At 40.1% G+C, this 58,913-nt stretch overlaps 1 protein-coding gene across 1 annotated transcript; it reads left to right on the top strand.

The window, feature by feature from the left end:
- Positions 1 to 24,589: 24,589 nt before the first annotated feature.
- gtf3a.L (general transcription factor 3A L homeolog) lies at positions 24,590 to 35,452 on the top strand. The gene is given in 9 exon segments (NM_001087859.1): positions 24,590 to 24,743; positions 26,782 to 26,882; positions 28,490 to 28,586; positions 28,780 to 28,868; positions 29,436 to 29,509; positions 29,699 to 29,785; positions 32,667 to 32,896; positions 33,717 to 33,770; positions 34,839 to 35,452. Coding segments are annotated over 9 exon segments (1,035 nt in total). The 5' UTR covers positions 24,590 to 24,623; the 3' UTR covers positions 35,022 to 35,452.
- The last annotated feature ends 23,461 nt before the right edge of the window (positions 35,453 to 58,913 follow it).

The following is a 58,913-nucleotide window of genomic DNA, read 5'->3' as shown; positions in this document are numbered from 1 at the left end:
GGGGACAGCCCTTATTTTTTAAAATGGCAATTTTCTATTTATGATTACGCAATGGCACATACTATTAAAAAAGTACATTATTATGAAAATGGTTTATTTTCATGAAGCAGGGTTTTACATGCAATATCTTTTTTACAAGACCTACATTGTTTGGGGGGTATAGTTTTCCTTTAAAATGTCTGTGCGAGCTGTTGCCTAGGTTTATTTCATTGGTAGATTTAGTCCAATTAATCTCTATTCTCATAGTTCGCTTGGAAAAAGAAAGCAATATATTCTTTTTTTTATTTCTGCTTATATATTCTTCTGCCTCTTCATACTATTGTGAAAATAGATCTATAATTGTCAGCTGCTGGGAATATTTATTGTATCTACTGTATATAGTGTAGAGTAGGTACTAACTTTATAGTGTTACGTTGTATTAATAGATTCATAGTATGCTAGGAAAGTAGGAATGCCTAAAGCCTGTGGGAGCCATTATCTAAAATAGAGCACTCGGAACATGGCATAATGCTTTTCACAAATAAGGCACCAGGGGACCCAGGAGAGAGCAGACAGGCAAAAAAAAAAACTAAAGGGTGAAGAAACTGAATATATTTAGTCAGGCTTTTGCTAGAAAATCTCATACCTAACCAAGGAATGGTAAATGAATTGTTCAATTCTGAAAGGTTTTTAAAATGCTTTGTGCAGCATGTTCCACTGAATCTGTCTAATTTGACTTTATAAAATGAATTAGACCCCAAGGTCAGAATATTGTGGATGTGCATCTGCTTCTGTGCTTATTTCAGGTTAGGTTTAGGGTTATTAGTACTGTTAGCTTCCGAGTTCTTTAACAAAATCTGTTAAAATACCTTCTTTTGAAAACATAGAATTACTTCATTTGAGGGCTCTCTACTCTCCTGAACATCTGCACATTCGTATTTAGGTGGTTGCTGTCAAACAGGACTGTAGGTTTTCCATGAACTAATGCAAACGTTGTGTGTAATTCAAGGAAGATGCCTATTTTATTATCATAGCGATGTTTACAATTCACTCATATCACATATTTCATTTTTTTAATGCAAGAAAATGTTGGGAGGACTGGTATAAAGAATTGTGTATCACAGGCCAATAAATTTGGCCAAGGGCTGATCAATCTGATAGCCTGAATGTTTAAAGGGGGGTGTTCATCTTTTACTTAACTTTTAGTATGATGTAGATATTTATGGACTGGGATTCAAAATAGACACTGGTATTTCAACTACACAGAGGCCCAAACAGCCCCCATCAGCCTGTTTATGGCATTGCACCGCAGCCTCTCTGGTATTTGCCAGAATCCACAGTTTGCCAGTCCAGGCCTGTATTATAATACTATTATAATATTAGTTGGTTTTCATTTTTTATCGTTTTGTGGTTTTTTAATTACTTAGCATTTTTGTTCAGCGGCTATCTGGTGCAGTTTACCTTAGCAAAAAGGCAGTGAGTTAAAACGAGACTGGAAGATGGCAACTTACGTTATCGTATTTAAAGGAGAACTAAACCTTAAAAATGAATATGGCTAAAAATGCCATGTTTTATATACTGAACTTATTGCACCAGCCTAAAGTTTCAGCTTGTCAATAGCAGCAATGATCCAGGACTTCAAACTTGTCACAGGGGGTCACCATCTTGGAAAGTGTCTGTGTCTTTCTGTGTTGAGAAGCTAAGCTTAGGGGTCGTCACAAATTATCAAACAGAAAATGAGGTTGGCCTGTAATATAAGCTGATGCTACAGGGCTGATTATTAAATTCTGATGCTATTTGCACTGCTTTCTGTGCTGCCATGTAGTAATTATCTATACTAATTACTTATCAGCCTTATATTGTCACATTTCTATTCTATGTGTACTGTATATTGGGAGTGGGTCCCTAAGCTCAGTAAGTGACAGCAGCACAGAGCATGTGCAGTGAATCAGCAGAAAAGAAGATGGGGAGCTACTGGGGCATCTTTGGAGACACAGATCTTTACTGCTAAAGGGTTGTGGTTGCCTTGGGCTGGTACAGAAGCCCAAAACACAGTGTAAAACATGTCTAGCCTACTTCTTTTATTAGAAGATCCGCATATGTGTCCAAGTGCTAAATGCTAATTTAAAGGTGAACAATCCTTTAAATTCATTTTCATCTATCCCCTCTGTATATGATTGGTATACTGAATATACGGTGTGTGTGTGTGTGTGTGTGTGTGTGTGTGTGTGTGTGTGTGTGTGTGTGTGTGTGTGTGTGTGTGTGTGTGTGTGTGTGTGTGTGTGTGTGTGTGTGTGTGTGTGTGTGTGTGTGTGTGTGTGTGTGTGTGTGTGTGTGTGTGTGTGTGTGTGTGTGTGTGTGTATATATAATCTTCAAGAATGGATCCGCAGTCCAAACAATTCAATCAAAGTGATTTTTATTGAATTATCACTCACGTGTCCAACGTTTCAGCCCACATTAGGGCCTTTATCAAGGATTGATCCTTGATAAAGGCCCTAATGTGGGCCGAAACTAAACGTTGGACACGTGAGTGATAATTCAATAAAAATCACTTTGATTGAATTGTTTGGACTGCGGATCCATTCTTGAAGATTACATGTCATAACTTTGACCCAGCACCCACCACAAACCAGAGGGAATAGAGTGCAGGTACTTTCTGGACTTTATGGAAAAAAACGCACTGCTCAGGACTTATAACAATAGAATAAAAAAATGTTATCGGCACATACTGACATTTTGGCTGCAGCCTTTTTCAAAGCACAAACAACAAATACATCCACCAAGATAAATACAAAATGTTGGTGCGAACCTCCAGTGACATCACCAACGTGAAATGACGTGTAAAAAGCGTTTACCTCCCATCAATAATTAAAACCCCCGGTGACTGAACCAATCGTGCAGCCGAAACGTCAGTATGTGCCAATAAAATTTTTTATTCAATTGTTATAAGTCCTGAGCAGTACGTTTTTTCCTCGAAATAAAAATATAGATATATATATTTTTTATTTCGAGGAAAAAAACGTACTGCTCAGGACTTATAACAATTGAATAAAAAAATTTTATTGGCACATACTGACGTTTCGGCTGCACGATTGGTTCAATCACCGGGGGTTTTAATTATTGATGGGAGGTAAACGCTTTTTACCTAGCCACTTATATATATAAGTGGCTAGGCTAAGTAATTAATTCTAACAAACAAGGGAAAGTTGTGCTCACCACTAATTTTTAAAATCATTAGGCGGGGGTGCAATGAGGGTGTGACCACAATTCAACAAATTATATAAGCGATATATAAGCGATATGATTCACAAAAGCTCGATATTCCTTAACGCACAGTTTTGTGCGTTATTTAAGGATTGATTCATCAAAGTGTAACGCTAATTTGGGCTATCCAGACCCAAAGGAGTTAATGTCCAGCTAGTTGTTAGAGCATGGGTTACATGTGACTCAAACACTGCAGGCTAGGGCCTTCGCTAAATGGAAGATTTCAAGAATGGTGTAGTGTAACTACAACTGACAGGCTACTATTCAACAAAACAGGGGTTCTTGCTATATAAAGAATAAGTTGTATTTATCCAAGATAAATAATCCACAGGTTTACTTACAGTGGTACAGAGGCATTGGCAGTATATAGACATTCCCCGCTCACACAGAGCTGACAGAGGTAGATGCAGAATATACAGGAACACCTGCTCACATACAGCTTCCAAGGTAGATGCCAGGGACTTTCCTCCAGAGACAGCACAGTGGAACTCCCAGAGGCGATAGCGTAACACCTGCATAGAGGCCCCTCATGATCTCTGGATCCTCACACGGGGATCAGGGAAATCACTAGACCTAATCCCTATCAGGCTGTGTCCCTATACTACAGGCCAATCTTGCCTGAGAGGAGAGCTACCTCCTTGCTATCCCTCCTAGTTGAAGCTTAGCTGCTCTTTCAATCTGTACTCTCTATCTCACGCTCTTAGAGAGTCTATTAAAGATATATCCCTGCCACTTACTAGTCTCATTCACGGGGTCCCTGCTCCCCGACTTAGACACTAGAGGACCCGGTCCCTCTAGGCACATGGTTTTTCTGGGCCTTGCTGTACCCAGGCTCCCCTGGGCACACCCAGCCGGATCAGCATCCAGCAGCCAAAGAGGAAGATCCACCCCTTCTCACTCACTATACTCTAGCTACATGGGAATCTGCACAGCAACTAGGGAAATGAGGAAGCGAAAGGAATTAAAGCCGTAGGGGCACATTTAACTGTATGGGTCCCTACAAAAGTATTTTCGCATGCGTTAATGGTAGGGTTGCCACCTCTCTGTCTGGCTGAGACCGGGTGGGGGGCGGGTCAGTGACATCAGTGGGCATGTCTGTGATGTCAGTGGGCGGACCCGTGACATCAGTGGGTGGGGCTATGATGTCAGTGGGTGGACCCGTGTTATCAGTGGGCGGGGCTATGACGCGGCCAAACGCCGTGTCAATCAAGGGAATCCCGCTCGGTTTTCCTTATTTGGAAAACCGGACAGGAGGTATAGACCCGGGCAGCCCCTCAAAATACCGGCCTGTCTGGGTCAAAACCGGACAGGTGGCAACCCTAGTTAATAGACACATCGAAGCGTTAATTCTACATTTCTGCACAGCAGTATTCTAATCGCATTGCGATATTTATAACATAGAAATAATCCTAACGCATTATTCACTAACATCTTTTAAGCGACAAAAGCACAAAATAGTGCAATAAATTTAACCCCTCCCAGGAGTAGGCGTTACAACATCAGATGGATTAATAGAGGAAGATGTAGTGAGGAGCTGTAGGGCAGCAATTAAAGACCTTTATGAGGAACTGGAACCTTACCTACAGCCACTAACACATTTAAATGATACCTTGGGCAGATACGTTCTCTGTTATGGAATTATATTAAGTTTCCCAGGGAAAGGAATGACTAGAATACTGTAAAAGAGACGTCTACTCTGCCAGTGGCATCCCGAATGTGACAGGTGCTATAGATTACACTAATAACATGTGACAATATCAAATGCCTTCAAATATCGCACAAAATAACACACAAAATAACGCATGCTATAAAATACCGCACACAATTCAGCTAAAATGAACGTAAAAATATAAATTCTTAAGTTAAATAAGTGAACTTTTAATGAATCGATCGTTAATTCTAAAAATATAAGAAGTGATATAATTTTTTAGGCATGCTATACATAACACTCACTTTTTCAATTGGCCCCTTAGCCTGCTGTATCATTCCGATTTGATTAAAAAATTACTAGACCGATCTCTTTAACAGAATCCCAATGTATTGGTGTATACTGACTTATTTTTGCTGTAAATATAGAGTAATAAAATCCGGCATGGTCAGTGACTGCTGGCCTGCCAATATACATTCATTTGGCAACATTATGCAAAGAATTGCTTTTTAAATGCATGAGAAAATGAATTCTCTTCAAATCAAATGTTATTTTCGGGAGAGATATAATTAGCAGCTTTAGTGAATAAAAAGCATTTCAGCATGTTAAATGCATCCAGTTTTATCAGATTAAGGCACCCAATTGGATTGAGGAGCTGCAAATGAGAAAATGTGCTTAATGGACTGTAAGGGCATGTGGCTAATTAGCTTGGAACAAAACAGAGCAATAGCCCTATTCAATGGCTCGCCAAGGTTGCAATTTTCACTTAATGATTGTATTAGTGTAACATATAAGCACAATGTTGGGAATAAATGGAGCATGGCCCTAAACATTTTCCTTTTCAGATGTATAACAGATTTTCATTAATAATGTCTGTGATTAACACACCATATTTTCATTAACTAAGTCCCAGGTAGGGTTGCCACCTTTTCTGGAAAAAAATACCGGCCTTCCTATATATTTATCTTTTTCCCCTATTAATAACATTGGGATCAACTATAATTTTTACCGGTCAGTCCAGTAAAATATAGTAATACAAACAACGTGCTCTATACAGGTAATTGTACATTAACAACATGTCAAATCAGTAGCAATGTTTAAATACATACCACCAAATCTTAACCAGAATAACAAGAAATACAAGGAAGTGGACACCTTTGCCAGAGAATGAGAATTACCGTACCCCAACATTTCAGAGTAAAGCCTTTAGAATTCTGGTGTGTCAGTAATTAATTGTCAGCAGCATAAATATGTATATATATATATATATATATATATATATATATTATTTATATAATATAATATATTTATAATTATATATATATTTATATTATATACATTATATTATATTTATATTATTATTAAGCCACTTATTTTATTAATAAAATAATTAATAATTTTTCTATCGTGATGCAGTTGGATTGATATGATGGACTTATACTGAAATTACACAGAAGCCACGCATCGTCACATGATATTTAATTTTTCCTAATTTCCCTGTCATTTTAATGAGATGTATTCAGCATTGTCACGTTTCTAATGGAACGAATATGTAATTCAAAGCAACTTTTCAATATCCATTCATTGAATAATTTCAAAGGTTTTAATTCGTAAATATTCTGCCACAGAAACAGTATCTGGTTGTCCTTTGATGTTCTATGCACTGCTGATTCTGACCAATGAAACGGGGAAGTCAGATGATTACCAGACCTGCATGGAATGCAGTGTGAGAAATGGAGTCTTGTCTGGAGGAGAGCTGACTTCTACTACATTGGGTTTACATTTACAATACATAATCTGAGTGTGGTTATTAGGAGTTATTTACTTTGACCCCAGGCAGAAATACAAGTTCTCATGCCCTTAACAGTAAAATTTTTATATTGTCTACATGGGTTAAGGCCATTGAGATGGAGCCATGTGAGAATTTGAATGAAATGTGTTGTTCCTGTTTTAATTTCTGAAAATCTGAATTTTAGTAAAGAAACAACTTTTATTTTTCTTGCTTTTTTTACATAACCTTACATACATTTTTTTTACCTGAACCAGAACCATTTGTCTCTTGCTCTTTATAATTTCTAATCAAGTTCAACATTCAGATTTATGGAGTCTATTTATGAAGCTTCGATTTTTTTTTTTTTTAAGGGGAAAACTCGATTTTTTAGAGGGAAAATAATTGAATTTTTAGAGATTTATTATGTTCTAAAGCTGCTAAAAATCCAATTCCAAAAAAACTCATGTAGTCATGTAGTCACATACTACTAAAAAAGTATATTATTATGAAAATGGTTTATTTACATGAAGCAGGGTTTTACATATGAGCTGTTTTATGCGATATCTTTTTATAGAGACCTACATTGTTTGAGGGGTATAGTTTTCCTTTAAATAAAAAGAAACATATTGCCAAAGAGTATGAGGAGAATACAGTGGATTTCCATTGTCTTTTGACCTTGACAGAAATTGTGTTCTCCTACAAACTGTTAGTATGTCGCTGTGACATATGGTCTGCGGCATTCAGCGATTGGAGAACGGATGGCCCCACAATGTGAAGTGCCCTGGTAATGAATAGACCACAAAGCTTTCACGTTACAGTAAGTACTGAAAGGACCACTCCAAGTAGCCATGTACAGAAATGCACAGAGCCCAATGTGCGAGTGGGACGGTCTATTATACAGAACTGAATAGTGTCAGACGGGCCCTTTCTCCTGGAAATAGAAACATAAAGGCAAGAAGGAGACCCCAGCTGTCACATCATCACCTTGTCTGACTGTATATATGTATATATAAGCACTGGGGAGAAAAGAGGCAGGTGTACAGTAGGCCAGGGATGCTTTAACCCTTTTAACTACCATACAAAGGACTTTGGACTTCACAAATATACTAACTGGAAATTAAACTGGGTACAAACTGAAGTAAAGCTTTATGGGTCAGCAATTGGAAAGGGCCACAGGGTATTAGTTACACAAAACACAGGCCTGTTATTTTTTGCTGTTATCCAAAAAGCTCCAGATTACGGAAAAGCGGTCTCCCATAGACTATATTTTATCCAAATTTTTAAAAATGATTTCCTTTTTCTCTGTAGTAATAAAACCGTACAGGAAAACAAATGAATGGAGGGCACACCAATCAGATTAAAGTTTTAAAGGATTAAGGAGGTGCAAGAAAATTCCCTAACCGCTCCCATAAGTTGGTCAAACATACAATTTTGCTAATATCTTGGACCTGCACACTCTGCAATTAATGCTAATATTCACACAGTGGTATCTGTAAAAAGTTTTTTATATATGAGTATATGGTGCGTAATCAATACAAAAAGAGAAAATTTTCTCTACAATTAAGGTAAGTCATAAACATGTAACATCAAGTCTACAATGAGTAATTATTACATACCACCACTCTGGAACAAGAAAAGTACGCCTACAAGCAAACAGACAGCCCTGTCAGAGAATGAGAATCACCCCGACGTTTCGGCGTGAAAGCCTTTATCAAGGGGAATCATTCTCTGATACGGGTGACTGTTTGCTTGTAGGCGTACTTTTCTTGTTACTGCCTGGTTACCAATCAGTGGAAACCAAGAGAGCTGAAAAGCAGGAAGTAGTGTTCTGGCTATTATGTTAGACATCCAGTCACTCCAGCCTATATACATTAATTTTTTTTGCCTAACTAACTATATTGGAAACATGTTTTATTTGAAACAGCCTATCTATTTACCCAGTTTTTATTTTTATACTGAACAATTCCTTTAAGGTACAAAGATCCAAATTACAGAAAGATCCGTTATCTGGAAAATCCCAGGTCCCGAGCATGCTGGATAACAGGTCTCATACCTGTACCACTATGTACATCAGTACATGAATGCTCCGAATTACACAAAGAACATAGACTCCATTTTATACAAATAATTAACATTTTTAAAAATTATTTCCTTTTTCTCTGTAATAATCTTACTTGATCCTAACTAAGATATACAAAATCATTATTTTAGGCACTCCTATTAGATTTATTTAATGTTTAAATTATTTTTCAGCAGACTTAAGATATGAAGCTCCAAATTATGAAAAGATCCATTATCTGGAAAACGCCAGGTCCCAAGCATCGTGGATAACATATCCCATACTTGTATAGCCAGTATTCTTATTCTGTGGCTTAGTGCAATGTACTAAGCACAGGCCAGCTATCAGTATTCATGGAGCCCCATTCTACTAAGTTATCAGGGCCCACTCCTCCCCTAAGGGGGACGATGGCCAAAGGAAGAGGTACCCCCCCCCATTGTCCTCAGTTCTGCCACCAGATTCAGCCACATTTTTCCATGTTGTTTTCCACATGTTTTTTAAATATAGGCCCTGTGGGTGTCCCATGGGTGCCTATATATAAACACAGCCCTGCACTAAAGGAGGCCCTGATTAGGTGTGACCTATCTAGTCAAAAGGATAATATACTTTGAATTGCTTTTAATTTCTGATTTCTTCTACAGCAACATGGAACATATCCTGAGGCACCTCTTGTTCTGATGTGCAATATTCTGACTTAATCAACCAAACTTGCATCAGTGAATTTTATGAAAAAGTTGTTTCTGTTTTGATTCACTGGGCAGCTACAACATCACAACTGCAGTTATATTAAATTTAAGGAGGGAATGCTGTATTGTAAGAAACTCTTACCCTGGTGGTCTAGTGGCCGGCGGGTGCTTCCTCCCCCTCTGAGTGCCGGTTCTCTTATGGTGCACGCGTTGTTCACTTCCGGGTTTTATGTGCCGGCGTGATGACGTCATTGTGCATTGGCGCAAAATTCAAATGTATTTAAAGGGATTTCATAGTCAAACTGGTTGCCCATTGTTAGGTCTAACTTGTTTGGTTCCTGGCTGCTTATTCCTTGTGAATCCCGCTTGTTTATACTGGTATTTACCCTTACCTTCTTGCCTGACTATCCTGAACTCTGCAATCCTGATCCTAGCCTGTCTGACCTTCCTTGAACTCTACCTGTATCAACCTGGCCTGTCTGACCACGCTCACTATTCCATTTGGTGCCTCGTGTGTTGTGTGGCCTTCCTTCTAAATTACTTGGTAAACAATCTGTGCAATGCATTGTGGGTTATGTAGTTCCTGCATGCTGTCTGTAAACTGTGAAGTTGTTACAATTTGTAACATCAGTGTTTTAGTCCCTCCTTCCCTGCCAGGATTTTAAATGATGCAGAAAGAGAAGAACTGAATTTCAGCATAGAAAAAAATCTTCCCGTAATTGAGAGCTTTCTGGATAATGGGTTTCCGAATGATTGATCCCATACACTGCCCTTGCATTCATAAATGACCCCTTATATTAGGCTATAACAAGTCGAATACAAATAAAGCTGTTTGTTTGCAGAATGATTTCTTGTGCGCCATTTTATTGCTTTCTAAATAAAAGCTATAAATAATACCATTATATTAGTTGCCATCCATTTTTACAGACAGACTCTATCTAGTGGTGACATCTGTAGGATTACGTGGAAAAGCACTACAAATATGACAGACATTAGTAGGTAACACAGGCCATAACTACAAGGCTGCATTCATGGGTTATGTATAGATAAACCCTATTCAGTGGTGTCATCCATGACCAAGACTCATGAATATATATCATAACCCAAACTTAGTAGTTGCAGTGGCCAGCAGTAGAATGCCCCCCTTCCTTTGACTACTGTGGGAATTTACTCAAATGTAACCCCTAGCAATAACTTGTCATGGTAGAAAGGTACTGACATTTAGGATAAATGAAAAATCCCCCGTCACATCCGTGCAGAGACAGGCTTCAGTTCCCTATCAGTTCAGCCTAGCTGCTGATTGGTTTATATCCAACAGTGCAGTGCAGGTCTAGACTAAATGTGGCCATACATGGATAGATCCGCTCGTTTGGCGATGTCGCCAAACGAGTGGATCTCCCTCCGATATGCCCACCTTGAGGTGGGCAATATCGGGCTGATCCGATCGTGGGCCCTAGGGCCCAACGATTGGATCCTAGCGTTCGCAAACGGGCGGTCAGATCGCGGGACCGCATCAACGAACAGATGCGGCCGGGATCCAACGGGATTTTTAATCCCATCCGATCGAGATCTGGCCAACTTTCGGCCAGATCTCGATCGGGGAAGCCCGTCGGGGGCCCCCATACACGGGCCAATAAGCTGCCAACTCGGTCTGTCGGCAGCTTTTATCGGCCCGTGTATGGCCACCTTAAGGGTCAAAATAGTCTCTGTCATTTCAAATACACTGAGACCCAAACAGCTCCCACCAGCCTACTAAATAGTGACTTTCTATGGAATCTTACAGCAGCCTTTCTGTGCCAGAACCCATAAATTGCCAGTACGGGCCTGCACCTGGGAAAGGAGGCAGTGAAAGGGCAATAACTGAAAGGGCAATAACTGGAACCGTCCTATTTAGAACTTGTAGCTACGAGTGCACTCGCTTTGAACCGTCACTGGTAGATCATCTGTGATTGTCTCTCCAGGCACGCAGATCTGGGAGTTTGTATGAAACAGACCAACAAGTAGGTAAGTCAGAAACAAACTCAGTTTATTTAAGATTCGGTAAGAGAATTTATAAGGTATAGGACAAAGACATTCCATTGTGATGATGAGAAAAGCATCATTATAATGACGAAAAATACATCGTATTATGGAAAAAATAGACTACGTGGAGAAAACATAATTAATGTGGCTTATCAGTGATATGCACCAGGACCGTCCTTGAAGCACAGAATGTTTTGTCTTTAAACATTCATGTTGCTACAAAAGCTTATCAATGATATGTACCAGGAGAAGTATCTAACTGAAGGTTACTGTGACCAAGTCAGAACCAAGTATTTGCACACACTGCAAATAGTCCAACAGTGTTAACCCTGTATGATACATAAATGTGTTAGCCTTATGTTTAGCTATATATGGTCCATCAATTCCCCGTTTAGTCACGAATGTGACTACAAAAGAAATAGAGGCAAAAATACTGATACGTTACGGGTAGAGAAATACATATAAAAATATAGGTATAAAAATAGTGTAAAAAAAGGAAAAACTTTAGTGAGGTGTACGACACAGAGATATGAGTGAAGGTACACATTGAATGATGAGTAAAGCAAAAATCACAAGTAAAACTACTTCAATAATAGTCTTAACCCAACCACGAACATCAGGCAACCAACTAGTGAGCCAATCCCACCAACCCTGATCTTTATGTTGGGTAATATTGTTGACTAGGCTATGTAAAATGCTGAGCTATTGGTTGATGGCCTGAGAATGATCAGAAAAATTAAGAGGCTTGCAATGGCTTTGCTAGTGGCATTAATACTCTTAACAATAATGCAAGCAATGCTATTAATTTTGTCGTCCTTGATATAAGGTTAAAACAAGGACACCAACTAGTGAAGCACTGAAAGCTATGATTTCAGATTTAAAAAACAAATACAAATTAGATTCACAATCAGGAGGAAATTGTTCATAAAATTACTCTAAATTACTCTTCCTTAAAACAAGATGTTGTGCGACTATAAAAGAGAAAAATACATCTATGCTACTGATGTATGTGTTGATGATGAAGTCATGCCAGGGCTAATTGGTCTTATAAAAAAGAAAGGAGTAACTGCAGGTGTGCTGCAAGGATGATTCTCCTTGGCATAGAATACAAAACAATACAGGATACTGATAAGAACCAACTTGGCAGATGTTACACATAACCTTGGAACAGTGTCTGTAAGGGCCGTACTGGCCCTCAGAAACCGCTCCCTTGCAATTATAGTATACATTACAAATGCTATGAATACAACCTATATAACAATACCTGTGGAATATAACATTTATATACTGTGATGATTAAATAAAATCATATTTGACCTCTAGAATTATTAGGATAGAAAAGAACAGGCTCAGTAGAATTAGCCTGAAAAATGATATAATAAGGCACAGCAAGAACAGAAACAAATAATGTTAGGAAACTTCAATTACGTTTAAAATATCAATATTTTTTTCCTATCAGCGGTGGACCTATCTAGCACTAGTGAGAATGATTTGCAAATAATGTCACCCAGATGCAGGTGATTAGCCAAAATGTTGATGTAAAGGCTGACTACCAACTTACCTATCCTTGGATCACACAGTTTCATTAAAATACACTTCTGGTGGTTTGCATGCATCCTGAAATGGGCATGGGAATAAGTGTGGTGTTATACTGAAGACATATGAACTTGGCTCATGGTATTTTAACTATATCGTGAGGAGATAGAAGTTCTGTTATATATTGCATACTGCGAACTGTAAGAGGAAAATATATGCATATCCAACAATCAGTAATATTGAGTGCAGATGCTGCCACAATATGCATTTTAACAAGAGCATTAATATTAGGCTCAAAAAGTTGCGAATATAAGTCTCTTTTGACAATTTTAACATGAGTTGGTGAAGAAACATTAACCTCAGGTGCAGAAAATGTTAGTGAGGCTACTGGTGTGTTGACTTGTGACTTGTCATCAACAACAGGCTTTATGAGTACTGCAATCAGCACAGCGACGAAGATAAGGATGCGTAGCAAGAAGACACAGGTGATAAGTCTTTAGTCTGGCTTCGGACCGAAACATGTGGCCCACAATGATATGATGATGCTGAAGATTTGTCCTGATGCTTCATCTTCACCCGATGGGGACCCACTTCCTTAGCACTGGATGTTAGGGTCCCTGGGACTTAGGTGGTGGTGGGAAAGAGGCGTTATTATGTCCTGCAATTCCCCCACTTACACAACAGGTGGAAGTTGAATCTCCTTTCAGTAAGGCAGATGGATCCAATTCGCTTTCCTTTCAACCTTTACAGCTGTTTTCTGTGGTGAGGAGTACTTGGAATGGTCCTCCCCAGTGCGGTTGAAGAACTTTAGCAACGTATCTCTTTACTAGGATCCAATCTTCTGGAATGAGAACATGCAATGCTGGGGCATCTGCTGGATCTGGTAGGGAAGAATAAACTCGAGAACGCAATTTGGTCAGTTCTTTATATAACTGAATAACAGTCATTCATCAATAGTTCATGTAAAGGAAGTCAGCAGGAGGAAAAGGTACTGAGCCATGTGTGTTGTTGTTTCAAACAATAATTCATGTGGGGAGAGTGCCAGACAGATATAAGCACTATATCAAGGGCATCCGGCCACGCAAGTCCGGCTTCTGCACATTTTTACTTAGTCAGTTTTTTGCTTATGGTCACTCAGAGAATTGGTCACCACACACAAGTACATATTCATAAGTACAACATTTAGATAACTGTATGTAATCTATCTGCATTATCTGAAAAGGGGCACATGATTTTACATATTTGGCTGTGAAAGATGAGAAGCTGAGGGCAAATCTCATTCCTGACACTGCATCACACCTCCCCCCCTTTTTTTTTTTTTTTTAATTTTTTAAAATATGGGTGAGAGCATGCGAGGCAGCAATCAAATATGGTAACAGAGCACGGGGTGCAACAGGGCAATCACCTAAATGCCAAAAAAAAAAATCACCTTCTGGAGTTTGTGTACATCTGGCTTTAAGCCAATGTTCCTTCTCTTCAGGTTCCATTTGGTCCTGAAGGGCTGATAAAACAGCACTAGAGGGAACAGACTGAGTTGGTTCTTTTACAACACATGCTTTAAACATTTTATAACACAATGCTGCTTGCTTTGCAGCTACATCAGCATAGGCATTATCTTGTGCTACAGGGTCAGAGGACGCAGTGTGGGCTTAGTAGTTAATGACTGCAACCTGTTTTGGTAGCGGATTTGGCCCTACCGGATGGGCTGCAATAACAACTTCGTTAACTGCTCTGAGATCCTTAACAAAACGCCACTCATTCTTGCCGGGCTTTTTAATTGGCAAGATGGGCATATTTACAGGGCTAATCCTATGGTTTAACACTCCCTTATCAAGTAACCCTTGAATTACGGGGCAAATCCCCTATACCTTTGCCCTGGACAGTGGGTACTGTGAGATTTTGGGCGGGGGGGGCCCTTTGGGTCTACTTGTATGGACACTGGTGGGATGGATGACATGAACCCAACATCTGTTGGTTAAAAAGCCCACAAATCACTTAAAACACATTGTAATTTAGGAGGTACAGAATCTTCCTCCTCAGAAATTTCCTTTAGTGACAGAAGATTAGTAGTATCTAGTGCATTGGTCATCTCAGACACTTATGGAGGCAGGACAGGCACAAATACTGCATCCGGATTACAGTATATGGTGCACACTGGTTTAGAAAGGATGTTCCTACCTATGAAACTGTCAGGGATGGAGGCACTTAAAAGAAAGGCAGCTTTTGTGGATACAGGACCAATGGACACTTGCGATGGGCTTGTTTCTGCCATAGGGATAGGATTTCCTCCAACTCACACTGCCGTGACTACATTACCAGATAATGGCAGGTTTGAGTGAGTCTTTAAAACTGAGCGGGCAGCACCAGTATTCAGTAAACAAAGTTAGGGTCTTTTAATTAATAAACACTTCAATTAGGAGGTCTGGATGGTGATTAGAAGTGTTTGGAAATACTGGTACCGGGGCTGCGTCGCACCTTCAAGCAGGATTTATGAGGGATGCATTGGAATGTGAAGGGGCTGCATCTCCTGCAGGGAAAGGACTTTCTTTGGGGATATGCACTTATATGCATAATGCCCTTGATTATTACAATTAACACAAACAACTGTCTTTTTGTCACGGTTATCTGACCTGTTCTGCTGTCTGTTAGTTATTGTTTCTGGAGTTTTGGGAATTATCCTGGAAGTTGTTAGACTGTTGCTGAACGAGTAACACCTGCTGGGGCTTAAGACAGGAGTTCTCAACTTGTGGCAATGGCAATTATCTTTTCTAACTTCTTATGCTTCCAGGCAAGACTATGTATGCTGAGGTTACTTTGAGGATCATTTAGTAGTCCTACCACAAAGGTAATAGCATACTGGACAGCAGACTCTTTGGCATCTTGGTTAAATTTGAAAACTATGTCCCAAGAAGCTTCTGAAAGAAAAAAATTGGTGCTTACTGTACTTTTCAGAGCATGGAAACAGACTCCGACTTGGGCTGGGTCCACAGGGTTAGTATCTCAATACATTTTGTCTAACATTTGGTAATCCCCTAGACCACACGCTTTGAGTACAAATAATATATTGGTCTAATTAGGCTTATGAGCACCATTGACACACAAATTTGTGTGGATTAGTATGGGGCTGTGGAACATCTTGAAAAATCCTTCTAAGATCTGTGTGTTTTTAGTTAGACGCACTTCTGCAGCGTCCCCCGTCGCCCCCCTTTTTCTCTACTTTGTATTGTACGGGCGGGGTAGAGCTTAGCTGTGGGGCTGGGGACAGCCTGCTCGTCTGTATCTGAGCTATAACTTTCAGAGAACTTATCTCTGAGCTGTTTGTCTTTTTGGTGTCAATTTTTTTTTTTCTTTTTCACTGTTCTCTATTATCTAACTTAACCCTTCTGCTATCAACTTTTCTTGTTCCTCTCTTTGCTTTCTAGCTTCCTTTGATTCTGAGGCACTTTCCTGACTTTCTAGGGCACTATCTTGACTATTTACTATGTCACTTACTTGACCCTCTGCTATATCACTTTCCCGAACTCTTTGTATGTCCCTTGGCTGACAATCGTCCATATCACTTACTTAATTTTCGTCTATATCACTCGCCTGACCTTTTTGTATATCAACTCTCTTGACATTCTACTTCACTTTCCTGATTCCTTCTCTCACTCACTGTTCTCATTATTCTCTTATTCTAGCCTAAGCTGGTGGGGCTATACCTCAAATGGTCTCCTTGGGTCAGGCTTTTTGCACAGCACCACCCTGTTCTTAGGAACCGGAGAAGAAAAGAGACAGAACAAGGCATATCTACCTTGTGTGGCCACTTCCGCCTCGTTAATTCCCAGGACCCCCATTATGGATGGGTGATGTCAGTGTCTTGAGCCCACCCGCATTAACTCTAAACGTTCAATTCCATAGACAAAGAGGAAAAAGTAGGAGTTAAAAGGGCTGTTTCAAACCTAATCAAATATCTGAACTGTACAATAAAATATCATTCAATGCTTAAAACTCTATGATTAGATATATAAAGCAAAACATAAAACACAAAGATGCATGCGCATACTTAATTTCGTGCAGTTGAAGTCCGTGGTCTGGAGCTTGTGATATTCAAGACCCCCCCCCCGTGCAACTTTTTAACTCCTCTCAAGGAAACCTCTTTTACAAGCATCAAGGGGCTTGCGTGCCGGCTTTAGAAGTTTCATTGCTAGGGTCACAGTCACACGTGTTGATCTTTTGGATCACATCCAGTCCTAAATTTGGTGGAGCTTATGTTTACAATACCAAACTAAGTGGGGCTGCACATATACACATATAACAGAAAGAGACAACAAGATTTTTACATATTCCTCTTCTGGTGCCTTTGCCCTGTCTTTAATTATAATTAGGTTGCCATTGTAAATTACGGTGACCTGTAATATTCTGTCCTTGGCACATCCTTTTTAAATAATTAAGACATGCGTCTGGGTTCTTTCTGGGATCGGGTGCATGGGACAAAATGTTTTGCAATCTATTGGGACTTCGGGAAAAAAGGGTCATCTAAACCTATATCTTCTCTCCAACCTGCAATACTATCTTTCCAAGGGTCAACAAAAAATCCTTCTTGTGGGCTACAGCGATATACATACTGTTTACATGTTTTATGTGGCAAGGGTTTTGGTAATGTTTTGGAAATCTTAGAACCCATTTTCCAACACCAGAGCAAGAGGTCGCTGTTGAGTGTACTTGTAAATCAGGAACACAATATAAGGCTGTACGAGAACAAGGTCTCATCAATACCTGACAATTGTGTTACGAGGTCTAATGCCTTAATGCAAGAATAACACTCAATTGAATTTAAATGCAATAAATAGTAAGGATAAAGCAAAAAACTGAAGGTCCCAACAATACCCTCAGCAGCTCTGCGAATGTTTCTTAATATCCTCACATTTATTGTGCACAATTTTTAGGGTTAATAGATTTAGCAGCACATTACATAACAAGTAAAGTGATAGCAATAAATCAAGACAATTGACGGGCTGTCTCGGGATCGAGGGTCCCAGCAAAACCTTATCAACTGACAGAGGTATTCCTTAATATAGCGATCACTTTACATAAAGTAATAAAACAAATGATAAACAACAGAAATACGTGAAATACCTTTCAAAAATTGTAGTAAGACAAAAACACATACAACAATTCTATAGTGTTGAAATGAATAGATAAAAGAGGAAAGAGAATAAGTTGAGTGAGGTAGAATTTATACCTTTAATGGTACATTAATGCATGGAGAGACAACACAGTCAGAAAAGAATGATCTCCAGCAACCCCTGGCTTACTCTTAAGTCCTAGGGCTAACTGAACCGTCTCTACCTTGAGACCACCCCTGGCTTACTCTTAAGTCCTAGGGCTAACCGAACCGTCTCTACCTTGAGACCATTTAAGCTACAACTTTGTTATACACCCCTCAGGCGGGGAAACGGTTTTTGGAAATAGTGGAGGGCAAGGAAAAAATCGTCTTTTCAGACAGACATTCTACTTACCGCTCCAAATGCTATTTCCAGCCGATCCCACTTCTGACACCAACTGAAAGGGCAATAACTGGAACCGTCCTATTTAGAACTTGTAGCTACGAGTGCACTCGCTTTGAACCGTCACTGGTAGATCATCTGTGATTGTCTCTCCAGGCACGCAGATCTGGGAGTTTGTATGAAACAGACCAACAAGTAGGTAAGTCAGAAACAAACTCAGTTTATTTAAGATTCGGTAAGAGAATTTATAAGGTATAGGACAAAGACATTCCATTGTGATGATGAGAAAAGCATCATTATAATGACGAAAAATACATCGTATTATGGAAAAAATAGACTACGTGGAGAAAACATAATTAATGTGGCTTATCAGTGATATGCACCAGGACCGTCCTTGAAGCACAGAATGTTTTGTCTTTAAACATTCATGTTGCTACAAAAGCTTATCAATGATATGTACCAGGAGAAGTATCTAACTGAAGGTTACTGTGACCAAGTCAGAACCAAGTATTTGCACACACTGCAAATAGTCCAACAGTGTTAACCCTGTATGATACATAAATGTGTTAGCCTTATGTTTAGCTATATATGGTCCATCAGGCAGCAGGAAGTGAAACAGATGGGTGGGACTAGAAAGGTTTTAGGAAAAACTTTAAATAAATCAGCCCAAAACAATATTTTTTTTAAACGGGATGTAAAGGCAAACAAATTGCATCTACTGCTTCTTTGCCTAAAAATAAGCATATTTGCAATGTACTTAAGTTACCAAATCAGTACCATTTCTTTATAATAAGAGATCTTCTGCAGCTCAAGTTGTCTCCTATCCCTCTGGAATCTGTGTGCTGAAATCCTTTGATGGCTGCCCAGAGTACTCAGAAATAGTGATAAGCAAATTTTTTGGCAGCCATGGATTCACAGCTAAGTTCCACATTTCGGCATCTGCAAATTTTTTCAGCAAAAATTTGCGCCGTGGAAAAAGTCACATTAAAGTTTGAAATTTGCCTGGATAGCTGAACATAAAATGTGGGTCTATACAGTTTACTCTACTCGACTCAATAAAGAGCTTGGCAACGTTACTAAATGAGTAATTTCATTGCTATTACATCTAATCTTCTGTCTGTATTGGCGATTTGGACATAGGGGTGATTTAGGGGAACTTGAGTTAAATTGAATAGCAAGATTAATGACGGATTTGACAGAAAATCTGAAAAAATGGTCTGGGATCTTTGCCTAGTTGTATAATTGCATCTGTCTCGCCTGCTACCTGGGCACCATTGTAATAGAGGCAATCCATTCTGCCTGAGCACAAAGATGAAGGTGAATTTTCTCCTTAGGTACAAATGAAGGCAAAAAAGAGCCATTACAGTTTATTAAATAGCAGTTATTACCATAATAAATTCTGCTGCAAGAACATTCTATAATAGACGTCTTTCTATAGTACAGGCAGTTACCATTATTTTAAAGATGATTTATTTAATTGCAGCCTTAACCACGCCTGCTATTCAGTTTTGGATTGTGCCAACTGTGAAAATTAAAGGGCAACAAAACCAATTTATATAACTTTGGTCCCCAGCAGAGGCCACCTTCCGACACCACACTATACACACAGCCCTTAATAAGACCTCATTCCCCTATATTTCCAGGTAGCAGGGCAGCAGGGCTGGAGGCCAATTTAATTGCCACACTATCCTTCTAACCCAGGGCGTTATATGGGAACTTGAGGGCCTGTGCATAGGATGGCCCTTGGGGGCCTATATACAGTAAATAGATTACTAGACTAAAAATTAAATAAAATACACTCCCTAGACACAGCTAGTCTTGCATCCGCAACTTAGGGGACACACTACAGTCCCATACCTCCCAACTGTCCCGTTTTTCGGAGGACAGTCCGCTTTTGACAGCTCAATCCGCAGACCCAGATTGTTACTGAAATGTCTGGACTTTCTCTTTGATCTCCTGCACTGAACAGCCAGAAAAATATATATTATTTATTTCTAAAACTTAATTGGCTTTTGGCAGAGAGCCCAGAATTTGTGGCAGGTGCATATCGGTACTTTTGTAGCAATCAAGATAAGCAAAAAACTATTGTAATAATTTAAGATAAGCAGGTCTCTTGGGGAAACTGTGACTTGCAGTTAAAAGGGCAATTCACCTTCATTAGCAAAACTGTAATAACACATAAAAACTCTAGAAATGTGTTCAAACTTTCATAACCTGCCAAATTTTGTAAAATGAACATTGTAATCAGGGGGTGTGGCAACAAAAATGGGCTTGGTCAAAAATTTTTGCTGTGCTCCGCGGGGCAAATCTTTTTGTCCGTCTTTCAATTGCCAGAGCCCATAAATTGCCAGTACGGGCCTACACCTGGGAAAGCAGGCAGCAGAAAGTGAACCCCGATGGGCGGGACTAGAAAGGTTGTTGGAAAAACTTTAAATAAATCAGCCCAAAACAATATTTTGTTAAAGGGGATGTGAAGGAAAACAAATTGCCTCTACTGCTTCTTCACCTAAAAATAAGCATATTTGCAATGTACTTGGTATGCAGTCCTGTTCTAACCCCCATTAGCTCCCTAACTCACTGCCTACTCACCCAATCTTCACCCAATCTGGCCCAGCTATGTCACAACTTCTCCTCTTTCTAGCCCCGCCCATACATCATCACCAAGCCCCTTCCCTGTACAGGTCAGTCGTGCCACTGGCAACACTACATGTCAATCATTTTCCAATACTATCAGTCTCACTATACTGACTATACAAAAGTGAAAATTTGTGATTAAATGTGCTGCTCTGAAAAAAAGTCAAATATAGTCGAATTGCTTTGATATTTTTAACAGGTATTTAAAAATTCTGCAGTACAATGAGTATATACCATTTAGGGGAGAACACGATGTTGGATGTCCTGAAGATACAGGAAGTGAAGGAGAAATCGCAGGTAAGAACTACATTTATCCGACTGTCGGATGAACACACAGCGTGCAGCTCGAGCCACACCGTCGAGTTCTACCCTTAGAACTATATGGGCGATTTACATGCCTTCTGTATGCTGGAGTCAAGTCGGATGCGCTGAAAATAAGGTAAGGTATAGAAATGCCGGGTGTTGCCGCAGCGTGCATCCGACACAACACGACACGACTGTTGGATGCAGACGCAGCATACATCGTCAGCATCCGACAGTCGTGTTGGATGCATGCTACAGCAACACCCAACCTTTCTATACCTTACCTTATTTTCTGAGCATCCGACTTGATGCCAGCGTTTCGTCGCCTCGCGTTAGAATGCATTTAAATCGTCCCATGTAGTACAGTCCTTACATTTATTGTTTGCATTATTTGAACCACTGGCATGAATGGGTAATTGCTCCAGATTGCTGGCAGGTGTAAAAAAATTAAGAAATTGAATGAAAAGAAATATTAAATGAAGTATTTTCATTCGCTTTAATGGGTGACGTGCAACCTTCTACATGTAGTGGCCCATTTTTTTTCTCATACCGCAGGATTGAAGGCTGGATTATATGAAAATGTTAAACAAAGAAAGTTAAACGAAGAAGTTTACTGCCAGCCAGGCCCGGACTGGCAATCTGTGGGTTCTGGCAAATGCCAGAGGGGCTGCTGTAAGGTGCCATAGAAAGTCACTATTTAGTGAGCTGGCCCCCCTCCCTGCCTCCCACTGCAGAGTCTTACCCCTGAATTTTGTCCCCTCTAGAAATAGCGACCACACATGCTGAGTGATCGCAGCGGAGCTCACGGGCGACATCTACTTCCCTTCTGTAATCTTTGTGTTTTCTTCCTCCCATTTGGCAATATATGTCTCTTTCGGTGCATGCGCAGTTGTTGCAAACCGGAAGATTGCCCAACTGCTCATGCGCCGATATGCCGCTCACTTCGCGAAGATTACCGATGAGAAGAAGATGGCGCCCGTGAGCTCCGACCAATTGAAAATTTGCTTAGAGTTTTTGAGTTAAACCCACCGAAAAAAAACCTGGAACATCATGAAGGCTATCAACATCTTCAAATGGTACAAGGGACCTCCATTGACTCCTACATGGCCTCAACAGGTTTAGCAATTTCCAGGGTCGGGGTATATACATTTTTAAAAAACTTGAGTTTTTTTCTAAAAGAACTTGAAAAATTTGAGTTTTTTAAACCAAAAAAAAGATAACCTCGAAAACTCATATTTTTGATGGAAAAAAAACTCGATCCTTAATAAATCTGCATCCTAGTGTTGTCTCCCATCTGGTTTGATCAAGACATGGAAAGGCACATTTATCAAGGGTCGAATTTCAAATTCATGTAAGTTTTTTTAACTACCCTAAACTCCTATAAATTTGAAACTCTAACAAATGTAAACAACCGAAAACTCTCCAAAACTACCCTAGTTACACCACTGCCTCTCCCATTGACTTAAATAGTAATTCGGCGAATAATCGAATTTGAATTCTTAAAGGACCAGGGTATGATAAATCTTGAATTAAAACTTGAATTGAGTTTGGATAATTCACTATTCAAATTTGAGAGTTTTGACCCAAAAAAATTGCAAAATCTAGTCACTTTCAGGAAAATGGGGGGGGGGGGTTGACAGGTATGACTGTGTCATTATAATTATTGTAGAAATGGCCAATGAGTACTCCATTAATCCCAGACACTATATGGTCATCTTGAATTTTCTTGAACATTGCAGCTAGGGTATGGATAGGGTTCCAAGGAGGCCAGTGGTGATGACACAGGGACAGAATATGGGTGGATCATGGATGGAGTATGGGCAGAGTGGGAATGGAGTATGGGGAGTATTGGTGGATCAGGGGCAGATTATGGACAGAGTAAGGGCAGAGTGGTGATGGAGTATGGCTACTAGCAATGAAAGTGCTAAAAAGTGAGAAGCACAGGAAGAATATTTAAGAAAGAGGGGGAATTAAGAATTTAAAGCGATTATATTGCTGGTTAATTTGTAGTATCGGCACCGGCCCTAGCTGGTGATTTACTAGCTAAACCAGTGATTTACCAGCTGTGTGGCAACCCTAGGTGAGGAAGAAAGAAATGGTGGTGGCAATGGAGGGAGTGATGGCAGCGGCAAAAATATTGTAGCACAATGGGCCCCCAAATATGTGGGCCCTGGACAGATGCCCCGTTTACTAAAGCAACCCTGGAAACGCTGTCCAAGATTTGAAGGTCTGTAAACCCACTTGGACCTGCTACCCGACCCTGACCGCAACTGCTTTATCTACATTAAGCCAGAAGTTGCTTCAAACAGGAAGCTCCGCCATCAAAAGTGAATGGGGCTGAACGCAGCGCAGACACAACAGCCCCAAAAGTGCATAAAGGATATATGTTGGCATCATTCATGCATTTGGTGGGCCAACTGATCATTTATTTGTGAGGTTAGAGTAAACTCAGTAATGGACTTTTTTGGAGACAATGAGCAGGGCTGTATTTTTACAAGTTTGCAATTTCAGAAATGTGGTTGCTAGGTTACAAATTACCCTAGCAACCATGCATTGAGCTGAAAAAGAGTCTGGACTATGATAGGAGAGGACTAAATAATTAGTGACCCCCATTTAAAAACTGGAAACTGTCAAAAGAGGAAGGTAAATAATGGAAATTCATAAAAATGATGAAACCAATGGAAAAGTTTCTTAGAATTGGCCCTTCTATAATATACTAAATGCTAAGTTAAAAACAAACCACTCCTTTAATTCATAAAAGATCTATTGAGAAAGGGCCTTACTGTGTGCTGTAATTGGATGCTGTTATCGCACTCCTGTGTGGACCATTGCATCCATCACATTCACAACAGTTACAGTTTCTCCAACACCAGCAGCTGCTGCACAGCGTTTCCTCGGCTTCGTGTATTATCACGTGCTCCACTAGGACTCAACCACTAAGAACGAGGGGAGTGTCCAGAAACACCCAACTTGTGAAATAACACATCACTGACATAAAACACAGGATTTTAACATCCTTTTTTTTAAGTTTGCGAGCGCAATTACTGAAGGCTAAAGCTGCAAGGGACACAGGAAAGGACTGATTGCCAATCCTTTCAGACATCGCAAAACTTCCCGATGCATGTGCGATAATGGTTTGTCCTAGAGCTATATAAACAGGCAGACATGGCGGCTACAGTGGCTTCTACAAGTTCGGAGGAAGCCGAGGGCTGTTCAGTTGCTGAAGGAGAGATGGGAGAGAAGGCGCTGCCGGTGGTGTATAAGCGGTACATCTGCTCTTTCGCCGACTGCGGCGCTGCTTATAACAAGAACTGGAAACTGCAGGCGCATCTGTGCAAACACACAGGAGAGGTGAGGGCTGCTGCCTACAACTGGGACCCGCCTTGTGCTGCTCAACTGTGTCTGTCAGGGAGAGTGTCTGTCTGTGGAGGGTGCGGGGCTTTCTAATTGCTCGTGTCTGTGCCCGGGTTAATGAGGAGAGCACGGACATGTCTGGTCTTGTCTATTCACTGACAGCACCGCTATGTGTTATTCTCCCGCCTCCCTGCTCTCCCGTCTCTTCCTCCTCAATGGGAAGTAATTGCCACATTTACCCACTAACCCAAATTTACAGGTGTAATCAGACTCTCCTTTATTCCCTGCTCTCCCCCCTTTGATTCTTGTTAAAGTCGCGTTTCACCTTTATCTTCCTCTGTAATATAGATTGTTATTCTTGAGACAACTCGCAGTTGATTTTTTTTTATTTGTTGTTTTTTTTTTGTTGGCTTTTTTTCAGCAGCTCTCCAGTTTGCTGGTTGCTATAATCCAATGACCCTAGCAACCATGCACTGCTTTTAGTAAGAGCTTGGATTGTGAATAGGAGATGCCTGAATAGAAAGAGGAGTAATAAAAAAAGTATAAATAGCAATACAAGTGTAGCCTTACAAAGCATTTTTTATGGGGTCAGTATAAATAAAAAATAAATAAATCTTTAGAGGGGCCTGCTCCTCACTAGTTTCCTCACTCAAGTGAATGCAGGTGGAGTAGGTTAAAGCATCTGGCTATATCTGCTGCCGCAGGGCTCAATTGCTCCAATGGGGGGGGGCGCTAACGCTAGAGGCCCCTTCTTAAAGTAATTGTTCAGTATAAAAATAAAAAACTGGGTAAATAGACTGTGCAAAATAAAAAATGTTTCTAATATAGTTAGCCAAATATGTAATGTATAAAGGCTGGGGTGACTGGATGTCTAACATAATAGCCAGAACACTACTTCCTGCTTTTCAGCTCTCTTGGTTTCCACTGATTGGTTACCAGGCAGTAACCAATCAGAGACTTGAGGGGGGGCACGTGGGTCATAACTGATGTTTTTGAATCTGAGCTGAATGCTGAGGATCAATTGCAAACTCACTGAACAGTTCTCTACCACGTGGCCCTCCTAAGGACAGACGTGGAGATTTAGTCGCTGGTTGACAAATCGCATCTTCTTCGGGAGGCTAATCTCCCCGAACTGCTTTCCCGCCCACTATAATCTAAATTGCTAGCTGGATGGCACTCTGAATGCTTCGTTTTCCGAAGTCGCCCGAAGCTTCCTCGTGAGGCAACTTTGGGTGACTTCAGAAAATGAAGCGCTCAGTACCATCCTGCTGGTGATTTAGATTCTAGTGGGCGGGAAGGTAGTTCAGGGGGGGGGGATTAGGATTAGCCTCCCGAAGAAGTGACTAAATCTCCATGTCTGTCCTTAGTCACTGACTGAGAGTTGGAGAGCTGAAAAGCAGGAAGTAGTGTTCTGTTCTGTTAGGCATCCAGTCACTCCAGCCTTTATATATTACATTTTAGGCCAACTATATTAGAACACAGCCTATCTATTTAGGTCCTTTAAGAGTCAAAGCACACTGGGCCCTGGATGACTTTTTTTTCCCTGTATCCCCTTGAAGGCAGCCCTGCATATGGCCCCCCTCAAGTCCCTGACTAAACAAGCGGTTAGAGAGAAGCCAAGCAGGTAGTGTTCTGCTTATTATGTTAGACATTCCTCCAGCCTTTATACATTATATTTTGTTAACTATATGAAAAACATTAATTTTGCATTAGTGCTACAAATGGGTGCCGACGGGCCGCATCAACAAGCCAATGTAGTCCTGGATCGTAAAAAAAAAATCAAACTTGATCAATATCTGGCCAATTTTTGGCCTGGTATCAATCACGAGGACCCATTGGGAGCCCCCATAGGCACATAAGCTGTCGAATTGGTCTAAAGGACAGATATCGGCAGCTTTAATTTGCCAGTATGGCCACCTGTATTACAGAAATATCCATTATCCTGAAAACCCCAGGTCCCTAGCATTCTGTATAACGGGTGCCATACCCATACTTAATATTTTATTTACCTTTTTGTTTTTCTCTCCCTTTTTAGAAACCATTTCCATGTAAGGAAGAAGGATGTGAGAAAGGCTTTACCTCGCTTCATCACTTAACCCGCCACTCACTCACTCATACTGGCGAGAAAAACTTCACGTGGGTATTCAATGAATTTATGTATCTTGGGCTTGTGTTTGCATGGGAGTAGCTCCGACGTAAAGGACTGGTGTAAGAGAACCATATGTCTTCTTCTTTACCTGTAGGTCTATGTGCTTGGCCCTCCTCACACATTGCTAATAACTTCATTATGAAGGCACTGTTTGGAATATGTTGGTGCATGGGCTGCTACATTGCACAGATCTAGGCTCACATCTATCTGTCTCTGATTATGCAAAATTTACACTGGCTTTTAGACCTCATAAAGTGGAATAAAGTCTGGATTGGGATTTAAAATAGTCACTGACATTTAAAGTACACAGAGGCCCAAACTGCCCCCTACCTACTAAATAGTGACTGACTATGGCATCTTATAACAGTCCCCCCCTTAGCCAGAATCCACACTTTGCCTTTCTGGGCCTGGTCTTAATCTTCTCTATTCATGGTTGTGTTTGTGAGACTGATTAAAGGGGTGGTTGCCTTTAAGTTAACTTTTAGTAAGTTCTAGAATGTCTAATTCTAAGCAACTTTTCAATTGGCCTTCATTTTCTTTATAGTTTTTGACAGTCCCTGGGTTAAGTACGAGATAGGGCCTGTAGGTTTGTTATTAATGGGGTGGCTCACCTTAAGTAAACTTTTAGTATGTAATATAATGGCCAATTCTAAGCAACTTTTCAATCGGTTTTCATTATTTTTGAGTTTTATAATTTGCATTTCTTCTGACTCTTTCTAGCTTTCAGATGGGGTGTCACTAACCCCATCTAAAAAAACAAAATGCTCTAAGGCTACAGACTAATTACTACTTTTTATTGCTTATCTTTCAATTAAGGTCCTCTCCTATTCATATTCCAGTCTCTTATTCAAATCAATGCATGGTTGCTAGGATCATTTGGACCCTAGCTACCAAATTGTTTATAATGCAAATTGAAGAGTTTTTGAATAAAAAGCTAAATAACTCAAACCTTAGATAATGAAAAAAAAATGAGAACCAATTCCAAATGGTTTCAGAATCACTCTCTACGTCATACTAAGTTAACTCAACCCCTTTAAGTTGAATTTGTATGGAGGATGAAACATACATTTACTTGTTAAATGCAAAGTCGACAGATGTCTATCATTTATTTTTACCTTTCTGTGCTCTGCTGTAGAACACACATGCCAGAGGGGATTGGGGCAGGTGGCTTATTAAAGCTAAATGCTAACAAAAGTCAAGCAAACCATAGTATGTTACTGTAATAGCCCCCAGATTGCTGGGGTTGCAAACTGGAGAGCTGCTGGATAAAAAGCAAAATAATTCAACACAAACAAAATGAACAAATTGCCTAAGAATATCTCTCTAAATCATACTAAAAAGTTCACTTAAAGGTGAACAACCCCTTTAAATCATGAATGTCATGAACTTATTTTGCATTTCTCCAAAGGCTAATGTACATTTTATTTCTGAGATAATGTTCAGACAAGACATGCTGGTTTCCTGCTAAATCTGTCAGTGGGACAAATGTCTGATAGAATACCCCAGTATAGCAATAAATATGGCACCCAAGTAAACCTTTTCTTGCCTTTGCAGCTTCTTGGCAACATATATATATTTTTTTTTTTCCTCTCAGATGTGACTCGGATGGATGTGACTTGAGATTTACTACAAAGGCAAACATGAAGAAGCACTTTAACAGATTCCATAACATCAAGATCTGCGTCTATGTGGTAATGTTACACACTGTTGCTTGTATTGGGATATATTCATGGCTGATTCTGTATATATAGTGATGGTTCATTGATGTTGCTAGCTGTGTGTACTATGCAAATTTATGGATTGTTTTGTGTTGCTGTTATCTAGTAAAATCACTGTAACTAGCCTTTAGCCTACTGATACTTGGCAATGTATCTTTGTTTTTAGTGCCATTTTGAGAACTGTGGCAAAGCATTCAAGAAACACAATCAATTAAAGGTTCATCAGTTCAGTCACACACAGCAGCTGCCATACGAGTAAGAACCTTCTACTGTTACCTGGTAATATGTCAAAAACAAGGTGAATTCTTGGAATTTCTGCTACTGGATTTGGGATCGTTCCCTGCTCAGAATTCAGGGGCATGTGACCCAAATGCAACAAACATACACAAACGGGGCTACCCTTAATGTATTTCTATTGTCTAACTTGTATAACTGTTGGGTGTTTTAATAACTAGTACAGGTATGGGGCCTGTTATCCAGAATGCATGGACCTGGGATTTTCCTTTTAACAGATCTTTCTGTAGTTTGGATCTTTATACCTACTAGAAAATCATCTAAACATTAACTAAACCAAGAGTTTTGCTTCCAATAAGGATTAATTATATCTTAGTTGGGATAAAGTACAAGGAACTGTTACTAGACAAATGGGAAATAATTTTTAAACATTTGGATAAAATGGAGTCTATGGGAGACGGCCTCTCTGTAATTCGGGCTTTCTGGATAACTGATCACATACCGGTAGATATAAAGCCCATGACATGAAGAGTTTACAATCTCTGCATTTCTGCATCTCACAACTTCAAAATGTTCTTTTGCACATAGATGTCCTCATGAAGGCTGTGACAAGCGGTTTTCTTTGCCTTCCCGTTTAAAACGTCATGAAAAAGTCCATGCAGGTACCATGGTTATGTGTATTTCTAAAGCAGCATTAGTCATATCTGTAGTTTGATTCCAGGGCAGTGTTATTTGTCTTTGGTTAAGCAGCCTATGGGTTTATACAAACAACTTTATTATACTGATCAAGGAGTACTTGTTTGCATTGACAAATGTAACATGGATTGTGATTTGAACCTTTTATGTCTTAGGCTATCCCTGCAAAAAGGATGATTCTTGCTCATTTGTGGGAAAGACTTGGACATTATACTTGAAACACGTGGCAGAATGCCATCAGGGTGAGTAAAGAGGTCAGCCGTTGTGCTTGGAAAGCAGGCTTTTCTTGGCATAGCTAGATATATGCCACATTAATGCTTGCCAATTCTTCCTAATCATCTCTGCTGATTATGCCCACAGCTCACACAACTAAATGCACTTGTCAGAAGCTTTTCACTCAACGATGCTTTCTGCGTTCATCAATCCCTACTCTTCAGCTAGATACGGACACCAGAAAATAACCTTTTTTTCATATCTCTCAATATTTTCTTTGCCATTAAAGTATGGGATACTTTTACATTTATTAAACTGAGGATGGGAAAAGTCTGAATCTGAAAATCCGGCATCTCAGACCTGTCGAGGGTTTCGAGCAGTCCCCCCTGAAGTTTTCGGGTGAAAAAACGTGAATCGGATGAAAGTCCGAAAATTTGTGAAAATCATATTTTTCCCCACAAAGCAAATTTTCGAGAAAATGTAATGATAAATAAGCGCAAAAAAACTGGATTTGATCGGAGTTTGTAGCAGAAAATATTGAGAAAAATTCAACGGATAAATAAGCCCCTTAATGTTTAAAACGCAAATGATTAACGAGCCAAAAACTAGATTTTCTCCAATAGAATGTCAGGAAGGCTATTAATTCTTCAAATGGGTCACTGGACCTCTGCCATTGACTTTTACATGAACTCTGTAGGTTTTAGGTGGCAAATAGTTGAATTAGAGTTGTTCCCATGGTCCAGATATGATGAATCTCAAACTAGAGTTTGGATTATTCCCAACTTGAATTTGTGAATTTTGACCAAATTGAATTTGAAAATTCTACCTTAACTCTGTCCCTTGATACATTTCTCAGCAGCATCTCTGGAGTATTGGCAACGATTTTATCAATTCTAACAGCTGCTTGTAATGAAACCCAGAGATTCTGCTCGGCAGGGACAACGATAAGAAGTGTAGTCTACTAAATGTATCAATTTAGAACAGTTTAGAGAGTCTGCAATCCCCCCCCCCCCCAGCAGCTTTAGAAAGGTGAAAAGTTAGACTTCAATATTTGAGAAAATGGTCACAAATGGCAGACTTTTTCCAGTTACTTTCTATTTCTAGTGAATTATCTGAAAACCATGTTGGAAGGTGAACTACCCGTTTAATCTAACCTTCCTGCTATTTCATATTATGGGATATCTGACCACATTAGGTTTTCTAGCTAAATGAAAGGCTTTTTGGATTTATGCAAAGACCTCCTATACTGGGTCCATCAATGAGAATCCAAACTGCAAACTTGAAATAAAGGTTTTTTGTTTTTTTCCCTGGAATATGCTTTTCAGTAGTAGTGCTTTCATAGACAGTGGGTATTGACTTGATAATGACAAGCAATATCTTTGACATGTTTTCGGGAACAGGGTTCCTTAAAAGGGGCGGCTACATTTTAGTATGTTACAGAATGGATAATTCTAAGACTTTTCTTGAATTGACTTTTCTTAGTTCACCTAACTTTTTTTTTTTTTTTTTTTTTTTTTTTTTAACGGTGCTCACTGACCCCATATAAATACAAATGTTCCATAGTTACAAACTTATTGCTGCTACTTTTCATTACTCTTTCTGTGCCAGCCTCTCCTATTCATATTCTAGTCTCTTATTCAACTCTGCACATAGTTGCTAGGGTAATCTGGATCCTTGCAACTAGATTGAGTTATGTAGCAGCTCTCCAGTCTGCAATTTCATCAAACTATATAGCTATATAACTAAATAGCTAAAACAAACTTTTAGTATGCTGTAAAGGCAAACAACCCCATTCACCTGTGGATCAGGACCCATAAATGTGTGCAGTTTTTCATTGGATACTATGGTCCATTTTTAAGGTGAAGTTTCTTCTGCAGCATTTCATTATAATAGGGCACATGTCTAATTTTTTGTAAGGTGATTTTCACTGGCTTATTTGGTCCCCTGAGATTAAGGTTAAACACTGTTCAGAATAAAATGGCTAATGTCTTATGCCCTCTGTTTTATTCTGTCCTCGTTCTGAATGATGTGTAAACAAAAATTCTGCTCCCTTAGACCATTGCATTTGTGTATGGTCAGACCAGATATCATTTGGCTTTGATCTGTATTGTCTCCTGTTTGCTAGGCTTAAGCTGGCCATAGATATTGAGATTTTTAAAAGATCAGATCCTGATCGTGAGACCAATATCTTCTCAGAACGATCGTACGAATTTACCATCCACTAAAAAGACCAATTTGGCAGGAAAACAAAGGGGAGCTGCCTGCTTGGCCCTGCAAACATAGAGAGATTGCACTGGGGCCGACAAAGATTTTTTGACCTGGCCGATCAATTTCCCGACAGATGTCGGCCGAAAAATCGTAAGATGTACGATCGTTCGAATACCACTAACCGCACGATAATTTCGAAGGATTGGTCAGACTTCCCTAAAATCGGTCGTTCGGCAAGAAGAATCGTCGCGTCTATGGGGACCTTAAGTCCACACGAGGAGATTTGGGGAGATTTAGTTGCCTGGTGACTAATCGCCTCTTCTGGGCAACAATCTCCCCAAATTGCCTTTGCGTATCTTCCCATCCACTATAATGAGAAGTTGTCTGCGCTAAAGCACAAGCGGCGCTTAGTTTTCTGAAGTTTCCTCGTGAGGCGACATCAGAAAACAAAACGCCGCGTGTGCTTTAGCACAGGCGACTTTTTCATTATAGCGGATGGGAAGACACACTAAGGCAGTTTGGGGAGATTGTCTCCCAAAAGAAGAGGCGACTAACTCTCCCCGAATCTCCTTGTGTGGACTAACCCTTAAACTTGATACTGTTTAGCAAGAATATTAAACTTAAGCAACTAAAAATAGTTTGAACTACTATACGATGTCCTTCATACAAATCATTGAACATTACTTCAACCCTGCTTTTCAGACCTAGCAGTATGTGATGTGTGTAATCGAAAATTCAGGCACAAAGATTACTTGAGGGATCATCAGAAAACTCACGAAAAAGAGCGAACTGTGTATCTCTGCCCTCGAGATGGCTGTGACCGCTCCTATACCACTGCATTCAATCTTAGAAGCCATATACAATCATTTCATGAGGAACAGAGACCTTTTGTTTGTGAGCATGCTGGCTGCGGGAAATGCTTTGCAATGAAAGTGAGTATTTGTTTTATGATACCTAGTTGGTAAAATGAATACAGGCATAGGATCAGTTATTCAAAAATTCCCCAATTACAGGAAGGAATGTTAAAGGAGAATTCAACCCCCTAGGCGCAAAAAAATGTATTTTATATAATCACAACTTTTAAACATGCCTCCCAAGGGAACTTTATCATAGCCTTGTGCTTGCTGAAGGTCTGGGGCATGAGCACCCCAACCCACTGTTTACAGAAGAGTATTTCTGTGGTCTGGTATTTTATATATTTTTTTTTTTTTGTCTACACAAAAATAATGGCAAATCTTAAAAGTGGGAGCTACTCTTTATTTTATTTTCAAATGTTCAACGGAAATGTTTGCTATAGTGGAACATTCCCACAATGCAAGTCTGTTAAATTACTGGCATCCGTTAAAATTTTTGGTAGTAGAAACTAGCAATGCAAAGAGTAGAAAGACTGAATACTTTTATTACATTAGCAAATAAAATAACCTTTAATTCATGGGGAAATAACAATTTCAATAGTTTCAGGTGTAGATACAATAATCGGAGCTAATTAATGCACACTATCATTTATGGTCCTATCTAAGTGATATGTTGGCTCCTTGCCCTTATGTTACCTTTGCTTTTCTGCACAAACTACAAAAAACTGCATGCTAATACTTGAGCGCTTTCTCTTCACTTTTAACCATAATTAATGTTCTTTGTACCATTGGCTTACTGTTAATGTTACACTCAAATCTAATTTAATGGGGAAAGCTACTTGAAAACTAGTTTGCGTTTTTTTTTAAATTAATCATAAGCACTTTCTTTTTTTTGTAGAAAAGCCTAGAAAGACATTCAGTTGTACATGATCCAGAGAAGAGGAAGCTGAAGGTGCGTGCTTTAAATTGATTACTGTGCTTGTATTAAATGTGCATGGTGTATTCTATAGGTGAGATGAATGTGCTAGACTTGTAGTGCATATCTGAACACTTTCTGGATAGATAAATCCGGTTATAAAACTCCAAAACCGCCGATTCCTAATTTGCATATGCAAGAGGTGAGAAGGAGAACTTGTTTTGTGACAGTCACGCAATTTCCCTCCCTAATTTGCATATGCAAATTAGGTTTCAGGTTCAGCCAGGCAGAAGGATTCAGCCAAATCTTGCTGAAAGACCGAATACTGGATTCGTGCATTCCTAAAAATTATTATAGTAAGTCCATCTGCTATAGATTCATTTTAATCCAATGTAAAGAAAAGAGAACTTTTTTTTCATGACATCACTACAGGGTGGGTTAATCTGGTTCGGGTCAAGTTTATTTTCTCTACTCTCATCACTAATTTACATGTATGGGATCTGTTATCCAGAATGCTTGGGACCTGGGGTATTTTGTATAAGGACTCTTTCTATAATTCAGATCTCCATACCTTAAGTTTGCTAAAGCATTTAAACATTAAATAAACCCAGTAGGTTTGGTCGCTAATATGGATTTAATAAAATCTTAAATTGGAATTTTTTTTTAAATTAGAATTTGATTAAAATGAGTTTTTGGGAGACTACCTTCCTTTAATTCAGAGCTATCTGGATCTCGTACTTGACAATAACTTGGATAGAAATAATCCTTATTGGAGGCAAAAAAATCCTATTGGGCTTAATGTGTCAAACGATTTAAGTTATGGAGATCCAAATTATGGAAAGACCACTTATCAGTTAAACGCTAGGTCCTGAGCATTCTGGATAACAGGTCCCATACATGTACACCTGGTGACTTAAATCCATTTGGAATCACCATAACCTATATTTTTTGCCTATACGTAATCTATGAAACATTAATGGAAAATGGTGGTCAATACCTTAATTTATTTTTATTGGGGGTAAATACACAGTACTGCTCCTGTAATAAGAAACCTAATGAACTCAAAGTGTTTTATCTTTACTGGCTTCCAATTGTAATTAACAGGAGAAATGCCCTCGCCCAAAGAGAAGCCTGGCCTCTCGCCTCACTGGATACATACCCCCCAAGAGCAAAGAAAAAAATGCATCCGTTTCGGGAACAGAAAAGACTGATTCACTTGTGAAAAATAAGCCCTCTGGCACTGAAACAAATGGCTCATTGGTTCTAGATAAATTAACTATACAATAATATAAGAAAACATTTAAATTTATTTTTTTATTTGTTAAAATTGCCTCAGGATGGTTAACCCATATTTAGTGTGGGTTTTTTCTTTTTTTACAGCTTTAATTCATTTTTTTTCGGCTATAACAAAAGGAATCTGTTCTAGACGCATGATTTGTTTTATGAACTGCAGTATTGGCCATGCCTACAGGTAAAGGCACAGTGTTAATGGCTACATACCTCTTCTACCCCATGTTTGCTATTAAAAGTGAGGTGCAGCAGCCACTGGTCTGTTTATTTACAATACATTCATTTAGTAAGACTCTGTATTCATTTTCAAAAGAATCACTAAGGGAATGTGCAAAATTGTTATCACTCTACTGTAAACACAAATGTACTGCTTGCACCCTGTTGGTGGGGCTTTTTTTGGGGAGGTTGACTGACCTGGTTTTTTTTTTTTTTTTTCCCCCCCCATTGCTTTTCTCTAAATCCAAGCCTGTTCTCTGCTAGCCGTGTGTGTATAACCCTGAAGTTTGTCTGCCACTTCACATGGCTTTAGGTTTGCCTGACAGTTGAGAAGAATTTGTGGGTTTTGCTTGCCTGACCCTGGCTCCAAAAAAAACTGCTCTCTGAGGATGTTATTGTTACTCTTGTTGCTTGTGTTTATATGCACGCCTGTTACTATTCATATTTCCATCTCTCCCTAAAACCACTGCCTGGTTGCTAAGGTAAATAAGTCCCTAGCAACCAGATTGTTGCTGAATACCAACTGGAAAGCCATAAAAAAACAAAATTGGCTCATCTGAATCATAATTAAAGTTAATTTAAAGGTAAACAGCCCCTGTAACTGCTGCTTTAAGATATTTTAGTTTTACTTTCTATGTAACGGTTCAGTCCCCAATGACTTATTGAATATTCTAACTTTCTACTTAGTCTGAAAGCTAGTCATAATGACAAGTCATTCACTCTAAATAGCCCCCTGACTTGCTGGATGGACCTGGACTGACCTTATGGTTGATAATGAACCATATCTAAAAGGTGAGCATAAAATGTAGCCCCCGCCTTAAATGCTGCAGTGTAGCGGAGTCGGCTCAGTCCAAACTGCCGATTCGTCACGCGGCCCTACACTGCACAAGTCGCCTCCCGGCACAGGAATCTTTCCATGTGAGCAATAAATGCACTTAGCCGAGCCATACACGTTACAGAACATGCAGAAATATCCACCCACCACACCCATGTGTGGTGAGGCAGGCTATTAACCCAGTAAGTAAAACCTCCAACCAGACTTGTGGGGTGCAGGACTGGTGAAATTCAGCTGAATTCAACAAATCTTGCCACTAGTACACTCTCACCAACTGGCTCCCCTATCTTCCTGTTCCATGTGCTACTTCTACACACCTCTTGCTCTAAGACATGGAATCTTTAGAACAGAGAAGAAGTGTACTTTCCTGGTATAATCTACACCAAACCCCCAATGGGTAACTAGACTTCAACCCAAGCCTCCCCCTGTGGCTTTTAGGTCAACCCACACGTCACTAGAACAGACCAACTGCAAGCTGCCTTCCAGAGTACCATTGTCGGCATTATGGTAAAAGTGCAGCTCCAGGAGAAACCTTGGTTTGAGGGTATCTCGGCAATCCTCTCACTTTCTGCTTTTTGTGGTAACCTAACAAACGTATCTTTAATTGGATTGTCTTAGGGCAGAGGCACCAGCTCAGATTCAGGGAAATTAGTCGCCCAGTGACAAATCTCATCCTGACTAATCTCCCCGAACTGCCTCCTGCCGGCTAGAATGTAAAATTTCTGGCAGGATGGCAATTGGTGCGCTTCGTTTTCTGAAATTGCCTCACAAAGAAACTTCAGGCGACTTCGGAAAACCAACCAGAGTGCCATCCCGCCAGCGATTTACATTCTAGCTGATGAACGTGTGTCTGCCGTTAGGCAATATCTTGCCCATCATCAGGACCGCCATCAGATATGGCAGGGCCCCATACGACAAATTCCTGCGCTGCACCCACCGCAAGCCCCACCTACAGGCGTGCCCACCCCACAGGTCCACCTCCACACAGTAAGAAACAAAAAAATATTGGTGGCTAGGGTTCCCACATGTTAATTAAAAATAAGAAGATATTGATGGTCAGGGCCCCCATAAAAAAACATTTGTGGCTAGGGCCCTCCTAATAAAAAATATTGGTGGCTAGGACTCCACATGAGAAAAAAAATTGGTGGCCAGGGCCCACCCACATTATGAGAAAATTGGTGGCCAGGGCCCCTTAAACATCCATGCCTTCCCGAAGTCAGCAGCTCTCAGAAAGATGGGGGGCCCGGCTAATCAAGTGGCGTGGCCGGGCCCCCCTTACCCTCGGGGGCTCCCTACAACTCTCCCCCCTGTCCCCCCCGATGGCTGCCCATCATAAAGGGCATCAGCCCACTTATGCTGCATGTGAAAACAATGGATTATTATGGCGACAGTGCAGCTACTGCCCTTTTCTTATCCCAGTCAATACCTGCCTCTTCCAGTTGTAATTTGAGTAGAAATGGCTAGAATAGTGCCCAAAGAGCGAGAAACAACAATTAAACGGTAACCCCCTTTTACTTTTGAAAGGTGCTGAAGGTGAGAAATAATTGTAAGAAAGACATTCTCTAATAGATGAACCGTTAACTTGCGTAGCTGCAGGGTCACTTCTGTGGTCTTCTACTTAGCTGAACGTGATTGTTTCACAGCTCTCGGGAACTGCAGTTTTCTATGAAAATATAATGCATAAAACAGCTCATCTGTAAAACCCTGCTTCGTGTAAATAAATCATTTTAATAATATATTTTTTTAGTAGAACTACCTCCTGGGATCCTAGGATTCACGTGCACACAAACAAACCATACATTTCACATGAGCCACATCTGTTGCTTAAGTATTAATTGTAGGGATATAGTTTTCCTTTTGATTGCAATGGCTACCTTTCCATCCATATGCCATCTTAGTACATTTTAGGAAGCATGCCTGTAATGGAAATATATTTCTTGGACTGGCTCAAGTAAGTAAAAGCTTAATAGAGGCCTTCAGCCTTGTAGGTCCTACATGTCATTAAATGAAAGGTACTTTTTATTGTAACATGACTATGAAGAAAATAAAACCTAATCAAATATAATCATAATAAAACAAATACACAGTTTACAGTCAGATTGTAGATTTGTATAGCAGACCTATTTATCTTGGCCTTGTCTTTATATCAGCACAGTAAATGGCCAGTGAGCCAAGCTGGGAGTGTTATAAGACTGCATTTCTGGGTGGGACCTGATGGTGCAGTGGTTCCCATTGCTGCCCTGCAATGCTATTGAATAGATTCAATATCTACATGCAGTTTGTATGTTTTCCCTGTGCTTGTGTGGGGTTCATCTGGGTTCTCCAGCTTTCTCCTACACTTCAAAAACACTCAGGCTGGTTGGGGTTGGGCGGGTTTGGCTGACTTCTGCGCAATTTCTAGAACTGTGGGTGGGTTTGGGCTGAACTTTAGCCTCTGTTCATCCCACCCGCAACCTTCTACTGCCCCACTTCCGCCTCGTTGTGCACATTGTTATGTACATGTGCCCTTGTGTGACATCACATTGGGTCAGGGTGGACACTGGAATCTAAACAGGGGAGTTAGGGTCGGTTGCAGGTGTTGTCAGACCAGTTTAATGTCGGGTGCAGGTGTTGTCAGACCGGGTTAGGGCCGGGTGCAGGTGTTGTCAGACCGGGTTAGGGACGGGTGCAGGTGTTGTCAGACCGGGTTAGGGTTGGGTGCAGGTGTTGCTAGACCATGTTAGGTTCGGGTGCAGGTGTTGTCACATCGGGTTAGGGTCGCGTGCAAGTGTTGCCAGACCGGGTTAAGGTCGAGTGCAGGTGTTGTCAGACCAGGTTAGGGTCAAGTGCAGGTGTTGCCAAACTGAGTTACGGTCGGGTGCAGGCGTTGCCAGACCGTGTTAGGGTTGGGTGCAAGTGTTGTTAGACCAGGTTAGGGTTGGGTGCAGGTTGACAACACTACTAAGGCTCTCAATTATGCCTGCACCTGAATGCATTCCCTCGGCTCAGTTGCAAGCAGATGCAGTAGATTTCTGCGTGAAATGCAATATCTCATTTTTCAGCTCCAGTATCCATCTATGCACCCAAGCTAAGGCAACCTATTCAGGTACAGGTCTGGAGAGCAGCAGCAGAGGAGTGGATTCTTGGCCTGTATTTCTCCACAAGCCGAGATCCTCTTCATATGGCTCTAACTTTTAAACTTTCTTACTAAAGTGAAATGTACATTGAGCAGTCTATCTTGTAGGTTATGGGTGGGACAGGTGCAGTTACCTACGGTAGGGTGGGGGGCTGCTAGAAACAAATGTAAATTCCAGGAAACCATAAAATGTAGGAATGTTTTCTGCTTACATATGCTGGCCTGAAAATAATCAGTGTTGTTTCCAGAAAACCATAACTTCTGGGTATGTAAAAACTGTGTTCCACTGTATTCTCTTTTTATACATGTGTCCTGAACAATTGTACGTTTTATTGGTTTGTCAAACAGCATGATTAGTACGGAGCTTTATATTTTGCAAGACTTTATATTGGTAGCAAAGCAATGGAAATATAATACCATTATTAAACATGTGAAAACAAACTTATTAGACAAACTATCTACATTGGCCAAACACAGTTTGTCCCACTATACTATAAGCCGGCTCTTTCACCACCAGCTCAGCCGTTGATTACCAACCACGTTGTCCGATATATCACTATTAGCATTGCATGGAGAATTCTAGGGGTGGATACTTAGTTGTCTTCATGAGGGGTCAATAAGAGTTGGTTATTTACACCGAGACTTTTCATATAATTCTTTGCTGTGTGACAAAATGTGCTGTTGTGTCTGATATGGAAAGAAATATCTAAAATGAAAATAGTACATATGTTGAAGAATATTTCCTTCTCCTCTGTTGCTTCTATCCAGTCTATATGGAATAATAGTTGGTTGGTAAATGGGGCAGAAGGGGGATAGCTAGTTGTTGCTTTGTAGTTACTAGGGCTAGCCCTTATGTCAATGCTCTATCCAGGTCTGGACTTGGGAGTCAAAATAGGCCCTGTCATTCCAAGTACACAGAGGCCTAAATAGGCCCCAGCAGCTCAATAAATAGTGACTGTCTATGGCATCTTACAGCAGCTTCTGGCATTTGCCAGAACCCACAGATTGCCAGTCCGGACCTGGCCTGCATAATTAAGTAATTGTCAGCAACCTTGTTGTTCACTAACTATTGTCCATTCCTTGTGTGGCTCAAGCTCTTTGTCTCCTGTTTCCCAGTAGTTATAGATATAGGCAATGTGCTGGTTCTAGTTGGCCCATTTTAAAGTGCTATAGTAGCATTAAATACTAGCGGTGTATGATTTGTTATTCCATGTCTTGATATTGACTTGTTGCTCTTGTTTCAGCTGAGGATATGTTTGGTTCATATTTTATGATCTTCTTTGTCTTCTGCTGGTTTTATAAATCTAAGCTGTTGAGCTGGTGGTGTTGCATCTCTTGCAGATATGATTTAGCGGACTCGGCGTGTCTGTTTGCAGATGCAATTTGCAATAAGAAAAGTATTGGATTGGAATCCCACCAAACCACTGCTTTGAGGTTCAACAGTCAGGGACACCTTTAGAAATGAGGGTAAGCAATTTACTCCTATGTAATATGAATGAATTGTTTTCCAGGCTAACAGCAATGTGCATTCAAGCCTCGTGGTGCATTTGGTGACAGATTTGCCCTCTAGCAGGGAGCAGTTTCCAGAAAGCAACAAGCTCACTATTAGAATGGCCATTGCTGTTAATACAATAAAAGTTAGCACTTCCCGGTGTGCAAAGTTATGTTTTACCCAGGTAACTCCCAGCTTGGTCTCTGCAGCAGGAAGGACATTTGTCTTTATATTTCAGACACTGCCTGTTGCCAAGCTCAGCTGGAAAGCTGCTTTATCCAACCACCCGGGACATATCTATGACCTTATTTGAGATGAACGGAATGCTCTTCTTTTGCTATACCCCATTTTTTTGGCAACAGTAATTCTACTGATTTTACAGTTAACTGAACAGCAATGGCTTCATTTCTTAAATGTCTGTTGGCACAAAGAAAAGCAGAGCCTAGGCCTTCCTTGATTGCCATGAACCACCCTTGGAGACTCAGAGGAAAGAAACTATCCGAGGCACATGTAGAATAGGGAAAGATCTCCCCGTCACCTGCTTGTAGGCACAGGTGCTGACCCGACTGTCTGTTCCAACCAAAGTAGAAGATAAGCTTTTGTGTGGTCAGAGAACACTTTGCCAATCACAGAGTGAGATGTCTTTAGCAAACACACTCGTGAAAAGGGTAGGGGCAACCTCAAGGTCACAAGGGGTTAAATTTAGTTAACATCTTAACAAGAGCACAAGGGAGGCTTCACTGGAAGATGCCATTCGTTTCTTCTCTGCGGGCCATAATAGTTTTTTCATTCTATTGCCTGTCAGCGCTTCAAAAAGTTTTTTTGTTTTTTTTAAATGCCTCTGGGTCCATTTTTCTTTTCAGCCTTAAGAAAAGCGCCTCTAAAAGGAAATGCAGGTGGGGACAATGCACCATTTTTTTCTTTTTTTTTTTTGAATCGGAGGGTTGAAAATTGGCCCCCTGCCTGGATGAGGGAAAACATAATTTGTTAGGGATAGCCGGGGCAAGTTTCCATGCCACTGCCTGTTGTAAGGTAAATACATTCAACTTGTGAATGGGCCCTTTGTCTTCCTATACGTCGGCCACACGTGTTTCCACTCGGCATGCAGCGCCAAGGCATACGCTGGAATCATGGCCATTCTACTAGCCATTTAGTTGTAATAATCAGTGCTATTGATCTGTCCGGCATTGTTCCCGTAATGAGCAGCCTGGTTATAGGTCATTGTATGGGCTTTGTTTTTGTTTTTTTACAGACAAAATGACATTTTTGTTTTGCTTTAATTAAATAAAGATGTAGAGCCAGGTGCTTTTATGATAATTTACTGTTGCTTCAATGTTAAGCATGCACAAAACCCATAACAACAAATAAATGTAACTTTGTTTTTTATTTAGGTTGAAATACGGTACATGTAATTCAACACAATGTTTTCTCCATTGGCAGCAGGTGTTAAGACGTCACTAGTAGGATAGCAATTTTGTTGCTACACCGCCTTCAGCCAGCAGAGAACGCTGTATAATTGTTTTAGTGGATTTGCTATATCCTTGGCGGTGCAGATAAGACTTATATGCCTGTATAAAGGGTTATGTTGGTTAATGTCATTTTAACCGTTATAGACTGTTAAGGTGGCCATACACGGGCAGATAAAGCTGATGATATCGGTCGTTTGGACCAATTTGACAGCTTATCTGCCGTGTATGGAGGCTTCCGATCTTTGAGTCTATGGCCACCTTAAGGGGGGTGCTGGTAATTGTCAGGGATGAGGCGCAACAACGAGGCTGTGCAGTCAAAGTGGCAGTAAATTGTCTGCCATGGAAGCTACACATTCATATGGGAATGCAACTTTAAGTGCTCTAAAAACAATGGGGCAAACTCACTAAAGGGCGATTTTTTTAGCTGTGAAGACGCACTTTGCTCAACTTCGGAAGGTGCAAATTTGCTACCACTATGCTAATTCACTAAATTGCGAAGTTGCGTCTCTGCAGCCAAACGCTGGCGCAGTTTTGCTAGAGTTTATTCACCAGCATGAGCATTTCATAGTGGTCTTTCGCTAACGTTAGTTTCTGCCTAGTGAAACTTCGCTCTGCAGGGAAACAATCATACTTATGAACAGCAGGGGGAGCCCCCACCTTACTTTCCAGCCATGCAGAACTCAAGCAGCTTTGTTTGTTTCCCTGTTTTGATAATTTATGACGATCCCTAAGCAGCCCAGACCACACTGAGCATGTGCGTATGTCTTTGTCTTGCAAAGATGTTTGACAAAGTTACAAGATGGTGACCCCCCTGTGGCCAACTTTGAAAGCATAAATTATTTGTTTAATTAGGCTTGTGGTGCAGTAACTTCATGTTTATGTTTAGTATACAAAATACGGCATTTCTAGCCTTATTCTATTTTAGACTTTACTTTCCCTTTAATAATGGGAGAATATTGTAAGTATATATCAAAGACTTGGAGAATAAAGAGGTTGAATGAGTAGAGGAGGAATAATAGTTTGGAAAGGTCCACTGTCTAAGGTTTTCTGGTGGGATCACAGCCTTAGGTTTTCTGGTGGGCCCAAGATCTAAGGCTTTCTGGTGGGCCCCTGGTATCCCCGTCCCAATTCGATAGGGTGTTAAACTGCGCTAGTGAGAGTCTCTTTCTCTAGCAAATTGTCCTCTGAGCCTGTTGGTAAATTGGGGATGTCCCTGCAGATTGGATTTCTGGCGAATTTTCGCTAGTGATGGCCACTTTGCCCTTCAGTAAATCGGCCCCTTTGGGTTTTTGATGTGACCAAAGGCTTCTGTTTTGTATTCAGCTGGAGATCTAAGGTAAGACCCAGGCCAGGCAGAGTCGGAGGCACGTTGGACAGCACGGGGAAGCTATGAGTTAGCAATGATTTGGGACCCCTTTCTGTAAGGGAATGTGTTGCAAGCAACTGATGTTGTATGGCTGCAAGGTTGGTCTTAGGGTAAGTAGAACCCTGTGCAAAGTGATGCAGTGGTCAACAATCTGGATAGCACTGAATGCTAGTGCCGTTATCTACCACCTGCTTCAAAGCTGCCTACATTATCTTAAAGGAGTTGTTCACCTTTAAATGTACCTTTAGTATGATGTAGAGATCGATATTGTAAGACAATTTGCAATGGGTTTCCATTTTTTATTAATTTTGTTTTTTTAGTTATTGAGCTTTTTTTTCAGCAGCTCTATCTAATTGCTAATGTCTAACTACCCCTAGCAACCATGGATTGATTTGAATAAGAGACTGGAATATGAATAGGAGAGGGACTGATTAGAAAGATGAGAAATAAAAAGTATCAATAACAATTAATGTGTAGCCTTACAGAGCATTTGTTTTTTTAGATGGGGTCAGCGAAAAGCTGGAAAGAATCAGAAGAAGAAGATTGTAAATAATTAAAAAAAACTATAATATATAGTGCTTATGTATATGCAGATATTACTCATCATTCACACCACTGAGCTGCCCCAGCGAAGCTTACAATCTAACTGCAACAGAGGAATCCCATGAAAACACAAGGTGACCATACTCCAAGCAGATAATGGCAAGGTACATATTGAAGGGTATTGGCCAGCCTTGTCCTTGACATATCTAATAGCAAGCGCCTGCATTTTGGTGCATGTTTTGTATGCAAGATGCAAGAGGTTGTATTGTGACAGTGCAAATGTACTTGCATTTGCTTCAGTCTTCCTATCCTATATATTTGTATACACACACACACATATTAGGATCAGGCACAATTAACCTGTCTGTATAGTTTTAGAACATGGGAGGAAATTTAAAGGAAAATCCAAAGATAAAATCGCACACAGATATGGAGGGCACAAACACCTTGAAGATAGGGACTGATAGACTCTGCTCATGTTTCTATGAAAAGGAATGGTCTCTTCTCTTGAATAGTCTCCAGATCTCACATAGTATGTGCCCAGCAGAATTTCTCTCCTCAACATCCACTTCAATCCCCTTGACCTGATTTTCTGAGGGTGGCAATTTTTTCAATTTTTTGGTAGTCCAAAAACATCTAGGACTGACTGGGAGTAGTGGGAGACTGGTTGCTTCCTCTAAACTAGCAAAAGTACTGCAATCTGATGTCCAAAGAGCGCTGATGTGTGTTGGACCAGGAACTTATTGTGCATGCACTGCCTTAAGTCACCTGATCCAAAAACAATGTCATCAACAGGGAATTGGGTTCTAAGGATAGTGTTGGCCCACCAGAAAATCTATATCGAGGGTTCACTCTCCTAAAGATTAGACAGAGGACATTAACTAAACTAAAGCTTAACTAAAGAAGTAGCTAGAAATGTTGTACATTATGTTTTGGGCTTCTGTACCAGCCCAAGGGAACCACAGCCCTTTAGCAGTAAAGATCTGTGTCTCCAAAGATGCCCCAGTAGCTCCCCATCTTCTTTTCTGCTGATTCACTGCTATCACTTACTGAGCTTAGGGACCCACTCACAATATACAGTACACATAGAATAGAAATGTCACAATATAAGGCTAATTAGTATTTAATACAGATAATTACTACATGGCAGCACAGAAACCAGTGCAATTAGCATTAGAATTTAATAATCAGCCCTGTAGCATCAACTTATATTACAGGCCAACCTCATTTTTTATTCATGGATAATTAGTGACGAGCCCTAAGCTTAGCTTCTCAACAGCTGCTCAGAGCCCACTGAGCATGTGAGTGTCACAGACACTTTCCAAGATGGTGACCCCCTGTGACAAGTTTGAAGTCCTGGATTATTGCTGCTATTGACAAGCTGAAACTTTAGGCTGGTGCAATGATTTCAGTGTATAAAATATGGCATTTTTAGCCATATTAATTTTTAGAGTTCAGTTCTACTTTAAGCTTTCATAGAGAATATGAAAGAGTCCATAAGAGAGAGAAAAAGGCCCCAACAGAAGATTTCATGGAAGAAGAAGGGAGAGAAGGCATCTAAGGAAGCTTGTGTCTTTGTTTTCTGCTACATAACAGGTAGGGTGATTATCCAAAGTTAATTCTGTGTGCCTTCTCATTTTCTATATAAGACTATACTGGACTTGGATCAGTCAGGGACTGAGAATGAGAAACACCAGTTTCTATAAGTATATTGGGTGCAGGTGTTTGATTGTGTTGTCTCATCAGAAGATTGTCTGGTCTCTAGAAGTCCAGTCCAGCCTGACCTGGTGGTTTTTAAAAAGTGAGGCTATTTTCTATTAACTGTTACAAGTACAGCAAATAAAATACAGGTCAGGAACTAGAATGTCAACTAAAAACTGAAGAAGAACCTGTCTATGTACAGCAGCTCACCAGCTCATGCATATTTATTTGCTTTTAGGTTCTGTTAGTGAAACAGCTGAAGGTTGTCGGTATGCAGCTTCTATCTCCATGCGCTTGTTAAGTCACTGTAATTAGATAAATGTGCTAATCATGCCCCACTGGGAGAAAGCTGACAGGATTAATTAGTGGATGAATTTCACGTTAATAAAGGCTCGCTCAGATTCTCTAATACAGATGGCTCTGTTTATCCTGTCGGCTCAGTCCCCAGATCCACTTCATGTTCTAAATACCTGGGAAGTGTCTGGGAAAGTGGTTATATTGTAAGTGCTTCATGATACTGATTACTGCCGAATCAGGGCTAAGGTCGCCCCTCACTATCTAGAATCCATTTCTTGGCAAAGTGATAATAACAATTTCAAGCCTTTTGTTCAGATATTTTAATGAGGGCCGTTATGTTGAGCAGCTGAGCGTTATTTACTGATACCATTGGTGGGAGTCTATTTTAAAGAATCAATCGCCCTGCCGTCAGTGAGATGCCTGTTGAATGAGGCTCCGTGCTTCTGGTATGTCATTAGTTAAAACATCTCGGAGACTTTAATTACCCAAGATAAGGCCTTGACTAATTAATTAATGTTACCTTTTCTCAGCTGGCTTAGTAAGTACCTACCTCTACAGCATGCTTAAAGGCTCTTACTCACGAGCAGTTGTAGCTGCGCTCCCCTGCGTTCCGTTTTTCTGCGTTCAGCCGCAGGGGAGCGCAGGAATAGACGCATTACAATTTTTCAAATGGGGCTGTACTCCGCTTGTAGGCGCCGAACGCAGGTTCAGACGCAACATGCTGCATTTTTCCTGCGTTTGGCGCCTACATGCGCCTGTGTGAGTACAGCCCCATTGGAAAAAGCTAAATGCGTCTATTCCTGCGCTCCCCTGCGGCTGAACGCAGGGGAGCGCAGCTACAACCGCTCGTGAGTAAGAGCAAAAAAGGTAATTTAAAGGTGAACAACCCCTTTAAAATATCTATACTAATACTTTTTGGGGTTTTAGACACAAATTGAGTCATGCAGATGGTAGTGCCCAAATAGCCAGGCTGTCTTCAGGTTATATTGGTGTAGCAAAAGAGTGCAGCAGATTTTCTTTCTCCTTGTCAATGGTATAGTCCAGTAGTTGATACTTCCACCCACATGCGCACACACGCATGCACGCACAGTTTCATGTAGGGGGTGATGCATCAAGTGTAGGTGCTCTATAATGGAGAGCAGATATTGACATAATTTATTATACATGCATCCAAACATGCTCCTGCACTTCCACATTGTTACCAGGCATTAAACTTGCAAACAACTTCAAAATGCATCCATTAGGGATGCACCGAATCCACTATTTTGGATTTGGCCGAACCCCCGAATCCTTTGCGAAAATCCGAATCCTAATTTGCATATACAAATTGGGTGGGAAGGGGAAAACATTTTTTACTAACTTGTTTTGTGACAAAAAGTCACGCGATTTCCCTCTCCTCCCCTAATTTGCATATGCACATTAGGATTTGCATATGCGAATCCGAATCCGGCTGAAAAAGGCCGAATCCTGGATTCGGTGCATCCCTAGCATAATATTGACTCAATGGATGCAATTGTGGAGTCATCACTTTGCACTAGAGCCTTTTGATATTTGATCCCTAATAAGAAAGTAGATGTTTTAGGTTTTATCCTCAAAAACTCAGCATGTATTACCCGTCAGAGTTAGCGAAGGGATCCTGGGAATTTAGTTCCGCAGTAGCTGAGGCACCTTAGGATTCCTGTCCCTGTTCTGTCACTAAGATTTGGAAGCTTTATAGCGCCAGGTTCCTTCTTCAATCTACTATCTATCAGTGTGACACTGTATAGTTTTGGGATGAGCGTATCCCTAGAGAAAGGAGTCTTCACATATGTATAGAAATCACATTGTTGACTTGTCAGTTTGAACTAACCAGGCAGTGATTAACATCAAGTCATTACGGTGCCGGCCTCTCTCAGAGAGAACTATACACCACTAAGCACAGCGTATATAGGGAATAATGTATCTTCAGTTGTAAAATACAAGGATATTAGAAGTCTCCAAAGGATTCCATGACCAAATAAAGACAAGAGACACAAATCCAAGTGGTTTTATACAGCACATGATGCTGCCTGGCCTGCCCCCAACTTTGAGAGTCCAGCCCATCCCCAAATCCATAGGTCTAGCCTGCCCCCAACTCTCATAGGCCCAGCTTTACTCCAACCTTGATAGGCCCTGCCTGCCCCCAATCCAACCAAGCCTGCTCCCAAGCTGAATCGGCCCAGCCCCAAACTAATTGGCCCAGTCCACTCTCCTATTTCCTCCCTCTCTCTCTTACCCTGTGTGCCCCTATTATGTTACCTTGTCTGCCCCTTTCCTTTCTATTTTGTGCCTGTATGCCCTTATTTTCCTAAATACTTGGTGTGTCAGTAGCCAGCAACACTTTGTCTAGGGGCCCCACCAACAAGGTCCCAATTGGGCCCCACATTTGATAGGACCAGCCCTGAGCTGTAGGTTGGACACTAAAACAATCATCTGATTGGTTGCCATGGGTTACTGCCCAGGAGCAGATTTGCCCAGTGTTTATAAATGATCCCCAGTGACTTCCAATATCCTCATATTTTACAACAGGGGGTACATAATTTATTATAATATACAAGCAACAAGAGTCATGTGACACATTTCATCACGGGGCCCTGATTATAACGGATAATAACTTTTTGTAAGGATATCATTTACATGATACTCATGACTCTTGTGTGTTGGAGTGATATAAAAGACAAGGTAACTATCCAGTAACTTACAGTAAATATATACTCATATCTATATATACAGGAAAAAAGAGGAGCACTACCTTTAACTGTAGACCAGCTGTCCTGGTTAAGAAAAATATCAAAGAGAAAAAGTACCACACTCACAGGAGCTTGATCAAACTTCCCAGAACTACTGTAATTAAACCACTTTTTGTTTGAGCAAGCTCCTATGAGTGTGGTACTTCTTCCTTTTTCTATCTATAATCTATCTATCATCCAGGGTCAGACTGAGGGGCCTGGGCCCACTGGGACTACTGTCCAGGGTCCCCCCTCCCCCCCCCTACTGTGACGCACCGAGTGTGCGCACACGAAGGCGCCACTCGGCGCACCTGCGTGAAGGCGCCTGGGTGTTTGTTGCCTAGTGCATGCGCAGAAGGCGATGCGCGAAAAAAAACTTTTTCCCGGAGATCTGGAGAGGTGTCTGGCCCAGTGGGGGCCCATTAAGGGTCGGAGCCCACCGGGTATTTTCCTGGGGTCCTGCTGGACCAGTCCGACACTGCTATCATCTATCTATCATCTATCTATCATCTATCAATCTAATCTATCATCTATCTATCTGTCTATCTATATATCATCTATATATCTATTATCTATTATTATCTTTTATCTATCTATCATCTATCTAATTGAAATCTATCTAATCTATCATCAATCTATCTAATCTATCTATCATCTATCTATCTATTTATTATCTATCTATCTATCTATCTATCTATTATCTGTCTGCCTATATATCTAATTGAAATCTATCTATCATCTATCTATTATCATCTGTCTGTCTATCATCTATCTATCATCTATCTATCTATCTATTATCTATCTATCTATTATCTGTCTGCCTATATATCTAATTGAAATCTATCTATCATCTATCTAATCTATCTATCTATTATCATCTGTCTGTCTATCATTTATCTATCATCTATCTATCTATCTATCATCATCACTGTATCTACAGTATCTATATCTATCTATCTATCTATCTATCATCATCTGTCTGTCTATCATCTATCTATCATCATCTGTCTGTCTATCATCTATCTATCATCTATCTATTATCTATCTATCTATCATCTATCTATCATCTATCTATCTATCTATCTATCATCTATCTATCATCTATCAATCTAATCTATCATCTATCTATCTGTCTATCTATATATCATCTATATATCTATTATCTATTATTATCTTTTATCTATCTATCATCTATCTAATTGAAATCTATCTAATCTATCATCAATCTATCTAATCTATCTATCATCTATCTATCTATTTATTATCTATCTATCTATCTATCTATCTATTATCTGTCTGCCTATATATCTAATTGAAATCTATCTATCATCTATCTATTATCATCTGTCTGTCTATCATCTATCTATCTATCTATTATCTATCTATCTATCTATTATCTGTCTGCCTATATATCTAATTGAAATCTATCTATCATCTATCTAATCTATCTATCTATTATCATCTGTCTGTCTATCATTTATCTATCATCTATCTATCTATCTATCATCATCACTGTATCTACAGTATCTATATCTATCTATCTATCTATCTATCTATCTATCTATCTATCATCATCTGTCTGTCTATCATCTATCTATCTATCATCTATCTATTATCTATCTATCTATCTATCTATCTATCTATCTATCTATCTATCTATCTATCTATTATCTGTCTGCCTATATATCTAATTGAAATCTATCTATCATCTATCTATCTATCTAATCTATTTCATCTAATCTATCTAATCTATCACTCTCTAGCACCAGTTTGACAAATATAAGCTCCTCCTCCCCACAAAAACAAAAATATAACACACAGAAATAAAACCTGTGCGTTTATGCAAATATTCCTCCCAGATACATCGTAAGGAATAATACACCCCTCGTTTTTAAATATAAAGATATTTTAAATCACCCTGGATTTTGGGATTTTGCACGATGGCACTTGTGGTCATTTCTAATATTCTGTTTTTTGTGGAGGTATCATAATACATACCACTGAATGCCCCCTTCTGGTATATTGCATTGGGATAATAAGCAGAATTAAGAGCCGTGTGAGATTATAAAGAGGCGGTGGGCAGCCTGTAGTCAGACAATAGTGTGTAAAGGTCAAAATGGCAGATAGAGCCACTGATGCCTTTGGAAAACTAAAGTGAATGGAAAAAAATGCATATTAGACACACCCATAGGGTATATTTGGATTAGGAATAGTTTTGGCACTTATTAAGCATGTAGTGAATATAGCAGTGGTTTCCAGCCAGCAACTCATGAACAACATGTTGCTCTCCGACCCGTTGGATGTTGCTCCCAGTGGCCTCAAAGCAGGTGCTTATTTTTGAATTCCAGGCTTGGAGGCAAGTTTTGGTTGTATTAAGATGTACTGCCATGGGAGTCTCTGATTTATTGTATAATTGTTGTGCTATAACCTAAAAATCTGCGATTTTCAATGGCAACTCGCACAAATACCATATATGGACCAAAAAAACCCTGTTCCATGTTTTTGCTGATAGAAAAAATAAAAAGTAATCCCCATGATTATATAAGGTCCATTTACCCTTAAATGTTTGAGTTTACAAACTATAAGGGGTCAAGTGTTAAGTTTTAAAAACCCAATGAATGTAATAAAATGGGAAACAATCACAGTTGGTCTTAAAAAAATGGAAGAACCCAAATGTTGGCATGAAGCGAGGTGTGCATGTTTTGCACAGCTGTTGCCTCGTTTTCTAAAATGTTTATATTTATTTACCCTATTTCTGTATTATTGATGTATTCAGTCTAATACTTTTGTGTGTTTACAGAACAGATTCAGTGCCGACAACAAACAGTAAAATACCGAATGTTGATCCCAGTCTCTTTTCAGGGTTCCAAAATCTCCCTTAATTGCCCAATTAGCTCTAATGCTCCACAGTGTTGACTATTGAGTTGCCGCATATTGTGTACAGAACTAATTGTGATGAAAGTAATGGGCAAGAGACAAACAAGCTACTAGAAAATAATTACATGGAGTGTTTCTCTATAGTACCTGCACCGTCTACTTTATTTTAGTCAACAGCCTCTAGAGCTTGGAGAAAAAGTGGTATTTGTCATTTTCATAGAAACTTGATAATGACATTAATTTATCTTAATGGCCTGTTCTATTGTTATAAATAGTAAAATTAGCTGAAATTGTCGTGCTTTTGCTGGTTTTGGATGGCTCGAGAGGGTCCCCACCGCAGCAGATGAGTAGATAATTTGGTGTGCTTGACAGATTTTCAATAATTTGTTATGTGGAACATGAGTAATGCCAGTACCATTAATGTTCATTTTCCTCTAAATTCATTACTGCCCTTTTCCCTTTTATCTTTTTTAAAGCCTGGACTATTTTTCTACATTTCAAGTGGAACCACAAAGCCTATTCATGTAGCCTGCCTGCTATTAACATTCTGTACATAGAGAACATCTTGCGGCAAAACAAGTAGTTATGAAATGATTAGGTTGGTGGCTGCGTATGACGGAGGGGACAAAATGCTTTGCTTACAGGTATCGGAATATGTACTTAGCAATAAATAGGCACATTTAAATGTTTTTTAAACAGAGATATTCTTATGATATTAGGGGATTAAGGCACATCAATATTTGCCTATTAACTGGGCTCTGTTGTACACGGGACCTGTTATCCAGAATGTTCAGGACCTGGGGTTTTCCAGATAAGGGTCCATTCCGTTATTTGGATCTTCATCCCTCAAGTCTACTAAAAAATCATGTAAACATTAAATAAACCCAATAGGCTGTTTTGTTTCCAATAAGGATTAATTATATCTTGGGCTTAAGTACAAGGTACGGTTCTTTATTACAGAGAAGAAGGAAATAATTTTTTAAAAATGTAATTATTTGCATAAAATGGAGTCTTTGGGAGACGACCCTTCCATAACTCAGAGCTTTCTGGATAACAAGTTTCCGGATAAGGGATCCCACACCTGTAATAGTATTGCTTCAAAGTTTTGGGCATCACGGAAAGGCCACCAAACGAATGGATCTTTACATGATTTGGCCATGATTTACTGGACCAAATCAGTAGATATCTGGCTGATTATTTCAGACAGATATTCTTTGGGAAGACCCTCAGGAGGGCCCCATTCACAGCCCTCAGGAGGGGCCCAGTATCGTTCAGGTGGTGGGCCAAACTGGGCTGATCCTATAGCTGCCGGGTCAGTGATCAGATTGCATGTGGGGCTGATTAAACCCACTGGAATCCATGGCTCAGTGCGGTCGTCACCAACCTGATTTATATCTGATTTAACCCTGACCAACTGGCAATTGCAAGGCCATCATATTGGCCCCAAATACAGAGTTTGAAAACAATATCTTCTTATACTAGGGATGCACCGAATAAACTATTTTGGATTTGGCTGAACCCCTGAATCCTTCATGAAAGATTCAGGCCGAATACCGAACGGAATCCTAATTTGCATATGCAAATTAGGGGTAGGAAGGGGAGAACATTTTTTACTTCCTTGTTTTGTGACAAAAAGTCACGCGATTTCCCTCCCCGTCCCTAATTTACATGTGCAAATTAGGATTCGGTTCGGCTGGGCAGAAGGATTCGGCTGAATCTGAATACTGCTGAAAAAGGCCGAATCCCGAACCGAATCCTGGATTCGGTGCATCCCTTGCTTATACACAGGCACATATTAATAACTGCCACTGCCCTAGTTACTCCTTACCCACCCCCCCTCCAATCAGGGACTATTATGTCCCCTCTGGCTCCTCCCCTGGACTTGGCACCATCCACTGATGGGACGAGGGCTTTAGGTCTTTAGAAACTTGTGAAAAGACTCCAAAAGGAAACAAAAGTCTTAGTACAATTATATATTGAATATTGTATTTCTTATTGACAAGGATGAAGTAACTGGAATAAGAAACGTTGGGTAAAGCTGGCCAAAAATGTAAAGATTCGCTCCTTTGGCAACCTCACAATATTGGGCTGATCTGATTGTTTGGCCCTCGGACCAATGATAAGAACATAATTGATGCTAGACAGGCAGTTGGGGCGTGGGCCTCCTCCACACATATTTGTGGCCCTCAATCTGACAGCAAAATCAAACACTCCCAATTGTTCTCTGCAGGGCCACTTTAAGAATTGGGCCAGTGGGGCATCTTTCCCTCCCTCTTACATATACCCTCCATGCCACCACTGGCCATGTTAACTCTATTCACTCCCCGCTCTTGCCTTTGTCTGCATTCTCTGTTCACTCCCTGCTCTTTGTAGAAAATCCAAGATGGCTGTGCATTCCACAGTGCAAGTAATGCGTTCAATCTATCCACTGATCTTACTGGCATGTCAGGAGTAAAATGGATTGCTTTTTGGACATTGTTCAGTAATCTTACTGGCATGGGTGTAATTGTATTGGCATGTTGATGATTGTTTATTGGCTATATCCACAGTGATTATACTGGCACACCTGGGGTTAATATGCTGATTATCCATTTTCTGTAGTAATTGTACTAGCAAGTCTGGGGTTAATATGCTGATTATTCATTTTCTGTAGTAATATACTGGCACATATAGGGTTAATATGCCATTATCCATTTAATTTAGGGATTATATTGGCATGGCTGGGATTAATAGGCCGATTATCCATATTGTATAGTAATTATACTGGCACATCTAGATTGTGTTTTAGTAAAAATGGGTGTGGTATTTAGGGGGTGGCCATGGCTTTAAAACATTTTGGATAATAGGGAACCACAATTTGGATCTTTGCCCAGGACCCACCAAGGCCTTAAACTGCCTGAACTAAACCAATACGAGATTTCTTTATACTATATTGCCATAGAGAAATGGTTGTTGCATACAACTGACGTTGGCGACATGTGCGGCTCCACAGCTGTACCTGCAATGCTACACGACCCCGTCTGAGTATGTAAAAATAAGGAGCCTCTGCAACAACATATTCAGCCAGGCGATGGCTTGATTTATGTGTTATACTGCCCTGAAGTTTCTGCATGAAGAATATACTATAGCAGGTGTCTGATATGCATATTATATATATATACTGCTCATATAGAGTTGTGCCTTTACCTGGACATGTATGTGACCTGCTTCTTACAGTGGCTGTGACGGGTTTTATAAGTGGTGGCACTGGAATACAAGGAAAATAATGCATTAGCCCTCAAAGACATTAAAGGAGTTTTTCACCTTGTATTATGTTATAGAATAGCCCATTCTAAGCAACTTTTATTTTCATGGTTTTTTTTAATTATTTGCCTCTTTCTTCTGACTCTTTCCAGCTTTCGAATGGGGGTCACTGACCCCGACTAAAAAACAAATGCTCTGTAAGGCTACACATATATTGCTATTGCTACTTTTTATTACTCATCTTTCTTTTAAGGCCTCTTCTATTCATACTCCAGTCTCTCATTCAAATCAATGCATCGTCGCTAGGGTAATTTGGACCCTAGCAACCAGATTGCCGAAATTGCAAACTGGAGAGCTGTTAAATAAAAAGCTAAATAACTCAAAAACCACAAATAATAAAAATGAAAACCAATTGTAAATTGTCTCAGAATATCACGCGCTACATCCCCTTTAAATTGTTCAACGGCTGTTAAGGTGGCCATAGACGCAAAGATCCGCTCGTTTGGCGACATCGCCAAATGAGCGGATCTTTCCCCGATATCCCCGAGCATGGCTATATTGGGGTAATCTGAACGTTCGGTCGTATGGCCGAACAATCAGATTACAATGCACAAATGGGCTCAGGCAGGATCGGTCGGGTCAAAATCAAACCTGTCTGATCGACACACAATCACAACACACTCTCCACACACAATCCGAAAATCGTACGAATCCTCGATTTGTACGATAGGATCTGTGCGTCTATGGCCAGCTTTAGAAGCTCATGTTGCTTACAACAGTCGGGCGTCACTTTCCTGTACTATGGTGGTTCATCTTTAATTTAACTTTTAGTATGTTATAGAATGGCTAATTCTAAGCAACTTTTCATTTGGTCTTCATTTTTTCTTTTTGAATTATTTGCCTTCTTATTTGGACTCTCTACAGCTCATATGGAGGTCACTGACCCCATCTAAAAAACAAATGCTCTGTAAGGCTTCAAATCTACTCTCATTGCTGCATTTTATTATTCTATTCGGGCCATCTGCTATTCATATGCCAGTCTCCTATTTAAATCAGTGCATGGTTGCTAGGGTAATTTGGACTCTAGCAACCAGCATGCTAAAATTGCAAACTGGAGAGCTGCTGGATAAAAAAGCTAAATAACTAAAAAAAAAACTCAAATGATAAAAAATGAAAACCAATTGCAAATTGTCTCAGAATATCACTCTCTACAATCATACTAAATGTGAATATAAAGGTGAACAGCCCCTTTAAAATGTGTCATCTTGATTAATTATTTTTTTTATAGTTTTTTAATTATTTTCCTTTTACTTCTGAATTTCCAGATTTCAAATGGGGGTCATTGACCCCCAACTAAAAAACAAATGCTTTTTACAGCTACAAATGTATTGTTTTTGCTACTTTTTATTATTCGTCTTTCGATTGAGACCTCTCCTATTCATATTCCAGTTTCTTATTTAAATCAGTGCATGGTTGCTAGGGTCATTTGGACCCTAGCAACCAGATTGCTGAAATTACAAACTGGAGAGCTGCTGAATAAAAAAGCTAAATAACTCAAAAACCACAAATAATAAAAATGAAAACCAATTGCAAATTGAATCAGAATATCACTCTCTACATCATACTAAAATGTACCTATAATAATTTGTCTCAATATGTGCAACAATTTTACAGCAATCGCATTCATAAATGAGCCCTACACTGACGCTTAAACAGAGACCTGGATCCCATCAGTGAGACGCTGATTTATTTCACTACAAATGTTCCAATGTCATATTTTATGTTATAAAAAATATTTAGCGTGGGTAAATGATATTTCTATTGGAAACGCAGATTATCTCTCAAAAAAAAAAAAGGGCATTAGACCCCATATTGTGCTGAAGTGTCTTGTTTTGTTCAATTAGCTACAACTTGGGGCCGCTGCTATTACTTTCAATGGCAGGATGAGATGTCGTTCATCGTGGGTAATTGCAGGATGATCTGCCTAAAGAGCCAGTAAAAGCTTTTTATCCCGGATGACCAGAAATGCATTTAACGTCTTATAAAAAACCGCAATTATCAAGAAAACATGAAGCTCGGGAGAACTTAGCAATGGGCAAAAATGTTTCAGTCGTTAACAAAATGGTTTTCTTGCTCATACGCCGTCTGTTAGACTAAAGAGAGCAGAGCTTGCACGCGACATTGATACATTTAGGGGCCCATTTACTTAGCTTGAGTGAAGGAATAGAAAAAAAATACTTCGAATTTCGAACGTTTTTTTTGGACTACTTCGACCTTCGAATTGGGTACTTCGACCATCGACTACGACTTCGAATCGAACGATTCGAACTAAAAATCGTTCGACTATTCGACCATTCGATAGTCGAAGTACTGTCTCTTTAAAAAAAAACTTTGACCCAATAGTTCGCCACCTAAAACCTACCGAAGTCAATGTTAGCCTATGGGGAAGGTCCCCATAGGCTTTGCTATCTTTTTTTGAACGAATTGCGGTAAATCCTTCGAAGTTGAAGGATTTAACTTCGACAGTCGAATATTGAGGGTTAATTAACCCTCGATATTCGACCATAACATAGTAAGTAAGGTTGAAAAAAGACATCCATCTAGTTCAACCTTTTTTTTTTTCTTTTATTAACTATCTATCTGCCAGTTGATCCAGAGGAAGGCAAAAAACCCACCTGAAGCCTCTCCAATTTGCCTCAGAGGGGGAAAAATTCCTTCCTGACTCCAAAATGGACTAGTCCCTGGATCAACTTGTACTATGAGCTATCTCCCACAACCCTGTATTCCCTCACTTGCTAAAAAGCCATCCAACCCCTTCTTAAAGCTATCTAATGTATCAGCCTGTACCACTGATTCAGGGAGAGAATTCCACATCTTCACAGCTCTCACTGTAACAAACCCCTTCCGAATATTTAGGCGGAACCTCTTTTCTTCTAATCGGAATGGGTGACCTCGTGTCAGCTGGAAAGACCTACTGGTAAATAAAGCATTAGAGAGATTATTATATGATCCCCTTATATATTTATACATAGTCATCATATCACCCCTTAAGCGCCTCTTCTCCAGCGTGAACATCCCCAACTTGGCCAGTCTTTCCTCATAGCTAAGATTTTCAATACCTTTTACCAGCTTAGTTGCCCTTCTCTGTACCCTCTCTAATACAATAATGTCCTGTTTGAGTGATGGAGACCAAAACTGTACGGCATATTCTAGATGGGGCCTTACAAGTGCTCAATACAGTGGAAGAACGACCCCCTCCTCCCGTGACTCTATGCCCCTTTTAATACAGATCAAGACCTTATTTGCCCTTGATGCTGCTGACTGGCATTGCTTGCTACAGCCAAGTTTATCATCTACAAGGACTCCAAGGTCCTTTTCCATAATGGATTTGCCTAGTGCAGTCCCATTAAGGGTATAAGTGGCTTGGATATTTTTACATCCCAGGTGCATGACTTTACATTTATCAACATTGAATCTCATTTGCCACTTAGCTGCCCAGATTGCCAGTTTGTCAAGATCATGTTGCAAGGATGCCACATCCTGGATGGAATTAATTGGGCTGGATAGTTTTGTGTCATCTGCAAACACTGATACATTACTTACAATACCCTCCCCTAAGTCATTAATAAACAAGTTAAATAAAAGTGGACCCAATACTGAGCCCTGAGGGACCCCACTAAGAACCTTACTCCAAGTAGAGAATGTTCCATTAACAACCACCCTCTGTACCCGATCCTGTAGCCAGTTTCCTATCCATGTGCAAACGACTTCATTAAGCCCAACAGACCTTAGTTTAGAAAGCAGTCGTGTGGGGGACGGTATCAAACGCTTTGGCAAAATCCAAATAGATCACATCTACTGCCCCCCCCACTGTCCAGAATCTTACTTACCACATCATAAATTTGCCCCTTAGTATCAGGGCAAAAAAGCCTTTGCAGGGACCCCTTATTATATAAAATATTACTGCCTTGCACTGAGGCTCTAGGTC

The sequence above is a fragment of the Xenopus laevis genome, chromosome 2L (genome assembly GCF_017654675.1).
Source record: "Xenopus laevis strain J_2021 chromosome 2L, Xenopus_laevis_v10.1, whole genome shotgun sequence".
Taxonomy (NCBI): Eukaryota; Metazoa; Chordata; class Amphibia; order Anura; family Pipidae; genus Xenopus; species Xenopus laevis.
This window is presented reverse-complemented; position numbering and strand designations above follow the sequence as displayed.